The sequence below is a fragment of the Kogia breviceps genome, chromosome 11 (genome assembly GCF_026419965.1).
Source record: "Kogia breviceps isolate mKogBre1 chromosome 11, mKogBre1 haplotype 1, whole genome shotgun sequence".
In the NCBI taxonomy this organism is placed as follows: domain Eukaryota; kingdom Metazoa; phylum Chordata; class Mammalia; order Artiodactyla; family Physeteridae; genus Kogia; species Kogia breviceps.
The window spans coordinates 44,050,715-44,101,385 of record NC_081320.1 but is presented as its reverse complement, the minus strand read 5'-3'; the positions used below and the strand labels follow the sequence as shown (position 1 = coordinate 44,101,385).

The window sequence follows — 50,671 nt, the reverse complement described above, 5'->3', positions numbered from 1 at the left end:
TATCCTTCTTGGGATTCATTGTGGATCTTGTCTGAGAATTCCTACCCTTCAATAATTCGGGAAAATTCTCAGCGCTATCTCTTCGAATATTTCCCATCCCAAATTATTTTCTCTCTTTTTGGAACTCCAGTTTAAATATATTTTAGATTTCCCATTCTATTCTCCATGCTCTCTTCATATTTTCTACCTCTTTGTCTCTGCACTGTTGTACTGTTCCAATTCACAGATTTCTTCAGCTGTATCTAATTTGGTTTTGTCAGTCCATTGAATTTTTAATTTTAGCTTTTGTATTTTTAATTTCTAGAGGTTCTATTAATGTCTTTAAAAATTCTGCCTAATCATTCAATAGTCACTTCCTTCCTTGCTCATAATTTTACTGCATCTTTTACTTCTAAAGACATGATATATAGTTATTACATATTCAACATGTGATTATTATAATGTGTAAAATTCCTTGGAGGTCAAATGGACAAAGGATACAGACAGGTCACAGAAAAGAAACACAAACAGCCAACTATCATGGGAACACATCACTAACTTTACTTACAATCGGGGAAATAAAAGAGATCATTTTATATGCATCAGATTGGCAAAAATAAAGGCTTAATAACAATCAGCACTGGTAAAAGTAGGGGGGCAAACGAGTGCTTTCGGACATTATTGGTTGGAGTGTAAAATGGTACAGCTTTTAAGAGCTGTACCATTATAACTGTACCCTTATAAAGAGCTGTACATTTATAAAGTACCAATATAATTTGACAATATGTACTATACAGTTTTTACAATTTACATTCTTTAATCCATCATTCAATTCTGAGTATCCTAGAGAAACAGTACACACATGCACACAAATGCATTCTTTAACTGTTGTTCCGATTTTCTATATAAAACGGAGGAGAATGTTTTTTGTTGTGTATTTCCGAATGAGTGAAGAGTGGGGTTGTTTTTCTGGTGGTCATTTACTTATCTTTGTGATTTATTCATAGTTTATTGTATTGAGATTTTAAAAAATTATTGCTTTCTTAAACCCATCTCCTCTTTCCTCTCTCCTTCCGTCTATAGCCCACTGAATCGGGAAGACAGTCTGCACTAGTTAACTATCCCCACCTCCCACTCCTTAATCCAATACAGTCCACATTTTGCTCCTACTACTTCACTGAAAATGCTCATTTTTAAAGTCCCCAGTTACTTCCTCATTGCGAAATCCAGTGGACTTTTTTTCACAACTTGTATTTTTCCCCTCTGCCAAATTTGACTTTTGACTACTCCCTGAATGTTTTCCTCCTTGATTTCTGCAACATCATGGGCCCTCAGTATTTCTCCCACCTGTCAGGCAGCTCTTCCTCATTCTCCTTTGCAAGCTTCTCTGTCTCTGCCCCCTTCAATACTGACAGACCTACGAGTTCTGTCCTCAGTCCTCTTCTCACTCTAATGTCTCTCTGGGTGATTGCCACTCCATGGGTTGAACTACCACCTAAATGCTGATGACTCCCATCTCTATTTCAGCCTGGATCTCCCTTCCAAATTCCATATCATTACCTACTGGCTATTTCTACCTGAATGTCACACATGTCCAAGCGCCACATTTTGAAAGGCAGACCTCATTAGCTTTCATCTTCTGCCCTCTAACTAGCATCTGTCCTTACTCACCCTTGCAAACTGCTCTTCTTCCTTTTCCTACCCCAGTAACTAGCCCCAACCATCCATCTAACTGCTCATGCCAGGAACCTGGAAGACATCGTGACTAAAAACAAATTAGATCAATGGCTCCCTAGGACCTTTAAGATAAAAAAAAAGTTCAAATTACTTGGCATGGCATAAAGAATTGGCCCTGGTTTGGTCCTTTAGTTTTAGCTCTTATCACCTCATACCCAGTACTCTAGCTGGTAGTACTATCAGCACATGGTAGAAATCCATTTGGTTAAAACAAGATTGAGATAATTGATTGACTTACTACCTACTGGGTATATATAGCACTGAAGAAAACAGTCACCAGCTTTTAGTGGGCAACACAGGTTTTAAAGATATAATCGCACAAATACATAATTTAAAATGATGACAAATGCTATAAAGGAAAAGTAAACATAAGATGGCTTGAGAGGCTACTGTTTTATTAGATTGTGGGTAAAGAAAGGAAGGCATTTTAGAGGAAGGGACATTTAAGTGGAGAGTTGAAGACAAAGAGCAGACAAAAGGCATTCACATGGCAGGGCTCTGCAATGGGAGTCTTGGTCCCCAATCCACCCTTCTTGGCCTTGCTTTGTGAAACACGTGAAACACTTTTTTGCCAGTTGGCTCAATGTTAGGCTTTGTCAATAGAGGGCACTGGGGGAACATGGCAAGGTGATGGTGACAGGAAGGCACATTCCTTATGGGTTCTGGTTCTATCTTTTTATTCAGTGTGCAAGCCAATGGATCAGTGTACAGAAGACCCAGTGGCGCTCGCGTCAGTGGTTCTCTGGACCTGTCCCGGCTGCACCCTCAGGCCACACTTTCCTTACCTGCAGCTGCTTCCATGGCAGCGTTGGCTGCACCACTCTCGAGGACTGACAGATAAAATACAGGACACCCAGTTAAACTTGGATTTCAGTTAAACAACAAAGAACTTTTAGTATGTTTCTTGCAATATTTGCGATTGTGCTTTCACTTGCTAATTCTGGCAACCCTATAGCTCCCCCACCTGGTGGACCATTTCTAAAGATCATCTCCAGCCCACCCACCTCTGGCCAATGGCAGGCAGCTTCTAAGGACCAGCTCTGGCCCACGCCCTCTGGTTTGTTTGTTCACCAGGTGGCACGTTCCTATGATAATCAAGCCCACTTTGAAGAGGTGAGAAACTCAGTGCTCTCCTAAACCCTTAGTTTCTGCATTGTCCACTCTGTCCATAAATAGTAGCTGCTTTTTTTTGCACCTGCAATTTCTGGATCCCTTTTAGTAGTTAACCACTTTTTATTATTTAACAACTATTCACATTAAAATTTCCCTTTTCAAATTTTAGTGTTGGCTTCTGTCTCCTGACTGGACCTTAACTGATATAAAGTGTTTACTTATTCAGGAAACTGAAATGAGTGTGGAGTGGAAGGGCTTATATGAGACTGGAGAATGGCTTGCTGTGAAGTTGGGTAAGCACAGATTGTACTTTAGAAGGCTCTGCAGGCCACATTAAAGATGTTAGATTACTGCTAAATACAATTTGAAACAGACTTTCAAGCAGGGCAGTGTCGTGATCAGATTTACATCTGTTAAAAGATTCCTTTGGGGCTTCCCTGGTGGCGCAGTGGTTGAGAGTCCGCCTGCCGATGCAGGGGACACGGGTTCGTGCCCTGGTCCGGGGGGATCCCACATGCCGCGGAGCGGCTGGGCCCGTGGGCCATGGCCGCTGGGCCTGCGCGTCCGGAGCCTGTGCTCCGCAGCGGGAGAGGCCACAGCGGTGAGAGGCCCGCATACCGCAAAAAAAAAAAAAAAAAAAAAGATTCCTTTGGTCTTCTGATTCTGGAAGAAATGTTAGCAGCCTGGTTCTGGATCTTTCCACTTCTCCTGGAAACCACAGGGAGTGACAAGTAAAACATATGACCAACTGACTCCCACAAACAGTATCTTAAGTGAAACTAGGGATGCAAAGAAAACTTATACATTCCACATTGAGTGGAAGTGTGGTACTGAATGGGAGGCCAACTGAGTGCCATGGGGGAAGGACAGGGAGTGAGGAGGGGGCTGGTAGTGGCAGACCTCAGAAATCACTCGCAAATATTCACTCTGAGAAGAGAGCCAAACCCTGAGTGGAGCCTGCTGTGGGGAGGACTGAACAAGCATGAGTGTGGGAGAGGCAGGGAGGGAAGGTGTGTGAAGTGCCTAAGGGGTCCAGAGGTGATGTCTTTCAGAAAGCAAGTTAGGGGATCTCCTTGAAGACAGGAGTTAGGTCCCTTAATGTAGCAGATGAAGGAACCAAGGGAGCTCAGAGCTGGCACAGAACTTCTGAACAAGATCACATCCCAGAGAAGACCCATGGCTACGCTTTTAATAAAGGAGACAATTCACTATAGCCACAGAGGGAGGTGAGAAACCTCGACAAGGTCTTTCCCCTTCATCCTCCTGCTGGTACTTGGTCTAGGAAAAACCAACTGTTTCAAATATGAACAAATAGGAATAAGCACAGCATTTGTACCAAGATATTGTAATTAAAAATAAGACAGCAAAACTTACTTAGAGTTTCCTTGGAGAAGACTCACAGGAAAAATGTTCCCACAAAGCAGTTGAAAATAATATAGACATTCCAATATGAATTTAAAAAATCTAATGAAGTAAATGCAGCTAAGAAAAACAAGAATTCAGGGAAGAGACATCCCTGAAGTCAAACAAAAATTGGTGGAATTTAGAAAACAAAAATTTTTTTTTTCAGAAATGAAGATTACATTAAAAGGAACACGAGTCTGGATACCACAGGAAGCATATTAAGGAACAGAGATTAGAAATGAAAAAAGCAAACAAAAATATAAAAATGATTAAGAACAAATGATAGAAACCGATGTCAGGCAGAGGAAATCCAACACACAATTGGAATTGCCAAAGAAAACCAAAGCAGTGGAATAGTATTGATATAAATATTTGTGAATATAATTCAGGAAAACATGAAATATTATCTTGATGCATGTACTTGGCTCAGGGAATGTTTCCTTTCTTACAGAATGCTTTCCCTGACAATTGTCTCTTTCCATTTGCCTGATTTTCTTCCAGTATTTAGTCTTTTCACATGCTCCATAGTTCCATAAAACATCTCACAATACACAGGCTGGCGTCTCAGATCACCTTAAGTCTAGCCCTCTGACCATCAGTCTGGATTGGCTGCCAGGTCGCTTCACAGCTGCAATCTTGGGACTTCCCGTTACCTCACTCGTGTTTGATCCTGTTTCTAGACGCTACATCATATTTTTTCTTTGATTTACTCTTATTTTGATGGAGTTTATCCAGTAACTTAGAATCAGTGAACAGGAAGAAAATCTTTTGAGAACTTGGATGTCTAAAAATGTCTTTATTCTATTGCCACCCGAGACATAATTCATTCACTTTTGAAGACAGCACCCCATTGATCCCTAGGTTCCAATGTTGCCGTTGAGTATTTTCCTCCATCCTTTTTCTATCTGGTAAATTTCTGAATATTCTCTTTATAGGTCTGGCATCCTAAAATTTCTTAGTGGTATGGCTTCGTATGGGTCTTGTATATTTACTGTGCAAATTCAACATTAGCTTTTTTTAAATCTTGAAACTCAAAATTTCATCAGGGAAATTTTCCTTTATTTAATAAATTCTACCCAATCCTCTATTTTCTGTTTTCTTCCTGGAACTCCTATTGATTTAATATTAATCCTCCTGAATTGATCCATATTTCTTTTTTTCCCTACACTTTTGATTTGTTATAGAACATCTCATCTTTTAATATTCTCACTGAATTTATTCATATTCTAATTTCTTGCTGTGACATTTTATTAGTATCCTGTTCTAATTTCTTGAGTACAGTATCTTATTTGAGGATATGATAGTCATTGAAGTTTTCTGATTCTTGAGAGTTGCTTTTATTTAGCTCTACCTTTTACAATCAAAGTTTTTCTCAATTTCTGGTGATCTTTGGCTGTTTTTATTTAGAAGTGAAGCACTAAAAACCTGTTTGGAAGGTTTGTGTACGTGGGCAGGGCTTCCTGATTGGTATGCTCCACTGTAAGGGGACTCTTGGTCAGTTACTTTTTGGAGGGGACCCTCAAATGTCAGCATCTGTCTTTTCACTCAAGAGTTGCTTTGTTTTTCCACAGTAGGAGCCTCCAAATCTTGCCTGGTGTGTTTAAGTGTGGCTGTTGGTTTTCTAGAGCTGAACACAAATAAGGAGCTAGGGATATAATTTATATAGTATATAAGACTACTTAATAACTATTTTCTGCACAGCCTCTCACCCGAGCTTATTAACCCTGAGTCAGAAATCTACTTTTCCCTTTTTTAGGTGAATTACTATCAGAATAACTTCAGCCTTCAACTTTAGAGACCATAGTGTAAAGTCCTATTCAACTCAGAAACATTCACATACATTTTATCTTATATTAAAATTTGTTGTTTTGGAGGTATGTTCTTTAAGTTCTAAATAGGCAAAATGCAGTGACTGGAAAAAAACGTTAACAACCCCCTACAGAAAGATTTTGTTTTTAGAAATCATCACTCTTTCATTTAAAGGGTTTGTTCTTTATTTCCTACAAACACATTTTATTTTTCCAATTCAACTGTAACCTCAAGAGCACCCTGTAGCTCTTGGTAAACTTAACTCTCTTTGTGTATGCAAACTAGTCCTTATCAACCACCTTCTCAAAAGTAATAGAACTCTAACACATACAAAAGGAAGCTGAGTAAGCACAGGGACAAAACAGGAGAAGAATAAAACTAGAATGTGAATCTCATTTTCAACAGGGAGAGAATATTAACAAGGAAAATGAGATCCTGATTTCATAGTGAGTTAAACCTACAGCAATTCTTTGTGGTATCAAACAGTAACCCAATGCAAACCGTGGTTTCTGAAATAAGATTAAAAAGAAATCTAACAAATACCTGAGTGAATATAACAATATGACTAGACCAAAAGAAAAAAAAAACCTCTCACACACAATAATCACTGCAAGAAGATCCCAAAGGTTATAGAAAACATAAAGGAACTTTAATATCCAAACAGTCAGGGCAAAGAATACTGGATTAATGACCCATTAAGTGTGAACCACTTTAGGTTCTTTACAGTACCAGATGTATTTTAAAGTAAAATCTGAATGCATATTGCAGAGAATGAATCCATTTAAAAAACTTTAACTTCCTTAACTGATACTAATACCAGTATGATTTTTAGACTGTAAATTTTTTAAATGATTTAACACTGAGAGTAAGATTTAAAGCAAAGTTAGCAATGTTCCTGAATTGCAAATTTGTTCAGTAGTAATAAGCCTTTGAGTAATGCTACTTTCTTCTCAAAAAGTAGTCAATGTACATTTTAGAATTGTGCAATAAGAAAATATTGGCTAATAAAAAGTGTTATTTCTTGAGATAGTCAAGATGAAAGAAAAACTATACTTTTGCTTGGATTATTTATGCCCAAATAATTTACCCTGCAATCCACAGATGTATAGGACATAAAATACTTTTGAATAAAAGTGAGGGTCCTAAAATAGGAACATAAACCAGAAGAATCTAAAAACAGCATCCTGTTATTTTATTTTTTGAGTATTTAAGCTGCTTTTGGTTGCATGCCCTGATCTGTAGAAGGTTAATTAACAAGGAAATAAAATTTCCAAGTGTTTAAAAAATTTACTCGTCTTCCATAAAGCAACTTTTAATTTATCAACACTTAGAAAATACACAGTGACTTGATGAAACATCAGTACAACTGCATAGAATTGAGCTCCAGAGAATTATACATTTATGAGCTGTCTTTCCTGGGCTCTGGTTTACAGGAGTATTGGCTTAGAGACCAGCTTAGAGTCATCTGCTCCTACCTGGAGGATACAGGCCAGGAAACTCTTAGGATTCCATGGGCCTTTTCTGTTCCTAAATAAAACACCAGGAGCTCTCTGGTCTTAAAAACAACCAAGCATCCAAATATGTATACTGGGGACCCTTCCCCTTTGTGAGTCAAAGAAGAGGAGAGTTTGTGACTTTCGCTGAAAACAAAACAAAACAAAATCTCCCACAATTCTTCTAAGAGACTGAAATATACTAGAAATTTCAAAACTAGAACAATGCCATCAAAGATTAAACCTCTTAATGCTCGGAGCCACCCCAAAATAATAAAATTGGGAACTCCAGGAAAACAGGTACCAAAAGAATCAAAGTAATGATTGCACTGAGGATTCTCCTCTTTGAAGGCTGTTTAAGGAGGTAGGATTTCACGGTTTTTTGTTTGTTTATCTTTTGGCCTCTGAACATTTAAAAAATGCTTTGCCCGGCTGGTCATTCAGGCTAATTTTGGAGTTCACAAGAAACCCCAAGCCTGACATAAGGATATTCTACAGTTTCACAGCTATCATTTGTACATATTAAAATCAAGTTGATTTACTCTTTTTGAGTAAATATAACTAGAATATGGCAAATTCATATATTTCTTTACATACAACTTTGTGTCTCAAAGTTCTTGAAAAACAAGAGCAGATGACTTTGTATTCAAAGACTACCAAAGTGTGTATTTGATATTCACATGCAAACAAAACCTTGTAAATCTCCTGTCAACTCTGCATGATGCCTTTAAGGAGGAAATGACATACAAAGTTTGCTAACTGTGCAAAATATTAAATTGCTAAAACATTTTACATAATGAAGGATACATGTAAATGTAGAAGTTGACACGTGAAATTAACATGGGTTCATAAGAACTTATCACAATTTTCTTTAGTAACAAGTTTTTGTTTTTATATTTCCTGGTACACAGCAAAGTTTATCACAGAAGATAAAAACCCTTTTAAACAAATTCAACAGGGAATTCTTGAGGCACCTTCTCATATAAAACACAAGATGAATGCAATTATCAATCCATCTGAGAAAAGTTTTCAATCTAAAGATCATTTTTTCCATTTAAGTATATTTTATAGAACTTTAATAAGGCAAGACAAATTTGTGAAAAAAATGTAGATACAAAAATGATGTAAACTAATAACTTATATTTAAAAACCCCAAAGGGAAAACAGCGGAGATGGGACAGCTCAAACAATGCCTATTTCAAAAAAACCTAAAATAGAATTGTGCATAAGCTGAAGATTACAAAGAACTTCTAGACTCTGCACAGTTTTGGTTTTCCTTTTTTCTTTTTACATCTTTATATTACATGTTTTAAATCATATCAGGAATGCAAACTAGAACTGCACACTACTTCAGTGGAAAAAAGTTCAACATTGTGCAATTTTCTGCCTCAATTTTAAAAAAGTGGCAGCAATCCCTGCATTTGTATTTGAAACAAGGATTTGAGAAACTTTATCAAAAAAGGTAATGAAGGCAAAAATTGGCAGACATCCAGCATATTGTTTCTTTTTAAAACAATGTGGATGGTAAGTAATTTCATGATTAAAAAATGAATCTTTTAAATAAATACATTGTATCTGACATTTGCACTGACTGATTTGATAAATCTTTAAGTAAACAACGGCTTCACTACACTCCCTGTAGCCTTAAGCCACTGGCTTTAGATTCTGGAGTCCTTTTTCACTGGGTTTCATACCCTGCGACTCGATACCCTGCAGGCTGATTAGGCATCATGCTGCCATTCTGTCCTGGAGGCGGCTGCACTCCATAATTTGGTCCCATCCACGGTGCAGAAGACTGTGTCTGACTGGTGGAGAACGTGAAAGAAGCAGAGGGAAGGGGAAATCCACTGGTTAAAATAAAATGTAATGCCAAGAATAAATAACACATACATGGGAAATATCCTTTTTCTTAAACCCAAACATAAGAATAATTGTTATGCCAGAGAAAGCAAAGGCAAAAGGTTTTTTCTTTTAAAAACAAGCATCCTTGTAGCTTTAATTTGTACAGTTTAATTCTGTTAGTTTAATTATAGCTAAGAAAATATCCTTTATCTATAAACATTTATTCCCTTGAACTCAGAAGAACTCATCTCTAATCTCAGAAAACTGTCCATCTGGGGTTTGACATATGTTGAACAAGCCACTACCTGGGAAACGTGATCATTTGGTATGATACGGACTTGCATTTATATTACTCAAAGAAGAAATTAAGATAATTATCAGTATATGTAAGCTCATAATTTTTTTCAACATTACAAGATTCTTTTTAATAAAAATAGCAAAGTGTTTTAATTTCCAGTTTGTTTTTCAGAAATTTAAGTAAAATTGTAATTCAGGATGTATAAAGAAGCTTTCATATAACAATGTATGAATAAACCCTCTTGCACAAAAAAAAGCATAATGAATAAAGCAACTAGGATCAAAATAACTGTATCCAATAAGCCTAGCAACTATTAAGTTCTTATTTCCTTACTTAAATATTTGTTGATTCATTGCCAAGCATTACCAAAATTCTCATAACGCTGGTTATAAATCAAGACAACACATTTCTAGGCAAAATTTTAAAGATATACACTTAAAACTATAAAGTAAAAACCTCTCTAAGTCTTTCAAAGGCTATGCTTTAGAAAGAAGGCACATTACCTACTAATTACTTAAAATCTCTTCTCAAGTTCTTGACATTTTCAAAGGCTAATAATAAAGGAAAAGAACAAGTATGCTTACTTAAATCCCTGCTGGTTCCATGGCTGGCCATACATTCCATAGGCAGGTACTTGCCAACCATTAGGCATATATTGGCCAATTTGTTGTGCATTCCCATACCACTGGCCCCACTGGCCATAAGCTTGTGGATATCCAATTTGATTCTGCTATTAAGTAAAATTGTAACAGATAATTTAATATTATTTAAAGTTATAGGTGCACATACAGTCCTAATATACCACAAGTACATAGCCATAACACATAGGGCCATCATTACAATTAAAACTAAAGGATAGGGCTTCCCCGGTAGCACAGTGGTTGAGAATCCGCCTGCTAATGCAGCGGACATAAGCTCGATCCCTGGTCTGGGAAGATCCAACATGATGCAGAGCAACTAAGCCCCGGGCGCTACAACTACTGAGCCTGTGCTCTAGAGCCTGCGTGCCACAACTACTGAGCCCGTGTGCTGCAACTACTGAAGCCTGTGTGCCTAGAGCCCGTGCTCTGCAACACGAGAAGCCACCGCAATGAGAAGCCCACGCACCTCAACAAAGAGTAGCCCCCACTTGTGGCAACTAGAGAAACCCTGTGCGCAGCAACAGACCCAACACAACCAAAAATAAATAAATAAAATAAATAAATTTATATATATATTTTTTAAAAAAACAACTAAAGGACAAAGAAAAGTTTATAAAGTCACGGCTAATAAAAAAAAAGTGAGGTTATACTACTTTAACTCTACAATGATGCTCTAAATGGCATACTCTTTGTAAGGCAGTAGGTTAGGGTTAGGGTTATTAAACTCAGGATAATGTTTAGGTGTTTTGTAAATTATCTACATGACTGTTTCCTTTAGCTAGGGAAGACAGGGAAGATAAAGACTATTTATTCCTATATTCAGTTTACTTAAGAAAAGTTATATAGTTTAGGATTTTCTTACTCCTATCTTGATGCTCCATTTCCTCATAGAAATGTTTGTGGGATCAAGTTTGAACCACTAGAACTGCCTGGAAAAACAAAGGCAGCAAAATCTGGAAGAAAATGCCAAGGTCCTAAATATATTCATAGCTTTTGTTTCAACTGAATCAAACATGCTTGTGAAGACTTCGCTGGTGGCGCAGTGGTTAAGAATCCGCCTGCCAATGCCGGGGACACAGGTTCAAGCTCTGGTCTGGGAAGATCACACATGCTGTGGAGCAACTAAGCCCATGTGCCACAACTAGTGAGCCTGTGCTCTAGAGCCTGTGAGCCACAACTACTGAGCCCATGTGCCACAACTACTGAAGCCCCCGCGCCTAGAGCCCATGCTCTGCATGCTTGTGAGTTCTCCAAATAGTATGTGAATAAATCTACTAAATATTAGAAAAAATTTAATACCCTGTTAAGTTTGTTGCAGCATTTTAAAATCCACTGTGTAAGCATGAGTCAATTGAGGTGGTCACATTCATCATGTCACCCCTGCATCCATGAACCACTACTCTGGAACCATAATACATGAAAAGCCCTTATATGCTATCATTTTAGCTAGAAGCATTAATGACGATTATCAACAATTTCATTTAAAAATACCTATTAGCCCAGCAATTACTCTGCAAAGTCAAGAACCTTCTCACCTGTTGCACGGGATTTATCATATCAAGAGTTTCTTTGCCCCAGTAGCATTTCACAACATGGCCTTCAATGGTAGTTCCATTAACAGAAACAATTGCATGTGCTGCACTTTCATGGGAATTGAACCTATTGAAAATCATATTAAGAATTACCAATATAAATTGTTTAGTATACATACAGCTGATTCACTTTGTTATACAGCAGAAACTAACACAACATTGTAAAGCAATTATACTCCAATAAAGATGTTAAAAATCTTTATTAAGATTTTTAAGATTTTTTGTTTTTTTTTAAGATTAAGGTTTTTTAATAAATAAATAGTTTAAAGTGCTTATGAATAAGACCTATTTTTAAAAATCAAACTGAGCCTGAAGTATAACAGGAACTTAATATAAAAGAATCAATAAAATGGCATATTTTCATTTTTTTTCCCCTCAAAGATCTTATAGTTCTGGGGAAACTTCTTTTAATAGAATGTTTTATTTGCCTTGTGTTGGAAGGAGGGAGCTATTTAAAAAGTGGCAAATATGATAAACACTAGAGAAATTTCTATTTCTTTATAACCAAAGTAAATTTTTCTTTTTTTTTTTTCCCCGGTACGCGGGCCTCTCACTGTTGTGGCCTCTCCCGTTGCGGAGTGCAGGCTCTGGATGTGCAGGCTCAGTGGCCATGGCCCACGGGCCCAGCCGCTCTGCAGCATGTGGGATCTTCCCGGACTGGGGCACGAACCCGTATCCCCTGCATCGGCAGGTGGACTCCCAACCACTGCGCCACCAGAGAAGACCCCAAAGTAAATTTTAAAGAAAACCACTAAGTTAAATGTTCAAAAATGATCTGGGGGGAAACGTTTTTTTAAAAACCACCCCTACCGAACAAAAGAATATCCTTTATCTGGAAAGACTCGAATTTCCATTATTTGTCCAAATGGCGAAAAAGTCTGACGCATCAGTTGTTCTGTTAGACAAAAAACAAAAATAACCCGCATTAAAATCCTACAAATACCAAGCCTTTTAGTTTAAAAATTAATCTCAAGATGCCACATAGGTAAAGCCTCCATACCTGTTAGCCCAGAAGTGACACCTCCACAATATACAGTACAGTTGCTTGGACTAGACTGATTTACGACCTCATCATATGATAGCTGTTTGGTGTTTGCTGGGGAGGAAAAATTTAATATTTTTAATTCATTAAATAAGATGTTCAGAAAGAGTAAAACAACATTAACTACACTACTGTAATGGTAATATTTACCTTGATCAAAATGCTTATTTAATACATATTACATTTGATTGAGGATTAAACCTCCCCCAAGAATGTCTAAAAATTACTCAATATTCTCTATTTAATAGGAGACTTGACATTAGAGATATAATTTATTATTTATAATTACAAAAATGAAAACTAAGTACATTTTTGAACAGTAGTCTTGATTTGCTTCTCATCTATTTCTGCAATAAGTCTCCGGGAACAGCTCTAACATTTAAAATCTAGTGTATTTTCCTCCAAAATTCCACATTTCCTTTTCTTCTCCAATTCACCTACACTCATATGTACTCTTTGGAGCTGGAGGCTTTCGGGTTGCCCAGTTAGTTCTGATTTGTCTTCCACCAAGCCACTGGCCACCCATCTGTTGAATGGCGTTTTCAGCATCCTGTTCCACACAACATTAGAAATGACAAAGAAGCCACTATTAGTTGACGTTAAACAATTGTTAGCAATAGAGAAAACTCATGGTTGCTTTTCACAAATCTTTTTTGAATGAAATGCTTTGTGAAATACACAATATATGACAGCTTTTCTAAAACACAATGGTGCTTTTAAACTGTCTTTCTTTTACTTGGATATCAGACTTTGGGAATGTTAATCACCTGAAAGACTCGAGCCCAAAAGCCCTTATGAGGTAGCCATTGTAAAGTTCATGGAACAACCCATACTATTATGGACGAAAATTGCACTTTATACAATCCAACATGCTTTTAATGACAGTGTTTGGTTTCTCATTCATCTTACAAGTAAATACTGAACAGCTATCATGTTCTAGACAGCAGGTTAAGTGCTAGGGAAATGTTGGTCAATGAGGTAGACATGGTCTCTGCTGCCATAGAACTTACATTCTTTTGCGGGGGACAAATAAAGTAATTACAGATTGTGGTAAAAGCCATGACAGAAACAAAAGGTTGAGAGAGAATATCCCATGCTGAGATACAGGCATGGGAATCTACTTTAGAGCAGCATGATTAGGGAAAGTCTCTGAAATGACATTTAAGCTGAAATAGAGAGGAAGAGGAGCTAGAAAAGTCAAAACAGCAGGGTGTTCCTGGTAGAGGGAAAAGCACTGCAAGGTGTGTTAAGGCAGGAAAGTGTTTGGTACACATCTTAAAGAAGCATGCGAAAGATGACTAGTTTTATTGGAATGTAGTGTGCAAAAAAGGAAAAGTGCCAGAGGAAAAAATTGATTATTTTAAGAAAGATTATCATGATCCAATTTATGTTTTAAGAAGGCCATTCTTTAGAAACAATAAATGCTGGAGAGGGTGTAGAGAAAAGGGAACACTCTTGCACTGCTGGTGGGAATGTAAATTGATACAGCCACTATGGAGAACAGTATGGAGGTTCCTTAAAAAACTAAAAATAGAACTACCATACAACCCAGTGATCCCACTACTGGGCATATACCTTGAGAAAACCATAATTCAAAAAGAGTCATGTACCATAGTGTTCACTGCAGCTCTATTTACAATAGTCAGGACATGGAGGCAACCTAAGTGTCCATCATCAGATAAATGGATAAAGAAGATGTGGCACATATATACAATGGAATATTACTCAGCCATAAAAAGCAATGAAATTGAGTTATTTGTAGTGAGGTGGATGGACCTAGAGTCTGTCATACAGAGTGCAGTAAGTCAGAAAGAGAAAAACCAATGCCGTATGCTAACACATATATATATGGAATCTAAGAAAAAAAAAAAAAGTCATGAAGAGCCTAGGGGTAAGATGGGAATGGAGACGCAGACCTACTAGAGAATGGACTTGAGGATGTGGGGAGGGGGAAGGGTAGGCTGTGACAAAGTGAGAGAGTGGCATGGACATATACACACTACCAAACGTAGGATAGATAGCTAGTGGGAAGCAGCCACACAGCACAGAGAGATCAGCTTGGTGCTTTGTGACCACCTAGAAGGGTGGGATAGGGAAGGTTGGGAGGGAGGGAGATGCAAGAGGGAGGAGATATGGGAACATGTGTATATGTTTAACTGATTCACTTTGTTATAAAGCAGAAACTAACACACCACTGTAATGCAATTAAACTCCAATAAAGATGTTAAAAAAAAAAAGAAGGCCATTCTTATGGTTTTTTTTTTTTTTTTTTGGTACACAGGCCTCTCACTGTTGTGGCCTCTCCCACTGCGGAGCACAGGCTCTGAACGCGCAGGCTCAGCGGCCACGGCTCACGGGCCCGGCTGCTCCGCGGCATGTGGGATCTTCCTGGACCGGGGCACGAACCCGTGTCCCCTGCATCGGCAGGCGGACTCTCAACCACTGCGCCACCAGGGAAGCCCCCATTCTTATGGTTTTAAGAAGGAGAACAGTTTGGGGAGATAGTAAAAGGAAAAAGACACTTTATGAGACTAATGCAATATCTAGATTTAAAAAACGATAGGTGACCACGACTAATGCAATAGCAGTGGATGTAATCTAAAGGAAGAGTCAAGAGAACTGGTGGGGAGGGATCTGCACAGTAAGTCAAAGGGGAGGAATCAAAGATAATTTCTAGGTTTTGCCTGGGCAGTAGGGAGGACAGTGCTAGCATTAATGGAAATGAGAAGCCTGGGAGGGAGGAGGGCAACAAGTTTGAGGAAGAAACAAAGACGATTTAAGACACATTAAGTCTGAGATATCTGTAAGACATCTAAATGAAGACCATTTGTTAGTTAAGTGTGAAGTAAACGGAGCTGGAGATATAAGATTCAGAGTCATGAAGAAAGACTAGAGAGAAAAGAGCATCCTGGGATAGAGCCCTGAAAAACAGCAAAATCTGAAATCTGGGTAAGGGAGAGATAACTAGCTAAGGTGACTAAGAAGGAATAGCCAGAGATGAAGGAAGAAACCCTTAAAAATCTACTGTCAGAGTCAAGCAAGCAGAAGTCAAGAGGTGAACTTGAAAAGGGTAGTGCTGGTATAGAGTAAGAACAAAAGCCAGCTTAAGAGTAGACTGAAAGGGACTTCCCTGGTGGCGCAGTGGTTAAGAATCCGCCTGCCAATGCAGAAGACATGGGTTCCAGCCCTGGTCCGGGAAGATCCCACATGCCACGGAGCAACTAAGCCCATGTGCCACAACTACTGAGGCTGTGCTCTAGAGCCTGCAAGCCTAGAGCCCGTGAGCCACAACTACTGAGCCCGCGCACCTACAGCCCATGCTCTGCAACAAGAGAAGCCACAGCAATGAAAAGCCTGCGCACTGCAACGAAGAGTAGCCCCTGCTCGCTGCAACTGGAGAAAGCCCACACACAGCAATGAAGACCCAATGGAGCCCAAAATACATACATATACAAAAAAATAAATAAACTTATTAGAAAAAAGAGTAGAGTGAAAAGTAGATGGGGTTCAGCTTTGGTTTGCATATGTCAAATGTCAGCTTAAACTAGCACAAAAAAACAGGCAAACTAAAAGCTGTTCTTGAGACACATAAAAAGGAAATGCATATTCTTAAAAAAGAAAGAAATACTGCTTACCACACTAACAAGTCTGAACTCCATATGATGTTTAATCACTGTTGTGGGTTGAACTGTGTCTCTTAAATTTATATGAAGTCCTATCTACCCTGCCCCATAACTGTGAATGTGACCTTATTTGGAAATAGGGTCTTTGCAGATCTATTAGTTAAGATGAGGTCAATACAAATTAGGGTGGGCGCTTTAAGAAGGGCCGCTGTAGAAGAGGAGAAGCTAACATGGACACACATAGAGGGGAGAAGGCCATGTGAAGACCAAGGCAGAGACTGGAGTGATGCAGCTACAAGCTAAGGATACCAAGACTGCCAGTCACCACCAGAAACTAAGAAGAGGGAAAGAAGGATTATTCCACAGTCTTTTGATGGAACATGGCCATGATGACAACTTGATTTTGGACTTCTATCCTCCAGAACTTTGAAAGAATACATTTTTGTTGTTTTAAGTCATTCAGCTACTTTGATACAGCAGCCCGAGAAAACAAATACAATTACGTGCTCACAGAAGAGGGAAAATTTTTTCTGTGGGGTGTATGTGTATTGTGAGTGGGAGACAGAGAAGTGGAAGAATATGCAAACAACTCTTTTGAGAAGTTGGATTCTGAATTATTAAGAGAAATAGGGATATAGATAAGGAAGGGATATGGGGTTAAGAGACACCAGAACATGTTTTTTTGTTGATGGGAATGATTCAGTGAAGAGGGAAAGACTTATGACACAGGACAAAAGAACAAGCAGAGCACATATTATACAATTCCATTTATAAAAAATGTTTGGAACAGGGAAATCTATATAGACAGAAGGTAGATTTAATAGTTGCTCAAGGCTGAGGGGAGAGGATGTAGAAGAAAAAAGCTAGTGACTGCTAATGAGTATGTAGTTTCTTTTCAGGGTCATGAAAATATTCTAAAATTGTGGTGATAGCTGCATAACTTTGTGAATATTCTAAAAACCAATGAGTCATCATATATCTTAAATGAGTGGATTTTATGGTATGTGAATTAAAGCTCAATTAAGCTTTAGTCGGGGGAAAAAACCCAGAATAACCAAGTGATCAAAGTCCTTAAAAAGGACGGAGTGGTAGGACCCCAATCATAAGTGATTTGGTCTTTTACAGGACCTTTCCTCCACTGTAATAGGAGGAAGAGGGAGAAGGTGAGTGCATTTAATGTAGGTTTGGTAGTTGAAAGCTCAGGGAATTCCTGTATGATAGCTTCTATTTTCTCAGCTGAAGCTCAGGGTGGTGATGGAGAAAAGAGTGAGGAATATCTGAGGAGAAATGAGGGGGCATGAAATAGTTATCAAAGAACAGGAAATCAAATTTACTAGAGAAACATAGGTTTGCAAAGACAGTAACATGTACTCATCTAATGTGTGACCATTAAATTAGAAGCAAAACCATTGACTCAGTTTTTCTCTAGCAATACTCAATTACTTCAGAGTAGGCAGAGAGGCTATGTTCAACCAGTACTGGAGTTTGCCTAGCACACACAATACAGGAAGAGGCAAGAGAGCCAGGGGTAATTTCAGTCAGCGCTGTGGACCTGAGAATGCCTACCAATCACATATCCCAAATGTACAGAAACAAATATAAATTTGGGAAGATCACATTAAACCACTTACTCAAAGTTACACCTATCATATGATGATTGTAAGGATTACAATCCATCTCTGGCTAACTCCAGAGGCCACACACAGACATCGTTTCCTATCTGACTTTCATACTAAATATGCATTAAATAGTGACTTTCATATAGCAGGGGTATATATTCCATAATCTCAAATGGAAAAAAATGAACTCTTAGTCAACCCAAAGCCCTCAACCTATTTCCCCAAGTAGCACAAGACACTAATATCCTATTTATCAATCCTTTAAGGAACTCATACTAATTGTGGCTATCAATCCATTGTATGAGGTATTTTTCTACCTTTCCTAAATATATGCTGTGATTAACAGTAAAGCTTTGAGAACCAGCTACATTCTCATAGTTTGTATTTTCTTATCTCATCTTATACTTGGTAGATGGGACACATACATGACGGAGCTTTTACCCCTTCACCTCTCAATATGCTTTACAATGTGCAACTTTTCTTCTACTATACGGATTTTTCCTGACCTCTTAGGCTAACCTACTTCTTAGAAGACATTTTCACTTCATGAGAGGAAGATGATAGCTATACATTTAAACAATGTGATTGCAAGATATGATGTTACTGTGCAAATAGCGGACATACCATTACAGTGCATTCTACCCTCTTTTGCCTTAACTTACAAGCCATGTAAACATTTTTAGGGCAGATTTTTTTATTTGAAAAGTAAATTTGGGGCAAAATGGTTGCAAGCTGGCTAATATAGCAAGTATCTGGATAGTTAGAGTTCATAGGGAGGAATAACCAAACAGTTTCAATGTAAACAGACAGAGGAACTAGAAAAAAACAAGATAATTTGACACTCTTTGGCATAACTGCAAACGGGTGTATTTTTAAGACTCAGAATGTTGCTCCTAAATTTGACCTGAAGTCATCAAGAAATGATATCTATTTCAAATAATCCATTTACTAAAGTAAGAAAATCCTTTCTAAAATATATTTTATATTATCAAAATTTTTAATGGCTCATTCTAAGGCACTCTTACACAGAAAGTACAATATTTTTGTAGTAATCGTTGGCAAACAACAGTCGTAACTTAGAGGCAATACAATAAAATCTAAGGTTAATGAAACCTTAGTGTATACTCCAAGATTAGTGCATTAAATTCTTCCTACCATCCATCACTATATTTTTAGAAATGTGATATCTCTGCATTTAATTGTTTGGAACCTTGAGTTATCACACTAAAAAAATTATTTATTTGTATTTGTAAATATTTTATAAGGTTCAAACTTCAAACAGTACCATACAGATAGAAGTCTCCTGACCTGCTGCCCATATGCCTAACTCTCATTACCTACCCTCCAAACAGGAAACCCTACAAGTTTCTTGTTATCCCTGAAGGGGGAAAAGAAATCTCTCTCTCTCTCTCTCTCTCTCTCTCTCTCTCTCTCCCTTCTTTTTTACACAAAAGAGCTTTTTCACCTGACAATATACCATGGAAATCTTTCCATAACCAGTACTTACAGAGCTTCCTCATTCATTTTCTTTTTTTGTAAACAACAGCACAGTATTATATTGTATGGAGAACATACCAAAGATTTTATCCAGCCGTCACACTACATATGAGCCTTTTCCTTCTTTATACCCTCCTTTCACCTCTCATTTGACAAAATGCACTATCCTTCCTTTTCTCTGCAAAACCCAGAAATTTCAAGTCCATGCAAATTCATGTTCAGTAATGTTTACTGAATGAAGGAAATGATGAGACATTTTCAAATACATTAATATACAATTTTAAGAAAAGTTCCCACCCACTGGAACATTTTATTAGCTACTTTTGAATTACCATGGGAATATAAAACAGGGACGTAATGAATTAAATATATAAATGAGATAGTCAATATCTAACTTTGGCTGATGATTTAAACACCTCTACTTTCTATATTCTGAAAACATTTTATCAGTAGTTTGCATGCATCAGATGCTAAATAAATGCTGACTAAATGACCAAAAAGGAGAAAAAAGATATCCTCTAGTAAGGGTATTAATTATCAGTGAAATGAACAAATGGCAGATGAGGAAAATGATTAACAATCAAAACAAAATGAATATTTTTATCCTTTACTCTTAAAGCACTACACATGCACTTTTTATTTAGCTCACCCATTTGTTGAAAAAGGAGACAAAGCCATATCCCTTAGACTTTCCTGTTGCCATGTCTTTTACCACTCGGGCATCTCTGAAATCAGAAACAATCGGAAGTTTAGGTTTGCAAACTCTCCTCTGGATATCAAGTGAGAATTTCATACACAACTCATTTTCATGTTTCATCTTCATTAAAACGAACCTTTAATGCAAATTCACCTTTTATTCTATAAAATTTATCATGTATTAGCAAATGAGGCTTAATTTTATAAACATGCAAATCAATAACTTCTTAAATATATATGTATACATTGTACAGAAACTGCCTCCCACTTCAAAAAGTTTTTAAATTTTTAAATATTAAGCATGGTAAAAGCAGCTATTCACATGAATTTTACTTAACTTATAGGGTTCACAGGCACACTAAATGAATGGCTTTCTTTAACCATGCAATTTACAATTTGCTATTTGACACTATATACTTACTACCTAATCATTAAAAAATTAAAATAGAAAACTGGAAACTCAAAGAATGAAAAAGTTGTATATTCCCTAAATTAATTAAATTTTTTCACTTTCTCAGATCAGTTCATACCCCCCTTCTGGACTATGGGTAAATTTTGAGAACTTGACTTTTCAGAAATGTTAAATCATTGAAGAAAAATACTAGACACACACTTTAGTTTTATACTATATAAGAGAAGATTTTATACTAAATTCTAAAATAGCAATCATATAAGATTGATTGGAAACTATAAGATATAAAAGCAAAATTTTAAAAAGTCAGAAAGTAAAAAAGCACGCCAACATTTATCCACTGTGAACCGTAGCTTGTAGTTAGCCAGGGCAATTCTGTCCATTCTTCAGAGATACTCTGCAAAATAACCAGAGCCCTATTATTTGAGATTGAGTAAAAAACCCAGCCATGATAGCTAAAACTCCATACCTCAAAAAATTGGACTCAAATTGTGCTTCACAGGCAATCTGCTTTTAAGTTAGCCAGGTATGTCACAATGCTTGTTCTCTCAGGACACATGAACAAAACAGGCACTTTTACAACAAAAACCCAAGTCAGAAAGCCATGCAATATAATTTTATATTAAAGTATACATAAGCATATTTTGATCAATTTAGGAGTGATTTATTAAGTGTTTAGGGTCAAAATGACAAAGAGGTGATGGTGAAAGGGGAAAACTAATGCAAGCCACTTCTCAATATGTAAAATACTTATTAAAATTATCTATATGGTACACATGCATTTAATTTGTAGCCGATTCATTTCTATAGCAAAATTTGTTAGACTACCCTAAACTCAAGGAACAGGAAAAGTTTAAGCTATAGAAATTAGGGAAAGAAAGTACTGTATTTTATATACTAAATATTTTAATAGGCCAACATTTACTACACACCTTTTATAAATCAAGCACTGTTGTAGGATCTCTACGGGGAATACGTGACTATCATGAGAACCTTTCAATATATATATTTATCAACTTATCTCCTTTAATTGAAAAAAATCAGGAAATGATGCTACCAACTGAAAATAGTTCCTTCAAATTTAGAAACACTAACTCTTTGGGTAGCCTAAAGCTTAGACATTATCTCGACTGAAAATTATAAAACTTAAAGGCCTTACCAAGAAAAAATGATATATATATCAGTAATCATAGTTAACTCTAAGAAAATCTACAGACTATAATTATGATACCAACATATTTAACAAAAAGAAATTATTGATCCTTGATTAAAAAGTAATGAAATTACTAAAATTTGAATGTCATTTAACTTAAACTCACCAACTGGTAAACAATCTTTATCTAATGCCAAACTAAAATTCCCATGCTTTCAGAAAAGCTACTGCAATCAAAATCGAAATATTTAATAAAATAGCATTTAATCTGTTAAAATGTTAGAAAAGCCTTTTCTTTTTAAAGGTAGGTTTCAGGAAATGTTAGCCTTGAAATATATTTAATTCTTACTTATATCTGAAAGGATTCTCTAAGGAAGAAGCAGCAAAGATCTATATCAGAGTTCTTTAATCTTTTATGGTCCTGTGACTAATCTGAAAATAGGATAAAACTTACAAAGATACTCCACACCAAAATGAAAACAAGCATAAAACTTTGCATACAGAGATTTACAGAAATTTTGAGAGGCCAAAGGTTAAGACCTTTCCAATCTAGATATTTGAAAGCTAGCTAGAAAGCCAGCTAACCATAATCAAAGCCCTAAAACAGATTAAAAGGAACAGTCAAGAAATTAGAACTTTATTTTCCTAAAGTCAGTTCTAAGAGACAAAGAAAAATGTCACCTAACAGAGGAGTCCACTTGTAAACCCTAATCGTGTGACTGCCTTTTAAAGTTGGCCCCTTACTTATGGTCATTCCTTGGTCACTATGCATTTTCATCCTCCTACCAAGGAACTAAAACTCTTCAAACAAAAACTTCCAAAATTCAACACCAATACCACCAGCTTTTACTGTCCAGTCTCCTTCTCATCTCTGCTGTTGGTCTGTTCATCAAACCAAACCAAAGCTAACATTTCCTTTTTCCTACTCTTCTACCTGGAATAACAATAATAAAGCAACGAGAAACTCTAAAAATTTTGTTTTCTAAATTCAACGATTACTTCTAAGAAAGTGCAAACATCAACTTATTATTCTTACTCTATTACCGGCATGCTTTTCAAAATATAAAGTTCTTTTATGATGAATACTCCTTGAGTGAGCTTTTTATAAAAGGCCTAAACTATACAATTAATAACAAATGCAAGCAAGACAGTGCTTCACAAAACACTAAAAGGCATTATTATTATTGTTAATAGCAACAACAACAAAAGGATAGACACCTGGGAATTAACATTTAATAACTGCGTTTTGGGTTGAATTGTTAAGGTTTCTTTTTGTTAAAATATATTAACAGAAAATGCATGGTATCATAGAAGTGCCAAAGGGTCTAAATTCCTTAGTCATAACACAAGTTCACTAAAGATTATGACCAAGCTAGCAAGACACGCATATAAGAAACAATATGCACAACAGCACATTTGTCTCTTAAAAGCTAATGCTAATTGAAAAAGAATTCTAAGATAATTGGAGACCAAAGATTTACTTATCAATGGGAAAATAATCTTAGGCTGTTAACTGCTTGAATAGTCTCTAAACAATACACTTATTCAAGTGAATATTAATATATCACATTCAAGTGTTAAAATTAATGCCCAAAATTCACAATAGATTTTCAAATTACTTCTACGTAAGATTGTTTCTAATATAAAGCATTTTAAATTTATCTTCTGTTACTTACGATATTCTTCCAAATGGTGCAAAAGCAGCTTTTATATCTTCAGTTGTAATTTCTGGACTGAGATCACCAACAAAGACATGGAAATGATCTTATAAGGGGAAGGAAGGGGAAGTGAAAAGAAAAATATAATTTTAGAATTTAAAAAAATGTTAAAATCTATTCAGTAAAGTATTCTTAAAATAATTTATGGATTATAGTAAAGTATAACACTATCCTATACCTAGACAAATCCTATCAGTTTTAAACATAATGAATCAAGGTGACAAAACAGGAAAGATTCTCCTAAGGACTATGATATATCTAATGGGAAACTGACAGTTATATTTCTACTTATAGCCAATTATTATACTGGCCTAAGAAAATAAACTAATAATAATAAGTTTTGTAAAAAATATATATATATTTATGACTTCATTACCATTCTAATAGTACTTATTTACATTTATTCAGTTTACCTATGTGATATACTTGGTTTAACCATATTTTGTGAAGAACAATCAAAGAAATACCTTGCATTGCAACAGTTTGATGTTAAAGTATTTGACAGTTTTCTCAAAAGCCAACAGTTTTGGTTGCCCAGACATTACACCATTCAGTTTATGTGAATCCATGTGCAAGTGAACTAAGACTGAAGGCAACAGAATGAAAACAGTAATCCCTTCACTTTATATCAGAGCCATTAAAAAAGCACTGGAGAGAAAAAACGTTCCCATATGTGAAGTTTTCTTAAAAAGACAATGCTCAAAAAAAAAAAAAAACCACTTAAAAAATACAAAATAGTTGATCAACACTTTAAATAGACATATATATCAATTCTGACAAAGTATATTTGGAAAGAAAAGTTACCCCTATTTGGCAGGCCTTAAGCAACATATTGGGTTGCCATTTGGGAAACACAGTTTCAGGAGCAACTCAAGCAATCAGAAGATCTGGTATGAAGCACAGATCATGACCTCAAGGAAACAGGGTATCTTGCCCTTCAGTGGTGAAAGTATTTCTAAGGCATCAGCTGCTACCAATGGGGATCAGAGAACTTAAAATACCACCAAAGTAGTGGACAAACCACACTTGGTCAACAGTGGGAAAAAGGGGGGAAAATATTGCCAGAGAGACAAACAGAAATACGACCCCTCCCTCCCCGCTCCCCCCAATATCAAACAAAAAAACTTCAGGTGGTTAGTGAATACCCTTTCAAGAGATTTCATTTTATGTTTAAGAAGATACAATTACCTTGTGAACGCTGTGTGCTGACAACGGTACTACCTGATGACAAAGATTAGATTTGTTCTTAAATTTATTAACACAAACACATTCAATCATATCTTAGGATAACGATCAAAACATTACTGCAAATGTATGATGTTTATATGCTTTACAATAAAACTACTATGTACAATAAACACAAAAGTTCAAAGAGTATAAAATATACTTACTGCTTGTATCTTTCTTTTGACTGCTGGGGGTTGTTGCCCAATTCACTTTGACTTCCTAAAAAAATTTTTCTACATTTATACTCCATAAAAATAAAGGTAATAATCAGATATTACAAGATTTGCATCTATGAACACATAAGTATATGTTTGAGATGAAGCATTCAAATTTTCTGGTCAAATTTCAATACTTATTTTTTAACGTACACTTATGCAAATAATGTTAACAAATCCTAACCATACATACTTCTTTGTTAACATTCAACTAACCTTTCTAAAGTACCAATAAATTTTTTTTCTTTTATTCTTCCCCATTAGTATCCAATGTTCCTAGATCTTTCATCAAAGCTTGAATAATTCAGCAAATATCTTAGTATTTACCATGTGCAAGGCACCATGAAGAATACTAACATAAACATACCCTCTAAACGCTTTATCCCAGCTTCTTAATATTAAATGTGATCATTTTCTGTAAAGCGAATACAATGTTTCTAAAAAGGAAACAAAACCATATACAACTTAGAATTTTCCAGTGCAAGTCACCTTCTCAAATTATGACAGCTTACCTTACCCATTATCTTCCGCCCATTCATAGCAGCTAGTGCTGCAGCTGCATGACGATGCTCATAAAACTCCACAAAACAATATGGATCATTTCCAGCTGTCTGTTGAAGAAGAAACACAAAAGCCAATTTTAAGTTTTATACTCCCAATACCTTAAAACTATACAAAGTTTTGTACATCTCAGTATCAGGCCATGGAGAACGAAGGGTCTTTTCTGCAAGTAAATGTTTCGATAAGGCAGTAAACACTAAAAAATGAACTATTTTTTATAGAAAGCCATCTTCTTCAACAGCTTATACTATACTACTATATCTAATTTAATCTTTTATTAATGACTAAGTGTTCTAATTAACCTTCTTAAACCTGTTACTAAAATGTAAGTAAACAGGCTCTGAAAACTGAAGAGGTTCTCTGGTAAGTAAAGTTTTAGAATAGGTTTTATTTTATTTTATTTATTTTATTTTATTTATTTATTTATTTTTTTGCGGTACGCAGGCCTCTCATTGCTGCGGCCTCTCCCGTTGCGGAGAACAGGCTCTGGACGCGCAGGCTCGGCGGCCACAGCTCACGGCCCAGCCGCTCCGCGGCACGTGGGATCTTCCCAGATCGGGGCACGAACCCGTGTCCCCTGCATCGGCAGGCGGACTCTCAACCACTGCGCCACCAGGGAAGCCCTAGAATAGGTTTTAGAATGTGGACTTTCTGACATCAAAATTTTTGCCTGCTTAGAAATCCTTTAAAAATAAAAATTCTCAGGAATTCCCTGGGGCAGTCCAATGGTTAGGACTCCACGCTTCCACTGCAGGGGGCACAGGTTCAATCCCTGGTCAGGGAACTAAGATCCCACAAGCCGCGGTGCGGCCATAAAAGGACAAAAAACCTCTCTCCTCTTTTCTACTGGTGTTCCAAGTAGTTGAGGTCTGATGACAGGTGAAGCCTGGATGTTTTCTTATAAATTAAAGAAGCAGAAAAAACACCCAATATTTTACACCTATCAGTACAAAATACCAAATGACTTTTTAATTCTTTCCATAATCTCCTAAGCAGAACTGTTAAAATAAGAAACTAATTCAAAAGACTAGAATGAAAACAGAAGAAAGAAATATGCCATTTTGTTTCAAGCACAATTAACAGTTACAAAAAGTCACTGGCAATGATTTTAAAGAATTTTAGAGCAAGGAGGCAACCACAAAATTGATGACATTGAAACTATCCATTATTTTATTTTAAAAACATTAGAGAATATAAAAATGTTTTTAAAACTGTATAATCAAACTAATGCTATATTTAATGGGAATTCTATTACCAAGATCAATGTTGACAGTTATCAGAATGTGGTTAGAAAAGTGGCTTACACCTAAGAGTAAGACAATCAAATAAATAAGAATGTTCATTTTACTTAATTTGTACCCAGGAAAAAAAAAAACAAAAAACCTACTTTTTAGATTTAAAAAAATTCTAAGCATATACATTATCAGCCTTTATACTCTAGGGAGTATAAAATTCCTAAATATGAACATCAGTGCATCAGTGTGAATAGACTGGAACTTAGACTTTAATAATAATAAAATAATGATAAGGAGGAGGACAAGGAATAGTTAATCTAAGCCTTTGAGTGACCAAAATCCAAAATTTATACAAAGTGGCAGAGGTAACCTAGCTAGCCTTTTCTGTAGGTCCAGCAGTCATTAACATTTTGCCTAGTGATCTTTAATAGGCAAATATCTAGAAAGACCCAGACACAGAGAGAATAGCAGCCTACAGACCTATGGAGAGAATAGATCAATCTGGGTTTACATCCTTGCTTTGCCCCATTTCTGTATATATTAAACAGGAAGGGCTTCCCTGGTGGTGCAGTGGTTAAGAATCTGCCTGCCAATGCAGGGGACATGGGTTCGAGCCTTGGTCCGGGAAGATCCCACATGCCACGGAGCAACTAAGCCTGTGCGCCACAACTACTGAGCCTGTGGCTCTAGAGCCCGTGAGCCACAACTACTGAAGCCCGTGTGCCTAGACCCCATGCTCCGCAACAAGAAAAGTCACCGCAATGAGAAGCCTGCACACTGCAATGAAGAGTAGCCCCCACTTGCCTCAACTAGAGAAAGCCGCGCACAGCAACAAAGAACCAAAGCAGCCAAAAGTAAATAAATAAAATAAAATAAATAATAATAATAAAGGAATAACATCCGCTTTGTAATGTTTCTATTGAGCATTTGTGATAAGGCATCAGCATTAAAATAACAGGCAGTAGGCATTCCATAAATGCTATCACTAAGATAAGGAAGGAGCCCCAGATGAAAGATTGGCTTTAAATTCTCCATCATAGTCCCCTATCTCTCCCTCTTATCTTTCTCTAAGGGTACAGAAATATTTTCTTCTTTATCCAAAGGCATACAGATATTAAATGTGATAAGAAAACACTTTAGAAGAGTGTAAATGACAAAAAACATCTGTTGAATCCATCTATACTATATGTAGGTGACCCTACCACATTAGGAGAAAGTTTTTGGCTGCACCCCACGCCAGATGAGATGTTAATTCCCTGACCAGGGATCGAACCGGCATTGGAAGGCAGCGTCTTAACCACTGGACCACCGGGGAAATCCCAGGAAAAAGGTCTGACATTTTAAAATCCGAGACAACAAACCAAAGCCTACTGGCTAAATAATTATTTTTGAAAATACCAAGTAAAAAAAAGTTAAATTGAACTACAATAGAAGAGAAAGTAGTAGATACAGACACATATATGATTTTCTTTCCTGGAGAAAAGAAAACCAAAAGTTTAAAGGTAGGCGAGACCAGGGATAAAAGATTTCTCTTTAGCACTGTTTTTCTCATCAAAAGAATTTTAAGGTGCCTTTTAACACACATTATGACTCAGCATTAATACCAATTAGATGAGTGAATTCTATGTTTTTTCTATACATTAAGGTCTGGGATGGGCACTGCCACAATACAAGAAAAACTTAAATAATGACCTTTAAAATTAAGTTAAAAACACTTTCACAGTATCAAAGTCTATTATTTTTTTAACCCAATTTTCCATTTTAATTGTAATAACTGAATTTCTAGTTTAGCCAATCAACTGATACCACATATAACACAAACAATTCTGATGTCTCAATACACTTTAAAACAAGAGCTCACATATAGTTGTCATCTGCTTTAGACATGATTAGTACCATTCTCTTCTTTCTTTACTTACTAAAACAAACTTCACGGCCAAAACGGATCATTACAAATTTACTAAAACTCCTATGAATTTACACTGTATAAACCAATTTAAGAGTTCCTGGAAGTAATGAATTTAAATAATGTATCATGGACAATCTCAAAGAAAAGGAAAAAAAGAAAGTTAACTAAGTAAAATACCCTTACATCCATAATCATTTTGCAGTTTTTACAAGGTCCAATCTGGCTAAAGAGCTGGAGAATTAAAGCTTCTGTCACATCTCGGGAAAGGTTACCGACATATCTGAAACACAAAGAAAAACAATTCATCATTTTAAATTTGCTTCTTTTGCATCAGTTCCTAAAGTTGATTACTGGAGAGTGAATATGGGGAATAGGTAGATCTTTGGGATCTACTATTTGGGAACTTCTTAAAAGTTTGTGAAAACTTCAAAATCTCTTTCAAAACATATGGAAGATCTATTACTTGCAAATATATTAATGAGACACTGTTAGTAGAGGGGAAGCTAGTGTGTCTGTGTTTTTATTCAAGCTTGTACAAATAAAACCTGTTGCTTGTTTCTAAGTTTCTAGGCTTACCTTAGGAAGATATGCTTAAAATCTCTCAAATGAATCATTAAATATATAGAACATTTTATACAATCCTGGAAAGCTTTGCAATTATTTCTACTTCTACAGTATTACTGAGAACATTAAATTTTCTTCAATTTTTAATTCACATGATTTCCCTAAAACTGTCCAATTTAGGTATACTTCAGCTTACACAGTAAACATATTTTTGAAAAATCGTGGATAAATCACTTATCAGGTGTTGAACATGCTCACAAAAGAATTGGAAACCTTTCAATGGGAAACCTTCCACTGATCAGTGATAGTAGAAAGGGAGTAGAAAGAGTCTAGGAGAGACTTTTAACAGATAATATGAAGTGGTGACTAACAAACTTAATTAGTATAAATAATGTATTATAAGACCACATGTCTGGGATGATTCTTACTTTTTTCTGGGGGAAGGGGGATGATCCTTATTTAAAGGTTTATAAATAAATTTTCAAAATGGGATTTTAAAATGAGATTACCTCCAGACATGTTAGAGGTTTATTACTTCTGAAATCAGAGAATGTTGTCTCCCAACAACTGTAGTTTCTCATTCTTCTGCTAAGAATCCTTCAGGGAATGTGATGAAAGGTATTGCCCCTCTCCTTAGAAAAATAAACATCTATACATGCCAGAAAGTGTGGATTCAATTCCTTCCTTCCATTTACCCATTCAACAGAATATTGAATGCTTACTGTGAAGGCACAGGTATAGGTTAAAATGGCAAAGGGAGAAGTGCGGAGTTTTAAGGAACAATGAACAATTCCTTTATAGAAAAATGCTAGTCAATAAATGTAGACAGAGAGCATTAAATTAGCAACGTGTAAGCCTGACTGAAAAATTGACTCAGGCATGAACCATTAATGGATATAAAACTATTAGGTGAAAGGTTGGTAAGAAAATGGATATTTGCAGGGTTCCTAAGTTATCACATAGATCACTTAACAACTGCAAAGGGAAAACCCACCTTAAAAGTGAGAGCTTTTGGCCACTGTGACCCAGTGTTCAAACTTTAAATCATTTTATGGATAAACAATGAGACATTGTGTATACAATATGAACTATATAATATCATCTATGAAGTATTCAAATCAGAAAGATCTAATTGAATCTAGCTAACCTTAAATTTAGATCTAAGTTTACAGGATATTGGGCATATAAAACAATTACACAAATCCAGAAGTGGGATATTATATAAGGCGACTTATTTGATTATCTTCAAAAGATTATTGTCCTAAAAAAAAGTAAAAAGAGGGGAAGACTGTTTTTAATTAAGAGGGACTTAAAAGACACTGACAACCTAATACAATGAATAATCCTTGACTGAATTCTAGATTAGGGTGAGGGGGGGCAATAGCTTTTTCTTACAGAATTCTAATTAATAAATGTAGAAGAAATGAGAGAAATCACCATTAAAACACCTTAGTAATAATCGTTACTGGCAAGAATTCTTTGATACACCTCCCTCTCTGAAGTGAAGCTTAATTTCCCTCTCCTTGAGGGTCGGCTACTCTTCGTGACTCAATTCTAACTGACAGTATGTCGAGAAAAACAGTAGTCACTGTACAGTGGAGAAACAGTACGCTTCAAAAGTGCCACAGTAATGAAAGATATCTCCTTACATATTACAGGAAAGAGACATGACAACTGAACACAATGTGGTATCTTGGATTAGATCCTGGAATAGAAAAAGGACATTAGTGGCATGGGGAAATGGTAATAAAGTTTGTAGTTAACAGTACTGTACCAATGTTAATTTCTTAGTTGTGATAACTATATCATGGTTATATAAATAAGATGTTAGCATTAAGAGAAGCTGGGTAGGGCTTCCCTGGTGGCGCAGTGGTTGAGAATCCGCCTGCCGATGCAGGGGACACGGGTTCGTGCCCTGGTCCGGGAAGATCCCACATGCCGCGGAGCAACTAAGCCCGTGAGCCATGGCCGCTAGGCCTACGCGTCCGGAGCCTGTGCTCCGCAACGGGAGAGGCCACAACAGTGAGAGGCCCGCGTACCGCAAAAAAAAAAAAAAAAAAAAGAGAAGCTGGGTGAAGGTCAAACGAGAACTCTGTACTATCTCTGCAACTCTTCTGTATCTATTCTTACCCAACTCTTGTGCCTATAAGAAATCCTAAGGATTGCATATGTCTAAATGAAAAAAATGGCTCTTCTGAAAATTTAATTCTAACATCTGCTTTGCTAAAGGTAGATAATCTAGTGACAAGCTGAACAGTATTTAGCGAACCCAGAGTCTATCATTTACTCTTTGCAAAACTTTAAGATTTTTTCAGAAATATTTTCTAAGTGAATTACATAGTTTGAAGATAGCTAATAATAATAATAATAAAAGATACTTTAAAAAGCACTAAGGTCTGTATTGCCTTTATCCTTCTTTATTTAATGTGGCCTGCTGTATACTATATGTTCCAGGAGGCTTTATCAATTAACCCTACACACACCTGTTTAGAGAAAGTCTCTTCAGAAGAAGTTACACAACAACTTGCTCTCAACCTTCGACACCATTACAATAAACTACAAGTAACATATATACTTGTAGTTCATCCCCATTTTAATAAAAATGTTTCTTTAGTTGTCCCATACTCTGTCACATACTATTCTGTTTCTGAAGTGAAAGGATTTCCTCTTAACAGCATGGATTTAAGTTACCTGTGTAACAGACTTTTTTTCTTTTAGGCTGCCAAATCTCTTCCTGTTTTTAGAGAAATCCTCACCCTGTGGCAAAGGCTGACCCCTCTTCAGAAGATGAAAAGGCTAAATATGGTTATACAGTCTCCCTTGCATGGGATCTGGGCTAGCTCAATTACAGATACCAGTCCTGAACACAGAAGACAAAGACAGGGGTGAAAGAAGCAGAGACTGAAGAGAATCCACTTTGGTGGCAAATAGCTGCAGAGTCCCATACCCAGTGAAAGTGGAAGCTGTAGTATCAGGTCCTCAGTAGGTATGGCAGTAGTATCCTTTCTGGGATGGTCTGTGGCTTGATTAGGACTGTAGGCCTGACAGTTACTTGTCTCTCTTTCCTGAACATTTTCTAAGCCAGGTTCCATAACCATCCTGCAAATTCTGCGAGTGTCCAATATCTTTTTAAACAAATTCCTTTTATGCCTGAATTTTTTGGCAGCTTGCATTTAAGAAAATTCTGAGTGATACAAAAATTGATACTTTCTGAGTGATACAAAAATTGATACTGGAGCAGTTGTAAGCCAAGATTCCCTGTCACAATGTCAACTGGACTACTAAACAAAAATGTAAATTTCTTACATTTATGTAGTTTTAATTTTTCAAGATGCTTTTTATTCAAGAACGTTAAAATATCCCTTTCTATGTGTTCCATGAACTTTTTGTTAACAGCATAGACTGAAGTATCTCCTATGTTGATATTTATTATATCACCTCTGAGATCATGTACCAATCTTGTGCAGAACTGGAAAGTAAACATCCTCCTTGGGCAACTGGATAAAATATGAGTATAAACTGTGTATTAGTTAACAATGCTGACTCAATGTAGTCTCCTTAATATGAAAATTATATTTCCGTTACATAAGAGAATGCCCCTATTCTTAGACGTATTTAGCCCCTAAGTGTCATGATGTCTTCTCAAACGGTTCAGCAAATTTGGCTAACTATTAGCAATTGGTAAAGCCACATGAAAGTTATCTAAGTCTACAACGTACTATTTTTGCTACTTTTCCATAGGTTTAAAATTTTTCAAAATAAAAAGCTTCCTAAGGGACTTCCTTGGTGGTCCAGTGGGTAAGACTGCATGCTTCCAATGCAGGCGCCCCAGGTTCAATCCCTGGTCGAGGAACTAGATCCCACATGCATCCGCAACTAAGAAATCTACATGCTACAACAAAGATCCCGTGTACAGTAAAAATAAAAAATTTTTAAAAATCTAAAAAAAAAAAAAAAAACCTTCCTGAGAAAATTCAATGGAAAAAGTCATCAATGCTAGTGAAAACTTGACAGTTCTGGGATAGGATTTCTTGTCAATTTCATATATATTTTTAAAGCTGATATTAAGTTCAAACAGTTATAACATTAGAATCCAAAACATTTTTTTTTTTTTTGCGGTACGCGGGCCTCTCACTGTTGTGGCCTCTCCCGTTGCGGAGCACAGGCTCCGGACGCACATGCTCAGCGGCCATGGCTCACGGGCCTAGCCGCTCCGCTTCATGTGGGATCTTCCCGGACCGGGGCACGAAAACGTGTCTCCTGCATCGGCAGGGGGACTCTCAACCACTGCGCCACCAGGGAAGCCCCCTCAGAGTTACTTTTGAACATTTGCAATTTGCTAGGGAATTAACCCATTTTGCCTGAGTCACTCTAGTTCAGGGGGAAAAGGTGTATGGTCTCCTACTAATTATGAAATTATGACAAGAGTGTATTATATGTCACAGGGAATAGTCAATATTTTATAAAATAACTATAAATGGAGTATAACCTTTAAGAATTATGAATCACTATACTGTAACCTGTAACTTATATAATATTGTACATCAACTATATTCAATTTAAAAAAAGAAATTATGTATAACAGTAAATGCTTGTTGCAAATAATACAAATACTATATACCAGCATAATAACCTTACTATTATTTAACAACTGTCTACTCTTCACGAAGGACACTCTGTTGCGTGATAGCTGAAACCCTCTTATTTTAACAGCTAGCACCTCCTTCACTTGGAGATCAGACCATATGCAGCCAGCCATCTCTTGGTACTCCCAGGGGATTGGTTCCTGGACCTGCCCCCTCCCATGGTTACCAAAACCCATGGATGCTCAGGTTTCTTACAAATGGCCCACCATATCTGAGGGTTCCACTTCAGTGGATACAGAGGGCCAACTGTATATAAACCAGTCTGAACAAAAGTATCTAACGCTATGCCCAGAAGACTTACTAATAAGACATCCATGCTCTCAGGACAGTTCTTGTTTTTAGTTATATTTTACAACAAACTAACATTCTAGACGGCTGATAATTATGCGTTTGCAAATTAAAGTTATTGCTGACTTCACTCTCACATTCAACATCCAAACCACTGGCAATTCCCATAGCTCTGTTTTCAAAACATTTCCAGAATCAAACCACTTCTCACAATACGGTTGACCCTTGAACAACATGGGTTTGAACTGCGTGGATACACTTACACACATGGAATTTTTTCACTAAATATATACTACATGATCCACGGTTGGTTGAATCCACAGAAGCAGAGGTCTGACTGTAGAAGTTATACATGGATTTTTGACTGCTCGAGGGCTGGAGCTAACCCTTGCATTGTCCAAGGGTCAACTGTACATTTCCAGAGTACTGCTGACAAGAAATTGAATACTGGCAGTCTCTAACAAGGCACTGCTGAACACTCATTTGTGGCAAAGGCACTTCCTCTGAGCCATTCAGGTACACAGGCCATACTGAAATTCAGACTCTATCTTACCCTCAAGAATGAGTAAAATCTTGATTCACTGCTTGAAACTGTACCAGTTTTTTAAAACAAATTTATTGATCACTTACCATGGAACAGACATTGCTAAGAACATATTAAAAGCCTCTGACTCCCAAGGTTATTCAAACAAACATTTTATATTAAAAATAAAAAACTGCTGGGAAAAATTAGGGATGGGCACCTACTCATATTTAATCAAGACTAGTCTGACTAGAAGAATGGGAGTTTTGGTTGAGAAAGGCAGAAGCGAGGGAGGGGATAATAGGAAATGTTAAAGCATGGACTTTGGGGAAAAGATTCTTGGATGGGGTGTTCTAGTAAAGCATACAAGGCAAAATTTGTCATAAATGTAACTGTCAAGAGTTGAGGACAGAAGAGTTGCAGGATGATAAACAAAAGGGTATATGACTTGGGATGAGTTACTCTAATTCTAAGCTTAGCTTTTCTTCAGCTGTAAAATGGACCCATTTACTGCAGAATTCTGATGAGGATTACACAAGCTCATAAAGCACTTAACAGAGAACACACAGCAAACGATAAGTATTCAATAAATAAATAATAATTAATTAATTAAAATAAATAAATAAATAAAACTTCATTAATTCTCCTTCAATGGTTGGTCCCCTGTCCCCAAGCTAGTACTGCTTGCTTTTGTAGACTGTCCTGGGAAAGCTTAAGTTGTCTTCATTATTTGATATTCCCAAATCAACATACCAAAAAGGTTAAGTTCTCAGATTATTTTTGGCAGTTTCTGAAATTAAAAATTTCAAAATAAGAATCTTAAAGATATTATAAAAGATGAGCAGTTCTTAATCCAATATGCTGCTGGCTATCATACTTCTAGCGAACAGGCAAGAGGGGAAAAAAGGTTTCCATAAACTCTATGGGGCTAATGATTTTTTAGGGAGTATTTATCTACAGATACAGCCTTTCAAAAGACAAAAGTCATGCGCTAATTGTTGCATCCTATTAAAAAGACTCATAATGTAACAGATTATGAGATAGACTATCAAAAAAGTTTACCTATTCATTAAGAAAACAAGTGTGACTATATTTCTCATATAGATTACAAAACGGAAACTATTTTGGTGGCGAAAAAAATAATTGATTATGTTGTACTTCATAACTGTGATATCCAGAGAGTTGCAAAAAGAAACCTGAGTGTATTTTTATTGCCTTGAGTTCTCAAACTGCCAGTATTCTAAGAATAAAAACAAAAAAACTACGACAAAAACTCATCGGGCTTTTTCTTCTTTTCGAGAAAAGCAACAAAGGCAGGATCACCTCAGAGGATAATATTTCGAAAAAAACAAAGGAGAGGGGGCGGGGAGAGCAACACGACAAAGAAAAGATCCCAAACTAAGATCACTTAACACTAAGTCTAAAAATTCTCAGAGGTGACTAAATATGTTAAGGTATTTATCAATTGTTGCTTCATTAAAAACTCTCCGCTCCTTCACCGACATGTCAATCAGAAAAGTAGCAAGCGACGATAAAAATGCATTATATCCACTTCCCCTCAGTTGATATATACCTCCGGGGGAGAGTTCCATTTTTAAAAAGCAGTTTCAAAATCCTTAAGGGGTCCTATTTGGGGCTTTTTGATCGGGGGAGGGGGTGCCACAGAAGGAAAGCCAACAGAGAAGTTCAAGAAAAAACATTTGGCTTTTTTCCAGTTGGCAACTGCGAGAATAAAGTTTAAGTCCCTGAAAATCAGTATAAGCATTTTCAAGACAAAAATTCTTATCAACGAAAGACAATGAAAGTAAGAGTTTCTAGAGAAAATCAAAGTAAAATGAAAGGGAGACGACTGTAAAAATCAAGAGGTTAATCGAGAATCGGGGGAGGGGGATGGGGGAGAGAAGAAAAGCGTAGAACAAAAAGGCTAGCCGAGTTCTAAAAACAGGTTTGAATGAAAATCTTTTCTCCACGCCTAAGACCACAGAGGGCCCGGGACGAGGCCAAACGCCACGCTGTGGGGTAGTTACGGTGTAGGGACTAATTTAGAGGGCTGAGCCCCGTCTCCGTCCATCTCGTCCCCTCACAGCCCGGGTCTCGGTCCCTAGGCATCCCGGTGAGCGCTAAGGAGAGGAACCACGATATCGCGGCGTCCGCGGAGAACAATAGGCTGGGGAGCGGCGCAGAGTCGAAGCTTCGCTCCGGGACCAACACCATCCCGCCCCCCTCATCGCTGCCCCAGACTCACAGAGTCTTAGGCATTTCATCCTCCATGGCTGCTGCTGTCGCGGCGGCGCCTCCGGGTCCAGCTCTCTACCCTTTACTACCTCACAAATCTTTTGAGCTGCTATGTCTGTGAAATAGCGGGGTTTCTCGGCCGACCGGAGGTTACTCCGCCCCCTGCTTCGGCGGCAATTACACTAAACCACCCGGCCCAGCGCGAACAATGAAGCCCCAACACAAGATGGCGGCGAGCCGGGAGCCTTGGAGCAGCCAGCGAAGTGACCCGGGCCGCGCAGGCGCAGAAGAATCTTGCACTTTCAACCTCCTGGCCGCCAGGCTGCACCTCAGTCCTTATATTCACTCGTTGCGCAGCCGCTCTTCCAGCGACGCTCGGGATGTCTCAGACTGCGCAGGCGTAAAGGTTAACTAGTTCGTGACTTGAGTAAACGTTTTTGAATTCCACCTCCAGATTCGAATGTGTCAACAGTAATTTACAGTGAAATATAAATCTTCATGGAGGAAAAATTGTGTTTCCATAAGAAGAAAGATTATAAAAATTACTTAAGGCAAGGACAAAAAGCCAGATGCGCCGCCCGGGAATCGAACCCGGGTCGCAAGAATGGGAATCTTGCATGATACCACTACACCAGCGGCGCTGACGAGAATTGGCGTTGTTGAAATGCTTTAGGATTACGTACAAGCAAACTTTTTTTTCCCGGAAAATTTGTTTATTTATTTAAAAATAAAAGTTTATTGAGAGTCCATATAATCTGTTACTTTTCATATAAGAAATGACTTATTTTCTCTCATTCCGATACAGTTGAATGGATATTCCTGCTTTTTCTGTACGGAAAAAAAATCTCATAAAAATTTTTTTTTTAACTTAAAAGAGTTTCAAGGGACTTCCTTGGAGGTGCAGTGGCAGGACTCGGCCCTTCTACTGCAGGGGGCTTGGATTCCATCGCTGATCAGGGAAAAAAAACCTGCAAGCCACACAGCGCGGCCAAAAAACTAAAAGTTTCATTAAGAATTTGTTTTCTTCATATATACACTACCAAATGTAAAACCGATAGCTAGTGGGAAGCAGCCGCACAGCACAGGGAGATCAGCTCGGTGCTTTGTGACCACCTAGAGGGGTGGGATAGGGAGGGCGGGAGGGAGGGAGAAGCAAGAGGGAAGAGATATGGGGATATATGTATATGTATAGCTGATTCACTTTATTATAAAGCAGAAAGTAACACACCATTGTTAAGCAATTATACTTCAATAAAGATGTTTAAAAAAAGTTTGTCTTCTTGGTGTTAACCAAATTTTTGAGAGCCTGGAATGTATTTCTAGATCTTAGCAGAATTTTTCTTTATATTTGAATTTCCTTGGTATATTCAATGTATACTGGAAAATATTTAAGAAATAGTTATTTAATGCAAATAGGTCCCAAGAATTCTAAAACCAACTGACTCAGAATATATACAAATTTCAGCCCTCTTCCAGGGAAGCAGAAAAATTAGGGCCCTGAAATGTACTTCAGTATACTCATTATGTATTTTGTATTGCATTTTATAAGTTATGTAAAAGTTTTTAAACATTGGGAAATGTACATGCCCCAAAATGTGGTGTTTTCTTTGGACTAGTTCCTTTAGACTTCGATACTTTTGGATAACCATTTTTAGAATTGTCTTTAGAATCTGGTGCACATTCTTGGGATTTTATTCAAAGATATCAAATATTAGTTTTTTGGGGATGAATAAGACAAATGTTAATAGTGGTATTTTTAAACAACTTTTTGGGATGTAATTCACAAAACATACATTTCTTCCATTTAAAATGTACAGTTTGGGAGTTCCCTGGTTGCGTAATGGTTGGGATTCCGGGCTTTCACTACCACAGCCTGGGTTCAACCTCTGGTTGAGGAATTGAAATCCCCCAAGCTGGCAGCCAAAAAGAAAAAAAAATAAAATAAAAGGAAAAAAATGTATAAAGATAGAATGTACAGTTCAGTGTTTTTTTTAGTGTAATCACAGAGATGTGCAACCATCTCTATAATCAATGTTAGAACATTTTCACCCCCGAAAAAATGAAACCCTTACCAATTAGAAGTCACTTCCTATTCCCCATTCCACCCCTGGCCACAACCCACTAATCTTCTGTCTCTATAGATTTGTCTATTCTGGACATTATATTGTCCACGAAAAATTTGATTAATAGTCAATCTAAGAAAGAAATCGAGAATTTTATTTGAGCCAACCTGAGGATTATAGCCTGGCAGACAGTGTTTCAGAAAGCTCTGAGGACTTTTCTACCCATTAGAAGTTAATGCACAGGACGGCCCGAGGCTGCTGCTGCCGGTCAGGTGAGCTCCGGTCTGTCTGAGCTGCTGCAGGGAGGCCGCCGGTTCAGCGAACCAAACCAATGCTGGATGTGGAAGTGGTGCCTCAGCGTTCTCTGGGAAAGGAGCAATGGGAATTTGCACTGGTCTCCTCTAAGCCATCACCTCATCTTTAACCTGGCTCAGGATGGGATCAAACTATCAGAGACTTAAGGTAATCGAAATATATGACTTGACTAAAGTAAAGTTAAAATACTGTGGTGTGCATTTCAATTCTCAAGCCATAGCTCCCGCCATTGAGCAGATAGACCAGTCTTTCAATGCAACCCATCCTGGAGTGTACAACTCCACTGAGAAGCTCTTCCACCTCAACTTCAGAGGACTGTCTTTCTCTTTTCAGCTAGATTCATGGATCGAGGCTCCCAAGTACGAACCCAGTTTTGCCCATGGTCTGGCTTCTCTCCAGACAACCCACGAAGCAATTGTGAAACGAACGTACATCTACAGTGGAAACAGCCTACAGGATACCAAGGTTCCCATGATGCCCCTGAGCTGTTTCCTGGGCAATGTGTGTGTTGAGAGTATAGGTGTTCTTTGAGATGGAACTGGATCCTCAGGTTTATGACTTCTCCTACTTGCCACAGGTTGCAGACCCAGTGTATTAGCAGATGCCAAGATGTGGGTATTTGAATTCTTAGTGTATTTTGGCAATTCCTGCCAAGATGTTCTTAGCATGCTTAGCTCTCCACACAAGGTCTTCTACAAGTCAGAAGACAAAATGAAGATTCATTCTCCTTCTCCTGATAAGCAAGTTCCATCCAAGTGCAATGACTACTTTTTAAACTACTTCACTCTTGGAGTGGACATCCTCTTTGACGCGAATACACTCAAAGTGAAGAACTTTGTCCTACACGCCAATTACCCTGGACATTATAATTTTAACATTTATCACCACTGTGAGTTCAAGATCCCACTAACTGTAAAGAGAGAAAACACAGATGGTCAGACAGAAACATACATGACCTACAGCAAGGGGGGCAACATCCAAGAGCTTCTGGGCCATCCTGTGGAGAAGCCTGTTGCCCTGCACAGGTCCTCCTCCCCAGACAACACCAACCCATTTGGCTCCACATTCTGCTTTGGTCTTCAGTGGATGATCTTTGAGGTCATGCAGAACAACCACATTGCCTCGGTGATCATTTATGGCCCTCCCAGGCCTGGTGCACCCCTGAGGGCCACGGAGCCCCCCTAGGATCATCACCACCCATGCCCCTCTGCCCCATGGAACAGTGCATCACATCCTATTCAGCAGGCCACCTGTGGGTTTTCTTGGACACCTTTTCAGTGTGGAAGGGCTGTTGTGATATTTTGAGGTGGAGCTCAGGCTGGGTGCTCTGCCATGGGGTGAGAGGCCCAGATATTCCTCTGTCCATTCTCAGCCTGCTGGTGCCAACAGGGGACACAGACTACAAAGAGAAGCACAAACTCTGAGCCTTGATACCTGGACACAGGAGCTCTTGGCTAACATGTAAGGGGAGAGTGTCTGTCTCCCCTGATCCACACACATTGGGAAAACTTGGGGCTCTTTCTGTGGCTGAGGACCCAGGCACCTAGGACAAGGACAAGGTCCTGCCTTTGACCCAACATTGCCTCATGACCCTTAAGGCAAGCAGGTAGCATGTCCATAGTACTTGGTTGCAACTTTTGTACTACATCCACTTTAGTTACTGGATGAGCTGGCTGTGGCCAAGGTGGCCCACCTGCCCTTCCCTGTTTCTTTCATGCATACTCTCCCTGCTAGGCCCAGTAGGCACACCCAACTGGCTGAAACACAACTTTCTCCCATCAAGGTATGTGCCCAGGCCTGGTTCCCACCTCTCTTGGAGCCGGGCTTCAAGGCTGCCTGTTCCCCTACTCTGCCCCAACCTGGCTGGCAGGGCTGCATGTTTCCATCCTGTTTGCCTCTTTTATTTAATGCCAGAGTTGTAGCCAGAGACAACTTCCTCCTTTTTTGTGTTTCAGCATTCTGCTCTGCACTGTGGGCTTAGCCCCCCTTCCCCGACTCTGGGCAGTGTCCGCTGGCCAGGCCCATTCATAGCTCAAGTCCCCTGGGGCTCAAGGAGGGCTGGGCTGCTCAGTCTCTTCGTGGAATTTGCTAAGGAAAGTAGTATATGTGCTTTTAAAATATTAATCCTTTTGAAAAGAATTGAGAAAAGAAATGTATAATTTTATTCCATTTTAAATTATTTTCATTTAGCAACTTGTGAGACATAGATGACAATTTTGTGAGTTTTTCAAATGTGTGTACAGATTTTTGTAAGTATAGCTCTTTTGTAATTAACTCACGTACAGCCTCATCCTGTATAGTTTAACAGTGAATGTGCAGGGGACCTTCCTTGGGCTCCTATGTAGTGCCTGGGCCCACAGCCAGGCTTGTGTGGCATTCCCATGACTTTGTGACTGATTGGCATCTTCCCATGTGGACTGTGGCCTGGCCAGAGACCCCCCCCACCAACAACCCACTGTGAGGCAGCCAGGACTGTTCCCATCCTCTTAGAATGGGGGAACCTTCCTCATGCCCTGCCTGTACCCCCCTCCAATAAAGACCTATGCTCTTAGCAACAGCTCACCATGTGCTGTTGCTGGGATGTTTGTACTTAAGAAAAATAAATAAAAGAGAATGCACAGTTATATACATTTTGAAGACAAAGAGTTATATATCAAATGATGTATTGACAGTTTACATAGTCCAGATCTGCTTGTACATGGAAAGTAGTGAGTCATCTTGATTAAGGATTAAGAAAGGAATGTGGGGATTCCCTGGCGGTCCAGTGGTTAGGACTCTAGGCACTTTCACTGCCCAGGCTGTGTTCAATCCCTGGTTGGGGAACTAAGATCCTGCAAGTTGTGTGCTGCAGCAAAAAAATAATAGCAATAAATAAAATAAAATAAAATACACTTGAGCTGGAAATGAAAACCCTCTTTAGTTGAGAAGGAAAAGAAATAAAACACCCCCATGTTCAATGCTGCCTCATCCCTCATGTTATGTCTCATCCCTCATGTTATATCCGAAGGAATTACCTTTCTGGTGCCAGGAAGAATTGCTCTTTACCATCAAGCAGACATTCGTGTGTCTTTTAAGGAGATCTGGTTTATGTATAATTGTAGAAGCACAGTGCACACTAAAAAGGAGTATTGGCCCAAATGAGCAGAGAGAAAGTTTTATGTTTAAAATATTTTTTTCCTGCCTTAAAAATAGTTTTATTTCATCAGTTCCTTCTTTTGATCATTAATGTTTTGATAGAAAGCATTAGGTGATCAAATATTTGGTCCCTTGATGCCACCTGTGGTTGCTTACCTGCCCTGGGTCTGTCATGTCCCTCCATTGACAGATCTAAAAGCCTGGTTCTTTCCTCCTAGGGGGATTGTAGTGATAAAATGTCTGTCAAGGACTGACAGTGAATTCCAAGTTGCCCAATAGGACTTATGTCAATTTTACTTTGCATGTGCATTGTGCATGTTCATTATTTTATAGAGAACTATAGATGTAATCAATAGTTTCAAGCAGTTTATATATTATTATTTTAGTAGAAGTTGGGGATACATAGCACGAAATGCAAGAAACCATCACTTTATAAGTTACACAAACTGTAGTCAAAATTACCAACAGGAGTAAGAATGCCATTAGTAAAGACTTAAAGCAGGACCCCCCCGAACCAAACCTTTTTCCTAGTATTTCTCCTAAACTGGGAAGAAGATCATTTAGAGTGGAAATTTGTGTTTTCATATGTGTCACAAAATGGGTTATATTAGAAGACTCTTGGGAAGCAGTTAAAATATCTAGGGTCAAGTGATTTTATAGGACCTCTTTTCTCATCATGGAAACTTCTGAATTGAGCAAGCTAATGGCTTGGTTACTATCATTTGATGCTTGCTGGGTGAATTTTGTAAAAGCCTCTGTGAATAATGACATCTTCTATTCCAAGTGAAGGAATAAATATTGTGACCCAACGATCATACCAAAGGAAGACTGATTGATCCCAGTGTGTTCACATTAAAGGCAGATTGGCAGGGACAGTTTCAAAGGCTACCTGTAGGTGACCTTGCACATGAGTAAAACCAATTGTGCATCTTCCTAACCAACCTGGGGAGAGCCAAGGCCATAAAATTGTTTGATAAATCCATTGGATCCTAGTAGGAGCTAAGTAATATATATATATATATATATATATATATAAATTTATATCCATTATCTCTTTTTTAAATTAATAATTTTATTTTTATTATATTTTTGGCTACATTGGGTCTTCGTTGCTGTGCACGGGCTTTTCTCTAGTTGCGAGGAGCAAGGGCCACTCCTCGTTGTGGTGCACGGGCTTCTCATTGCGGTGGCCTCTCCTGCTGCAGAGCACAGGCTCTGGGCACACGGGCCTCAGTAGTTGTGGCACGTGGGCTCAGTAGTTGTGGCACGTGGGCTTAGCTGCTCCGCGGCCTGTGGGATCTTCCCGGACCAGGGCTCAAACTCGTGTCCTCTGCATTGGCAGGCGGACCCCCAGCCACTGTGTCATCAGGGAAGCCCTAAGTAATATATTTAATATCTAGTGAAAAGGAGTAGTTACAGTCAGGTTCTGAACAAATGTCATTAATTGGCTGAATAAGAGGGTCCCACTTAGTGATATCAGTGGTAGCTGGCACAGTCCTAGCATATCTTTCTTCTAAAATAAAATTTCTAAGGGCCATCCAGTCAGAGCCTTGGAGAGAAGAAATCCACCAAGGTACACCCGGAAGAATCCGTCGTAGATTATTGACTGAAAAGCCAATAATTGAATTAAATTTAAACCCTACTTAGGCTTTGTGCCCATGATAGAAATCAATAAAACACTATAAATAATCATATAAGTCAGATCCAGCATCTCAAGATAGCTGTCTACTTCTGATGTCATTGTCTTCTTTTTTTTTTTTTTTTTTTTTTTTTTTTTTTTTTTTTTTTTTTTGCGGTACGCGGGCCTCTCACCGTCGTGGCCTCGCACAGGCTCTGGACGCGCAGGCTCAGTGGCCATGGCTCACGGGCCCAGCCACTCCGCGGCATGTGGGATCTTCCCGGACCGGGGCACGGACCCGCGTCCCCTGCATCGGCAGGAGGGCTCTCTCAATCACTGCGCCACCAGGGAAGCCCCTGTCATTGTCTTCTTGTCCTAGTGTGGGTGTAGTTTCTCTTTTATTTAAGCACTGTTTTAAAGTGAGTTGAGGTCAGCAGTCTTCTCTATAGACCAGCCCAGTGCAGGGCCCTTCTAAAGTGGGAAATAAGAATTCAAAAGTCAATTTCCTTTAGTTTTACTACGTATGAGCTAGTCAAGTGTACCTGGTAAGGGTCTTTCTATCTAGGTTGGAGATGGCCCTTTAAATAATGTCTTTCCCAGTATGCATAATCTGCCTGGTTGCAGGTCATGGGGCACCTGATCTTTGCCCAAAGACAGACTACTGGGATAAGCTTCAGAAAGAAACTTAGAATGTCCTTTAAAAATTTAATTAAACTTTACAATAATATAACATAGTAATGAGGAGCCCTTCAGGAAGTGAGTCTTAGGTAGTAAATATAAAACCCCAAAGACACGAACAGCACTAGAATTTAATATTCACAAGTAATTTTTCTCTCTAAAATTATCCTCATTTCCACTAAATATAGCCAAATTAAGACTAATTTGTTTGCAAAATAAGCCTGGCTTCAATAAACTTATCTTAATTATTTACATAAGTGTAATTGATTATATAGGCTCTTTAAATTGGCTTTGCTGGAAGTTTTCATAAGGAATCTCAGGTTAAACTTTTAAAAGGCCTGTCAAGGGTGGGCAAGCTACATCAAGGGCTTGCTATCAGATTCTGCCTGTGGTATCTATAGATTTGGGTGAATTCCTCTCTTCTCAAGGTCCCCAAAATATCTCGAGATTTCTGCACCAGCCAGCAGGTGGACTTCTTTATTTACCTGGTAAGGCTGCTGAGAACACTGAAAGCAGGGTACCAGGTTGTTTTCCAAGGGGCTTTATAGCTCCATAAAGTTCACCTTAGTTCTTTAAAGTTATTTGGTCATATCTGATTCTATCATATTCTGTAATACAACATTCCAGTCAAAGCCATGGTAATATAACCAATGTTTCCAATTATGTCCTGTTAAAAGGAGAATAGATTCTTATTGAACTTATACAAATAACTATATTGCCTAAAAATAAGAATATTCACTAAGAGTTTACAAATTCTGGAGCAATTAAGTTGAGAGAAAGGATAAATATTTCAATTCTGCTTAAAAACGTGCAACTTACCAAGTTGCTATAAGTCATTATTAGCTTAAGAGGAAAGATTTCCTTAAAACTGGAAAACAAAGATTAAAAGCCAAAAGTATTTCAGACAAAAAGCCATAAAAATTATAACCATATTCATCAGTTCACTCAGTCCTATGTAGCTAATCTTTGTTGATCTTGATCATCTGTTAACAGTTTATGAAGCCATTTGGTTTTCCATTAGAACTCTTTAATTTCTTACCCAGATTAGTGGTATGATTTGAAAGATATCAGAAACCTGTACTTGTCAAAAGTTCTTTTTATGAATATTCTTGAAGATGAAGCATTTTCTTTCAAAAGCATAGGAGTACAACAATAGCTGTCCATAAATGGTAAAAAGACTTTAAAAGGTATGGTTAAAGATCTAATTACAATGCAATTGACAAACTTGGTTTCATCAAATTAAGTTCTTTTTCTTGCTGAAAAATTTTTTAACAAAGATTATAAGATCTTATTTGACTTCTAGTAAACCTAGTACTTAATGTTGATGGTTCCACAGACATATCTGTATCAGTTAAACCAAAAAATTTAAACTAATTTTGATACCAAATGTTAATTTAACATTGACTATTTTCCAGATCATGTGAACCTGAAATTCATTTGGGTTTCTTTTATATTTCTGAGTATTTACATAAGAACTTAGTTGTATTTAAGCCAATTAAGTAGAGCTAATTTACATTAATTGGCATTTAATTTTGGTAAAGACATCCAAAGGTAAAGATACATCATATCTATAACGTACACAGGTATAGACAGACACAACCAAGGATCTCATAGCTTCATTTTCAAATCTAGTTATGAATCAGGTATTACAATATAAACTCACTAGTTTGTAAATAACAATTGGAGTAAGTTAAGTTTATCTTCATGAGTTTAAAAAGGCGTCTTTTCCACCTTTTTTCCTCTCAGTCTCAGGAATTGGAGATGGTTTAGATAAGAGTTAGGTAGGAATTCCTGAGAGTCCAGGTAGAACACTTACATCTCAAGGTATAGGGAGAGAAAAGAAAGTCCCTCCTAGAAGATCTTGTTCCCTTAGGGTCTGAATTCTGAAAAGATGTTTATCAAGCTGGCATTATATAACTGCATATGCAAAGCCAGTTTGGGAATGTCAGAAAGAGCCCCATCTTGGTCATTTTCAGGGCGCGATTTTCCACAGTTCCCAACTAAGTAAGCTCTTGCAGGTATCATTTCCATAAGTGTAATACATAAGCCCAGCTGGGGTTCCCATAGGTGCCTGTCTGTCAGGGAGCTGTTTGGCCCTTGAGGAACAATTTCCCATTATTAATTTGGTAGGCTAATCCAACAACTTTCTGAGAACAGTGTGGTGGATCGAATGTGTGCTGCTTCTGAGTCTAGCTCCTCAGAGAGTTAATCTTGGATTTGGTTTGATTCTTTTACATGTCTCTGTTCTTCCCTCTGATAGTGGAAAACTGCTTTGGGTGCTCAGAGCACTAGATGATCAGTCTTTAAATCATGTGTCTCGGGGCTTCCCGGGGCTTCCCTGGTGGCGCAGTGGTTGAGAGTCCGCCTGCTGATGCAGGAGACGCGGGTTCGTGCCCTGGTCCGGGAGGATCCCACATGCCGCGGGGCTGCTGAGCCCGTGAGCCATGGCCGCTGGGCCTGCGCGTCCGGAGCCTGTGCTCCGCGACGGGAGAGGCCACGGCAGTGAGAGGCCCGCATACCGCAAAAATAAATAAATAAATAAATAAAAATAAATCATGTGTCTCAGGAAGAGCAGAAATGACGTAATAGTTGTACTGGGATTCCCTGTGAGACCGCTCCATGTCACAAGGATTAATCCTCAGACATTTCCACTAAGTTCTCAGTTGCCTGAGGACACCTTGTGGCCAGAAGGAGCAAATGTCCCTTTTCTTCGGAGTGGAATAATTCAGCCTCTCATTTCCCTAGCCGTTTGTTCAGACCATATATCTACTTGTTTTTCAATTAAGCCAAATTTAACAAAAACCTGGCCACCTTTCTGGGTTTTCCTGAGCCTCCCACCCAGATCCCCCTAAGTCCCTGCCTAAGAATGTACCAGTGCTCCTTAAGACTCCAAGTCTTAAGTAAAATCAGCTTGAATAAATTTTGTAGGACCATCACTTAAAACAATAAGATCTGGATATCAGGAGAACTCACTGGAACACCTGCAAAGTACTGAGAAGCCAGTGGAACTCAAAGGACCTGAGCTGGTACTGAACAACAACCAGTTCAGGTAGTCTCCAGGTGTCCTCTGATGGGTATCTCTGATATCCTGCTGGCTATGCCACGCAAATGTCTATGAAAAATTATTAGTAGTCAATCTAAGAAGGAAATAAAAAATTTTATTCAAGACAATAGAAGACAGTCTTTCAGAAAGCTCTGAGGACTGTTTTGCCCATTAGAAGTTAAAGCACAGTTATATACATTTTGGAGACAAAAGGTAAATATCAAATGATGTATTGACAGTCTACGTAGTTCAGATCTCCTTGTATAAGGCAAGAAGTGGGTAATTGGTGACCCCTTACAAGATTAAAAAATAAATGTTATATCCTAAGAACTTGGCACCAGGAAAAAATTGTTTTTATGGTTGAGCAGGCATTCCTACATCTGCTAAAGAGATCTGGTTAATGTATCATACAGATGTACAGTGCAAGAGGGATAGTAGCCCAAACAGGCAGAGAGAGAATTTTATGTTTAAAAGTTTTCTTGTCCTGCCTTAAAACTAATATTGTTTCATCAGTATAAACAGAAGCATAAAATATGTGGTCCTTTGTGACAGGCTTATTTCACTTAGCATTATGCTTTTATGGTTCATCTATGTTATAGCATGTATCAATACCTCAATCCTGGGCTGCCCTGGTGGTGCAATGGTTAAGAATCCGCCTGCCAATGCAGGGGACACGGATTCGAGCCCTGGTCCAGGAAGATCCCACATACCGTGGAGCAACTAAACCCGTGTGCCACAACTATTGAGCCCGCATGCCACAACTACTGAAGCCCTCGCACCTAGAGCCCGTGCTCTGGAACAAGGGAAGCCACTGCAATGAGAAGCCCACTCACCCAACGAAGAGTAGCCCTTGCTCGATGCAACTAAAGAAAGCCCGCGTGCAGCAACGAAGACCCAACGCAACCAAAATTAAAAGAAAATACTTCATTCTTTTTTTTTTTCCAAATAAAATTCCTTCCTATGGATATAGTAGAAGTATTTTTTTAAGCTTTGAAAAGTTTGTTAAAACTTTATTATTTTATTATATATTATATATATTTTTAAAGCTTTATTAAAGACTTTAATAAAGTATTAAAGTTACAACTGTGTTGTCCTAAATTAGAAATAACATCCAGAAAAGAATCAGGGTTATCTTGAAGCAAAAAGACAGCTTTACTGTTCACAAGGTTTGCAAACTGGGGATACGCAGTCCTCGGCTGAAACTGAAATTGTGTTCCCAGTGGGGGAAAGAGGTGAGGGAGTTTTAAAAGTGAAACCCTCAGAAGCCATAGCTGGGAGACTTGTAAGGGGATTGTACGGCCCTTGCAGACTGACTACAAGTCCTCCCATCATGATCAATGATTGGCTGTCATTGGAGCTTCTTGATTGGGGCTTTTCTAAGTAGGACCCTTAGCAGAATAAAAGTCTTTAAAGTTTTTGTTCGTGGTTTTTCTATGAACACAGAGTATGTGACTGAACCCCAGGTCTGTCATGACTGCCTGCCCCATTTTATTTTTGGCCCCCATTACCCACATTGGTCCATTTTCTATGTTCTTCCTTGGGAGATTTCTCTTATTTTTTTACTTTTTCTTAAACGACCTTATTTACTTTTCAGAAAAGTAACACATGCTCACTGTCACAAGTGAAACAATGTAGATAAATAAGGAAAGGATTAATAATCACCTTATCCTTCCCCCATTAGTTTGTAAGCTTCCACATCTTACTTTGCAGGCATACAGATGCACATGTATATAAGTACTTGGGGGTTTTATTTTTTAAAATGTGGTTACACCATGGATATTACTTGCAACTTTCTTTTCTCGCTTAAACTTGCATCATAGATATTCTCCAGTTCAACTAATATGGATCTAATTAATTGTTATTTTAAAAGCAGCCAAGAGTCCACAGAATATGCCACAATTTTTTTTTTTTTTTTTTTTTTTTTTTTTTTTTTTTTTTTTTTTTTTTTTTTTTTTTTGCGGTACGCGGGCCTCTCACTGTTGTGGCCTCTCCCGTTGCGGAGCACAGGCTCTGGACGCGCAGGCTCAGCGGCCATGGCCCATGGGCCCAATCGCTCCGCGAGATGTGGGATCTTCCCGGACCTGGGCAGGAACCCGCGTCCCCTGCATCGGCAGGCGGACTCTTCAACCACTGCGCCACCAGGGAAATCCATATGCCACAATTTTTTCAGTGGCAAATTGAATAAGTGCTAAATGGCATTCATTGACATACATTCAGGTTTCACCTGTTTTTTGTTTGTTTTTGTACCTTTTTTTTTTTTTTTTCAGTACGCAGGCCTCTCACTGCTGTGGCCTCTCTCTCCCGTTGTGGAGCACAGGCTCCGGACGCGCAGGCTCAGCGGCCATGACTCACGGGCCCAGCTGCTCTGCGGCATGTGGGATCTTCCCGGACCGGGGCACAAACCCGTGTCCCCTGCATCGCAGACGGATTCTCAACCATTGCGCCACCAGGGAAGCCCTATAATTTTTTTTAAGTTTATTTATTTTTGGCTGTGTTGGGTCTTTGTTGCTGTGCGTGGGCTTTCTCTAGTTGTGGTGAGCGGGGGCTACTCTGTGTTGCAGTGCGTGGGCTTCTCATTGCGGTGGCTTCTCTGGTTGCAGAGCATGGGCTCTAGGCATGATGCCTTCAGTAGTTGTGGCTCACAGACTCAGTAGTTGTGGCTCGCGGGGTCTAGACTGCAGGCTCAGTAGTTGTGGCACACGGGTTTGGTTGCTCCGCGGCATGTGCGATCCTCCTGGACCAGGGCTC

General features: G+C 38.2%; 1 protein-coding gene, 1 non-coding gene and 1 pseudogene across 12 annotated transcripts; 1 reads left to right on the top strand and 2 right to left on the bottom strand.

The window, feature by feature from the left end:
- Positions 1–6,669: 6,669 nt before the first annotated feature.
- Positions 6,670–37,424, bottom strand: TIA1 (TIA1 cytotoxic granule associated RNA binding protein). Of its 11 annotated transcripts, XR_010835508.1 has the most exons (14): positions 37,082–37,424; positions 28,999–29,095; positions 25,623–25,721; positions 25,060–25,114; positions 24,857–24,889; positions 23,627–23,714; positions 21,129–21,194; positions 20,339–20,414; positions 13,392–13,500; positions 12,909–13,004; positions 12,719–12,803; positions 11,852–11,975; positions 10,260–10,405; positions 8,825–9,340 (listed from the first exon to the last, which is right to left on the bottom strand). XR_010835508.1 is itself a non-coding variant. In XM_059079817.2 (13 exons), exons 1-13 carry the CDS (start codon positions 37,105–37,107, stop codon positions 9,214–9,216), a joined length of 1,161 nt encoding a protein of 386 aa, XP_058935800.1. In that variant the 5' UTR covers positions 37,108–37,424; the 3' UTR covers positions 6,670–9,213. The 11 variants fall into 11 exon arrangements, 8 of the variants coding, with proteins under 8 accessions (XP_058935800.1, XP_058935801.1, XP_058935802.1 ...); XM_059079817.2 differs by lacking the exon at positions 21,129–21,194 and having other exon boundaries at positions 6,670–9,340; XM_059079818.2 differs by lacking the exon at positions 21,129–21,194 and having other exon boundaries at positions 6,670–9,340; positions 10,260–10,402.
- Positions 37,425–37,641: 217 nt separating this feature from the next.
- On the bottom strand, positions 37,642–37,712 carry TRNAG-CCC (transfer RNA glycine (anticodon CCC)). The gene has a single exon. It is a non-coding gene; the product is annotated as a tRNA-Gly (tRNA).
- Positions 37,713–39,465: 1,753 nt separating this feature from the next.
- Positions 39,466–40,634, top strand: LOC131765856 (phagosome assembly factor 1 pseudogene; annotated as a pseudogene).
- Positions 40,635–50,671: the final 10,037 nt, after the last annotated feature.

Coding starts and splice junctions, on each gene's coding strand:
- TIA1 (XM_059079817.2), bottom strand. CDS start 37,107: ATGGAGGATGAAATGCCTAAGACTCT. Junction 23,715..24,856: donor CAGCACACAGCGTTCACAAG/GTAATTGTATCT, acceptor TCCCCTTATAAG/ATCATTTCCATGTCTTTGTT. Junction 11,976..12,718: donor AAAGGATATTCTTTTGTTCG/GTAGGGGTGGTT, acceptor GATTTTCAATAG/GTTCAATTCCCATGAAAGTG.